General features: G+C 39.8%; 3 protein-coding genes across 8 annotated transcripts; 1 reads left to right on the forward strand and 2 right to left on the reverse strand.

Moving 5' to 3' along the window:
• Window positions 1-22265: 22265 nt before the first annotated feature.
• On the reverse strand, window positions 22266-23857 carry LOC107817195 (14-3-3-like protein 16R). The gene is made up of 4 exons (NM_001325993.1): window positions 23320-23857; window positions 23105-23227; window positions 22652-22768; window positions 22266-22556 (listed from the first exon to the last, which is right to left on the reverse strand). The coding sequence occupies exons 1-4, from the start codon at window positions 23797-23799 to the stop codon at window positions 22500-22502; spliced, it is 777 nt and encodes a 258-aa protein (NP_001312922.1). The 5' UTR covers window positions 23800-23857; the 3' UTR covers window positions 22266-22499.
• Window positions 23858-26961: 3104 nt separating this feature from the next.
• Window positions 26962-28157, reverse strand: LOC107817175 (prohibitin-3, mitochondrial-like). Of its 6 annotated transcripts, none has more exons than XM_075227640.1 (2): window positions 27229-28157; window positions 26962-27120 (listed from the first exon to the last, which is right to left on the reverse strand). In XM_075227640.1, exon 1 carries the CDS (start codon window positions 28066-28068, stop codon window positions 27229-27231), a length of 840 nt encoding a protein of 279 aa, XP_075083741.1. In that variant the 5' UTR covers window positions 28069-28157; the 3' UTR covers window positions 26962-27120.
• A 31904-nt stretch (window positions 28158-60061) lies between these two features.
• LOC142168350 (zinc finger BED domain-containing protein RICESLEEPER 2-like) lies at window positions 60062-62504 on the forward strand. Its single transcript, XM_075229027.1, has 6 exons — window positions 60062-60094; window positions 60197-60278; window positions 61226-61614; window positions 61729-61978; window positions 62118-62360; window positions 62458-62504. The coding sequence occupies exons 1-6, from the start codon at window positions 60062-60064 to the stop codon at window positions 62502-62504; spliced, it is 1044 nt and encodes a 347-aa protein (XP_075085128.1).
• The last annotated feature ends 9585 nt before the right edge of the window (window positions 62505-72089 follow it).

Genomic DNA, 72089 nt, shown 5'->3' on the forward strand with positions numbered 1-72089 from the left:
CCCGATCTGTATAGTAATAAATCCTATAGGGCCTGCTGCGGCGTGCAGCCCGATCCTATAATAATAATATATATAAAGCTGATATGGCCTGCTGCAGGCGAGCAGCCCCGATTCAATAAATATCCTCACAATGGACGAGCATGACTGGGTATGAAATGTACATTTAAAATAAAATTAATTCAACAGCAACACGACCCTATGGGTCCCAAAATATTGACACATAACCTAAACATGATCTTTATTACGAGCCTTAGCTCAATTCCTCTAACACGTGTGGCATGTTCAGATAATAACATGATTTTTTAACTTTGCAACTTCATAGGATTTATTCAAGCCAATTTATATGGTGCACGTCTACACGCTCGTCAACTATCGTATGCGTCACCTCCAAATAATTTATATAACACCAATTCGGGGATTCATACCCTCAGAATCAATTTTAGAAGTGTTACTTACCTCAACCCGTGTAATTTCTCACTCTGTTATGCCCTTGCCTCGAGAATTGGTCTCTAAAAGCCTCATATCTAGTCACAAATAACTCGATTCAGTCAAAAAGAATTATTGGAATTAATTCCATAAGAAAATATAATTTTCCAACAAAATCCGAAATTTAGCTCAAAAATTGCTTGTGGGGCCCATGCCTCGGAACCCAACAAAAGTTATAAAATCCGGAAGCCCATTCGACCACGAGTCTACCCATACCAATTTTACCAAATTCCGACATCAACTCGACCCTCAAATCTTCAAATTAAACCAAGAGGGTTTTCTAAATCTTTCCACTAAATTCACTAATTAAATGTCAAAAACAACCATGGATTCGGGTAATTTAACCAATATTGAGTTAGAAACACTTAACCCGTTGTTTTCCTTGAAAATCTCCTGAAAATCCTCTATCTCCGAGCTCCAAATCGGTAAAAATAGAAGTCCCATTTTCAGAACTTAAACTCTCTGCCCAGTGATTTCTTCTATGCGATCGCGAAGCACAAATTTTCATTTCCCAAAAATAACTCTATGTGATCGCGGAAAATTCCACACGATCGCGAAACACAGTCTCTGCAAGCCTACGCGATCACGAACCTTCTCACGTGATCGCGAAGCATTAAGCGTGTGGCCTAACTCCTCCCTCTGTTCCTCTTCGTGAACTCGTCCTAGCCCACGCATTAAGGGATGCACAGCCTGGCCAAACCCACGTGACCGCGGATGCCTTCATGCGATCGCATAGCACAAAATCTTACTGCTCCAACTTAGCCTACGCGATCGTGGACATTCTTATGCGATCGCGTAGAAGGAAACCAATGACAGAAAATCAGCATTCTTCAGCTGGAATGCAAAGACCAAAATTGAGCCGTTAGCCGTCCGAAACTAAGTGTCTCATTTCACCCCGAAATACTTTCGGACCCGAACCAACTAACCCGGTAAGTCATAAAATAATTGTAAAGCATAAATTGAGCAGTTAAGGGGGAAATGGGTTTATAATACTCAAAATGACCGGTCGAGTCGTTACATTCTCTCCCTCTTAAACAAACGTTCGTCCTCGAACGGGTTTAGAATCATACCTGGAGTCTCAAATAGGTGTGGATATTTGCTCTGCATCTCCTGCTCAATCTCCCAAGTAGCTTCTCCGACTGGCTAGCCTCTCCATTGTACCTTCACTGATGTTATGTTCTTTGACCTCAGCTTTCGAACCTGTCGGTCTAAAATAGCCACCGGCTCCACATCATAAGTCAAATTACCGTCCAGCTGCACTGTACTGAAATCCAAAATATGAGACGGATCCCCGACATACTTTCGGAGCATGGATACATGGAATATTGGATGAACACCGGATAGACTGGGTGGCAAGGCAAGTTCATAAGCCACATCTCCGATTTTCTTAAGTATCTCAAAAGGCCCAATATACCGAGTGCTCAACTTACCCTTCTTCCCGGACCTCAACACACCCTTCATAAGTGAAATTTTGAGCAGAACCTTCTCCCCAACCATGTAAGCAACATCACGGACCTTCCGGTCGGCATAACTCTTCTGTCTAGACTATGTCGTGCGAAGCCGCTCCTGAATCAATTTAACCTTCTCTAAAGCATCCTGAACCAAATCAGTACCCAAAAGTCTAGCCTCACCCGGTTCAAACCAACCCACCGGAGACCGACACCGTCTCTCATATAAAGCCTTATACGGAGTCCGTGGGAGCCCAACTACGAAGTCCATGGTAATACGCTCCTATTTCCACTCCAGAATTTCAAGTCTCTGAAGTAATCCGCCCAATCTCTGATGTTCGTACTTCACCTGTTGACAATTTAAACACCGAGCTACAAACCCAACTACATCTTTCTTCATTTTCCTCCATGAATAGTGTTGTCTCAAGTCCTGATACATCTTTGCGGCACCTGGATGAATGGAGTACCACGAACTGTGAGCTTCCTGGAGTATCAACTCACGCGAACCATCTACATTAGGCACACATAGCTTGCCCTACATCCGTAATACACCGTCATCACCAATAGTGACTTCTTTGGCATCACCATGCTAAACCGTGTCCTTAAGGACAAGCAAATGAGGGTCATCATACTGACTTTCTCTAATACGATCATAAAATGAAGACTGAGAAACCACAAGAGCCAAAACTCAACTAGACTCAGAAACATACAATTTGATAAACTGGTTGGCCAAGGCCTGAACATCCAAGGCTAAAGGCCTCTCTGCTACCGATAAGTATGCTAAGTTGCCCGAACTCTCCGCCTTACGACTGAAGTCATCGGCCACCACATTGGCCTTTCTGGGATGATAGAGAATAGTGATATCATAATCCTTAAGCAACTCCAACCACCTCCGCTGCCGCAAGTTAAGATCCTTTTTTTTAAACAGATGTTGTAGAGTCCGGTGATCGGTATAAACCTCACAATGAGCACCGTACAAATAATGCCGCCAAATATTAAAGGCATGAAGAATCGCTGCTAACTTAAGGTCGTGGACCGAATAATTTTTCTCATGTAACTTTAACTGTCTGGACGCATAGGCAATCACCCTACCGTCTTGCATCAGCACTGCACCAAGAACAATACGCGATGCGTCATAATACACAGTATAAGACCTTGAACCCGTAGGCTGCACCGAGACTAGGGTTGTAGTCAAAGCCATCTTGAGCTTCTGAAAGCTCTCTTCACACTCATCCGACCACCTGAACAGAGCACTTTTCTAGGTCGATTTAGTCATAGGCACCGCAATAGACGAGAAACCCACCACGAAGCGACGATAATAACCAGCCAAGCCGAGAAAACTCTGAATCTCAATAACTAAAGATGGTATGGGCCAACTCAGAACTGCCTCTATTTTCTTCGGATCTACCTTAATTCCTTCACTGGAAACTATGTTTCCCAAGAATTCCACCAAACTAAGCCAGAACTCACACTTAGAGAATTTGGCATATAGTTTCTCCTCTCTCAGCCTCTGCAATACAATACCTATGTGTTATGCATGCTCCTCCTGGCTACGAGAGTACACCAGGATATCATCAATAAATACCACGACAAATGAGTCAAGATATGGCTCGAATACGCTATTCATCATGTGCATAAATGCTGCTGGGGCATTGGTTAGCCCAAATGACATCACAAGGAATTCATAGTGACCATAACGATTTCTGAATGTCGTTTTTAGGATATCCGAATCCCGAATTTTCAATTGGTGATACCCGAATCTCAAATCAATTTTGGATAATACCCGCACTCCCTGAAGTTGGTTAAATAAGTCTTCAATACGCGGCAAAGGATACTTATTCTTGATTGTAACTTTGTTCAACTGCCTGTAATCGATACACATCCGCATAGTACCATCCTTTTTTTTCACAAACAGAACCAGTGCACCCCAAGGTGACACACTAGGCCTAATAAACCCTTATAAAAAAGCTCTTGAAGTTGCTCTTTCAATTCTTTTAACTCAGCTGGTGCCAAAAGATATGGAGGAATAGAAATGGGCTGAGTGCCCGACACCAAGTCAATACCGAAATCAATATCCCTGTCGGGCGGCATACCCGGCATGTTTGCAGGAAATACATCTGGAAAGTCTCTCACTACGGGTGATGAATCAATAGTAGGAGTACCTGCATCGACATTTCTCACAAAATCTAAATATGACAAACATCCCTTCCCAACCATACGTTGGGCCTTCAAATAAGAAATTACCCTGCTGGGAACATGATCTAGAGAACCTCTCCATTCGACCTTCGGCAACCCCTTCATTGCTAACATCACGGTTTTTGCATGACAGTCCAGAATAGTATGACATGGAGACAACCAATCCATACCCAGAATTACATAAATCAACCATACTGAACAATAAGAGATCTACTCTAGTCTCCAGTCCCCCAATAGATACCACACACGACCGATACACATGGTCCACAATAATAGTATCGCATACCGGCGTAGATACACGAACATGTGAAACTAAGGACTCACGGGGCATATCTAGATAATGAGAAAAATACGATGATACATATGAATAAATGGAACCAGAGTCAAATAATATAGAAGCCTCCCTATGGCACACTGAAAAAATACATGTGATCACTGCATCTAAAGCAACAGCATCTGGCCTGGCAGGAAAAGCATAAAATCGAGCCTGACCACCACCTGATCGACCTCCCCCTCTTGGGCGAACCCTAGCGAACTAAGCCCCACCCCGAGTTGGCTGAGCGGATGGTGGAGCAATTGGTGCAGAAGTAGTAGCCTGACTCCTCTGCTGAGCTGGACCTCGAGTAAGGCGGGGAAATTATTTCCTCATATGATCGAACTCTCCACACTCATAGCACTCCCTCTCGAAGAATGATGGTGAGTTTTGTGGCAGACCTAGAGGATCGGAATAACTACCAAAAGAACCTGGTACAGATGATCCCTGAATTGATAGTGCACGGGGCATACTCTGGGCTGGAAATGCACTGAGAGATGACAGACCCTGATGAGAACTGTATGAACCATGATTGGATGATGCATCATGGTGAAATGGACGACCCGTCTGAGCGTGTCTGAAAGGATGACCCTTGTTGTGGTAGGACTGCCCTCCAAAAGGTATCCCACCAGAACCGCCCAAACCTCGAGTCCTCTTGTCCTCCCTCTCAACACGCTCCTGGATACAAACCACCTCTATCTACCGAGCAATGTCAACCACCTCATCAAAAGTGGCACCAGATACCATCTACCTAGTCATAAGCAACCACAGCTGATATGTGAGGCCATCAATGAACATCCTAATCCTATCCTTGTCAGAGAGAACCAACCAAACTGCGTGACGAGCCAATTCAGAAAATCTCATCTCGTACTGCATCACAGACATGCCATCCTGAAGTAATTGCTCAAACTGTCTGCGCAGCTCCTCTCTGCGAAACTGCGGCACGAACTTATCCAAAAAGAGAACGGAGAACTCCTACCATGTAAGTGGTACTACACCAACCGGCCAGCGCCTCTCATAAGCCTCCCACCATCTGAAAGCAGCCCTGGAAAATTGAAAAGTAGTGAACGAGACCCCACTGGTCTCCAGAATACCTGATGTTTGAAGCATCTGCTGGCACTTATCCAGAAAACCCTGAGCATCTTCTGAATCAGCACCGCTAAATGATGAAGGCTAAAGCCTCCCAAATCTCTCAAGTCTCCTCTACTCATCATCTGACATAACGTGGACTACCGGGGCATGAACAACTGCAGCCGACTAGGCTGGTAGTGCCCCTCGGTATCTGAACTCCTTGTACCACCTAATTTGGAGTACAAACCACAGGGGTATGAGTACCTCCCCTGGCCTGAGAAGTGGCTGGTGCGGCCTGAGCCGAAACTACCTAAGCAAGGCCAGTGCAAACTATCAATATCTGGGCCAAAGTCTCCTGAAGGCTTGGAATCTCAATGGGCACAGCTGGTGCCTAACCTGGTATTGTCGGCTCAGCTATATCCGGAATCTGCTCCTGAGTTGGAGCAACTAGTGGTGCTACAGGTGCTGCTCCAACATATCTACGAGCTACACCTCGACCTCAGCCTCGGCCTCTACCACGGCCCCGGCCCCTCGCGGCCCTAACTGGTGGCACTGGTGGATGATCGTCTGATCCGATAGTAGTTTCCGGAATCAACAAATTCGCACGACAGAATACAAGAAAGTAAAATTTTCCTAAGGGTTCGGCAGCCTCTCGATGATAAGTACAGACGTCTCTGTACCAATCCGCAAGACTATACCAAGCCTGCTCATGCCTCGTAAGACCTACATAACCTAGGCTCTGATACCAACTTGTCACAACCCAAAATCTCACATGTCGTATTAGCGCCTATCTCAATACTAGGCAAGCCGACAATCTCAATAAACCACCATATCTTTTAAATTTGAAAACATAATTATTAAATTCAGCGGAAAAAAACCTCATAAATACAAATATAAACACTCCCAGAACCCGGTGTCACTGAGTACATGAGCATCTGAATGAATACAAAGTCTGACTAATAAAAATCACTGTCTGAAATATAGAACAGTACAATAACTAAACAGGAAGGGAATCAATTCTGCGGATGTCAAGCAGCTACCTTGATAGTCTCCAACAGAAATAACTCTGAAATCTAGCAGTCGTCTATTCGGGAGCACCTGGATCTGCACACGAGGTATAGAGTATAGTATGACTACCACCAACTCAATAAGTAACAAGACTAACCTCTAGGATTAAAGTAATGATGAGCTCCGCAGGTACAGTCCAGTAAAAATAATGGTACAGAAATATAGGCATGCTTTCAAGTTTAATAGTAAAACTCAGTACAAGTGAAATAGATCATTACTGCATGATATGAGGAATATGACATCTCAGTGGAAAGACCTCATGTAATACTGGTCACAAATCATTCGGTCACTCGGTACTGTTTATGGCCAATCCGGCCCAGGGATATTCCATCCCGTATATATATATACATCGACTAACAGTCAGTCTCTCAGCATAGTATAAGGCCAATCCAGCCCTGGAAAATTTATTCCCAAATGTAAATGATACGGACAAGATCCATGTCCATGTAAATTCATCACAATACAAATAAGTAAGGCAAGTCCATGCCCTGGGAAATCCATCCCGAATATATATAATCATTTACGCTCATTGGGGGTGTGTACAGACTCCGGAGGGGCTCCTTCAGACCAAGCGCTATATAAAGCCGATATGGCCTACTGTGGCGTGCAGTCCGATCTCATAATAATAATAAAGCCTATAAGGCCTGCTGCAGGCGGGCAGCCCTGATCCGTATAGTAATAAAGCCTATAAGGCATGCGGCGGCGTGAAGCCCGATCCTATGATAATAATAATATATATAAAGGCGATATGGCCTGCTGCAAGTAGGCAGCCCCGATTCAATAAATATCCTCACAATGGATGAGCATGACTGAGTATGAAATGTACATTTAAAATATAATTAATTCAACAGCAACACGACCCTATGGGTCCCAAAATATCGGCACATAAGCTAAACATGATCTTTATTACGAGCCTCAGCTCAATTCCTCTAACACGTGTGGCATGTTCAGACAATAACATGATTCTTTAACTTTGCAACTTCACAGGATTTATTCAAGTCAATTTATATGGTGCATGTCCACACGCTCGTCAACTATCGTGTGCGTCACCTCCAAACAATTTATATCACACCAATTCGGGGATTCATACCCTCAGAACCAATTTTAGAAGTGTTACTTACCCCAACCCGTGTAATATTTCACTCTACTATGCCCTTGCCTCGAGAATTGCTCTCTGAAAGTCCCGTATCTAGTCACAAATAACTCGATTCAGTCAATAAAAAATATTGGAATTAATTCCATAAGAAAATATAAATTTTTCAACAAAATCCGAAATTTAGCTCAAATATCGCCTGTGGAGCCCATGCCTCGAAACCCAACAAAAGTTATAAAATCCAAAATTCCATTCAACCACGAGTCTACCCATACTAATTTTACTAAATTCCGATATCAACTCGACCGTCAAATCTTCAAAATAAACCAACAGGGTTTTCAAAATCTTCCCACTTAATTCTCTAATTAAATGTCAAAAACAACCATGGATTCTGGTAATTTAACCAATATTGAGTTAGAAACATTTAACCCATTGTTTTCCTTGAAAATCTCCTGAAAATCCTCTCTCTCCGAGCTCCAAATCGGTAAAAATAGAAAATCAGAACTTAAACTCTCTGCCTAGTGATTTCTTCTATGCGATCGCGGACCAACTCACACGATCGCGAAGCACAAATTTTCATTGCCCAAAAATAACTTTACACGATCACGGAAAATTCCACGCGATCATGAAGCACAATCTCTGCAAGCCTATGCGATCGCGAACTTTCTCACGCGATCGCGAAGCATTTAGCGCGTGGCCCAACTCCTCCCTCCATTCCTCTTCGCGAACGCGTCCTAGCCCACGCGTTTGCGATGCACAGCCTGGCCAAACCCACACGATCGCAGATGCTTTCAGGCGATCGCATAGCACAAAATTTCACTGCACCAACTTAGCCTACGCGATCGCGGACATTCTCATGCGATCGCGTAGAAGGAAACCAATGACAGAAAACCAGCATTCTTCAGCTGGAATGCAAAGTCCAAAATTGATCTGTTAGCTGTCTGAAACTCATCCGAGCCCCCCGAGACCTCAACCAAATATACCAACAAGTCCTAAAATATGATACGAACTTAGTCGAAACCTCAAATCACATCCAACAACGCTAAAACCACGAATCATACCCCAATTCAAGCCTAATGAACTTTGAAACTTTCAATTTCTACAAACGACGTCGGAACCTATCAAATCACGTCTGATTGACCTCAAATTTTACACACGAGTCATAAATGACATAACTAAGGTATTCTAATTTTCAGAATCGGGCTCCGACTCGATATCAAAAAGTCAACCCCCCGGTTAAACTTCCAAAAAACACCATTTCAAGCATAATTCCTCTACGAAACTCCAAATAATTTTCCGGACATGCTCCTAAGTCCAAAATCACCATACGGAGCTATTGGAATCACCCCGAAATCCTTCCGGACCCGAACCAACTAACCCGGTAAGTTATAAAATAACTGTAAAGAATAAATTGAGCAGTAAATGAGGAAATAGGGTTATAATACTCAAAACGACCGGCCGGGTCGTTACATTCTCCTCCTCTTAAACAAATGTTCATCCTCGAATGAGTTTAGAATCATACCTAGAGTCTCAAATAGGTGTGGATATTTGTTCCGCATCTCCTGCTCAATCTCCCAAGTAGATTCTCCGGCTGGCTGGCCTCTCCACTGTACCTTCACTGATGCTATGTTCTTTGACTTTAGCTTTCGAACCTGTCGGTCTAAAATAGTCACCGGCTCCACATCATAAGTCAAATTACCGTCCAGCTGCACTGTACTGAAATCCAAAATATGAGACGGATCTCCGACATACTTTCGGAGCATGGATACATGGAATACTGGATGAACACCGGATAGACTGGGTGGCAAGGCAAGTTCATAAGCCACATCTCTAATTTTCTTAAGTATCTCAAAAGGCCCAATATACCGAGGGCTCAACTTGCCCTTCTTCCCGAAACTCAATACACCCTTCATAGGTGAAGTTTTGAGCAGAACCTTCTCCCCAACCATGTAAGCAACATCACAGAACTTCCGATCGGCATAACTCTTCAATCTAGACTGCGCCGTGCGAAGCCGCTCCTGAATCAATTTAACCTTCTCCAAAGCATCCTGAACCAAATTAGTACCCAATAGTCTAGCCTAACTCGGTTCAAACCAACCCACCAGAGACCGACACCGTATCCCATATAAAGCCTCATATGGAGCCATCTGAATGCTCGATTGGTAGTTGTTATTGTAAGAAAACTCTGCGACTGGCAGAAATTGATCCCAGGAACCTCCAAAATCAATGACACAAGCGCGTAGTATATCCTCCAATATTTGAATAGTGCACTCGGGCTGTCCGTTCGTCTGAGGGTGAAATGATGTACTCAACTGAACCTGTGTGCCCAATTCTCGCTGCAATGCTCTCCAAAATTGTGATGTGAATTGCGTGCCCCGATCTGAAATGATGGACAATGGCACATCGTGTAGGCATCGGCCACCACATTGACCTTTTTGGGATGATAGAGAATAGTGATATCATAATCCTTAAGCAAATCCAACCACCTCTGCTGCCGCAAGTTAATATCATTCTGTTTAAACAGATGTTGTAGACTCTGGTGATCGGTATAAACCTCACAATGGGCACCGTACAAATAATGCCGACAAATCTTCAAGGCATGAAAAATCGCTGCTAACTCAAGGTCATAGACCGGATAATTCTTCTCATGTACCTTTAACTGTCTGTACGCATAGGCAATCACCCTACCGTCTTGCATCAGCACTGCGCCAAGACTAATTCATGACACGTCACAATATACAATATAAGACCCTAAACCCGTAGGCAACACCAACACTGGGGCTGTAGTCAAAGCCGTCTTGAGCTTCTGAAAGCTTTCCTCACACTCATCCGACCACCTGAACGGAGCACCTTTCTGGGTCAATTTAGTCATAGGCACCGCAATAGATGAGAAACCCTCCACGAAGCAATGATAATAACCAGCCAAGCCGAGAAAACTCCGAATCTCAATAACTGAAGATGCTCTGGGCCAACTCTAAACTGCCTCTATTTTATTCGGATCCACCTTAATTCCTTCACTGGGCACTATGTGTCCCAATACTGCCACCGAACTAAGCCAGAACTCACACTTAGAGAATTTAGCATATAGTTTCTCCTCTCTCAGCCTCTGCAATACAATACCTATGTGTTGTGCATGCTCCTCCTGGCTACGAGAGTACACCAGGATATCATCAATAAATACCACGACAAATGAGTCAAGATATGGCTGGAATACGCTATTCATCAGGTGCATAAATGTGTTGGGGCATTGGTTAGCCCAAATGACATCACAAGAAATTCATAGTGACCATAACGATTTTTGAATGTCGTTTTTAGGATATCCGAATCCCGAATTTTCAATTGGTGATACCTGGATCTCAAATCAATTTTGGAGAATACCTGCGAAGTTGGTTAAATAAATCATCAATACGCGGGAAAGGATACTTATTCTTGATTGTAACTTTTTTCAACTGCCTGTAATCGATACACATCCGCATAGTACCATCCTTCTTTTTCACAAACAGAACCGGTGCACCCGAAGGCGACACACTAGGCCTAATAAACCCCTTATCAAGAAGTTCATGAAGTTGCTCTTTCAATTCTTTTAACTCAGTTGGTGCAATATGATATGGAGGAATAGAAATGGGCTGAGTGTCCGACACCAAGTCAATACCGAAATCAATATCCCTGTCAGGCGGCATACCCGGCATGTCTGCAGGAAATACATCCGAAAAGTCTCTCACTACGGGTGTTGAATCAATAGTAGGAGTATCTGCATCGACATTTCTCACAAAAGCCAAATATGACAAACATCCCTTCCCAACCATACGTTGGGACTTCAAATAAGAAATTACCCTGTTGGGAATATGATCTAGAGAACCTCTCCATTCGACCTCCGGCAACCCTGTCATTGCCAATGTCACGGTTTTTGCGTGACAGTCCAGAATAGCATGACATGGAGACAACCAATCCATACCCATAATTACATCAAAATCAACCATACCGAGTAATAAGAGATCTACTCTAGTCTCCTCTCCCCCAATAGATACCACACACGACCTATACACATGGTCCATAATAATAGTATCGCCTACCGGCATAGATACACGAACAGGTGAAACTAAGGACTCACGGGCCATATCCAGATAATGAGAAAAATACGATGATACATATGAATAAGTGGAACCAGGGTCAAATAATATAGAAGCCTCCCTGTGGCACACTGAAACAATACATGTGATCACTGCATCTGAAGCAACAGCATCTGGCCTGGCAGGAAAAGCATATAATTGGGCCTGACCACCACCTGATCGACCTCCCCCTCTTGGATGACCCCTAGCTAACTGAGTGCCACCCCGAGCTGGCTGAGCGGGTGGTGGAGCAACTGGTGCAGAAGTAGTAGCCAGACTCCTCTGCTGAGCTAGACCTCGAGTAAGGCAGGGACAAAATTTCCTCACATGACCGAGCTCTCCACACTCATAGCACTCCCTCTCAAAGAACGGTGGCGAGTTCTGTGGTGGACCTCGAGGACCGGAGTAACTACCAGAAGAACCTGGTACAGATGATCCCTGAATTGATGGTGCACGGGGCATACTCTAGGCTGGAAGTGCAATGAGAGATGACAGACCCTGATGAGAACTGTGTGAACCATGGCTGGATGATGCACCACGGTGAAATGGACGACCCGTCTGAGCGTGTCTAAAAGGATTACCTCTGTTGTGGTAGAACTGCCCTCCAGAAGGTACCCCACCAGAACCGCCCGAACCTCGAGTCCTCTTGGCCTCCCTCTCACCATGCTCCTGGCTACGGACCACCTCTATATGCCAAGCAATGTCAATAACCTCGTCAAAAGTGGCACCAGATACCCTCTCCCTAGTCATAAGCAACCGCAGCTGATATGTCAGGCCATCAATGAACCTCCTAATCCTCTCCCTGTCAGTGAGAACCAACCAAACTGCGTGACGAGCCAACTCATAAAATCTCATCTCGTACTGCGTCACAGACATGCCATCCTGATGTAACTGCTCAAACTCTCTGCGCAACTCCTCTCTGCGAGACTGCGGCATGAACTTCTCCAAAAAGAGAACGGAGAACTCCTGCCATGTAATTGTTACTACACCAACCGGCATGCGCCTCTCATAAGCCTCCCACCATCTGAAGGCAGCCCCAGAAAACTGAAAAGTAGTGAACGAGACCCCACTGGTCTCCAGAATACCTGATGTCCGAAGCATCCGCTGGCACTTATATAGAAAACCCTGAGCATCTTCTGACTCAGCACCGCTAAATGATGGAGGTCAAAGCCTCCCAAATCTCTCAAGTCTCCTCTGCTCATCATCTTCCATAACGGGGACTACTGGGGCCTGAACAACTGTAGCTGGCTGGGCTGGTAGTGTCCCCGATATCTGAATTCCCTGTACCACCTGATCTGGAGTACGGGCAACAGGGGTATGAGTACCTCCCCTGGCCTGAGAAGTGGCAGGTGCGGCCTGAGACGAAACCACCTGAGCAAGGCCAGTGCAAACTATCAATATCTGGGCCAAAGTCTCCTAAAGGCCTGAAATCTCAATGGGCACAGCTGGTGCCTGAGCTGGTACTGTCGGCTCAGCTATATCCGGAATCTGCTCCTGAGTTAGAGCAACTGGAGGTGCTACAGGTGCTGCTCCAACTGCTGTATGAGCTACACCTTGACCTCTACCTCGGCGCCGGCCTCTACCACGGCCCTGGTCTCTCGCGACCCTAACTGGTGGCACTGGTGGCACTAGTGGCTGAACGTCTGATCCGGTAGTACGTGTACTCACCATCTGTGAGAGAATAGAATAACAGAAATTTAGTTTCCAGAATCAACAAATCTGCACGACAGAATACAAGAAAGTGAAATTTTCTTAAAGGTTCGGCAACCTCTCGAAGATAAGTACAGACATCTCCGTACCGATCCGCAAGACTCTACCAAGCCTGCCCATGCCTCGTGAGACCTACGTAACCTAGGCTCTGATACCAGTTTATCACGACCTAAAATCTCACTTGTCGTGATGGCGCCTATCTCAGTACTAGGCAAGCTGAAAATCTCAATAAACCACCATATCCTTTAAATTTGAAAACATAATTATTAAATTCAGCGAAAGAAAACCTCACAAACACAAATATAAACACTCCTAGAACCCGGTGTCACTGAGTACATGAGCATCTGAATGAATACAACGTCTGACTGATAAAAATTATTGTCTGAAATATAGAACAGTACAATAACTAAACATGAAGGGAATCAAGTATGCGGACGTCAAGCAACTACCTTGTTAGTCTCCAACAGAAATAACTCTGAAATTTAGCAGTCGTCGTATCCGATAGCACCTGGATCTGCACACGAGGTGCAGAGTGTAGTATGAGTACAACCAACTCAATAAGTAATAAGACTAACCTTTGGGCTGAAAGTAGTGACGAGCTCCGCACATACAGTCCAGTATAAATAATGGTACAGAAATGTAGGCATGCTTTCAAGTTCAACAATAAAACTCAGTACAAGTGAAATAGATCATTACTGCATGATATGAGGAATATGATATCTCAGTGGAAAGACCTCATGTAATACTGGTCATAAATTATTCGGCCACTCGGTATTGTTTATGGCCAATCCGGCCCAGGGATATTCCATCATGTATATATATATATATATATATATATATATATATATATATATATATATATATATATATATATATATATATATACACACACACACACACACATCGACCAACAGTCAGTTTCTCAACACAGTATAAGGCCAATCCAGCCCTGGAAAATTTATTCCCAAATGTAAATGATACGAACAAGATCCATGTCCAGATAAATACATCACAATATAAATAAGTAAGGCAAGTCCATGCCCTGGGAAATCCATCCCGAATATATATAATCATTTACGCTCACTGGGGGTGTGTACAGACTCCAGATGGGCTCCTTCAGCCCAAGCGCTATATAAAGCCGATATGGCCTACTGCAGCGTACAGTCCGATCCCATAATAATAATAAAGCCTATAAGGCCTACTGCAGGCGGGCAACCCCGATCCGTATAGTAATAAAGCCTATAAGGCCTACTGCAGTGTGCAGCCCGATCCTATAATAATAATAATATATGTAAAGGCGATATGGCCTGCTGCAAGTAGGCAGCCCCGATTCAATAAATATCCTCACAATGGATGAGCATGACTGAGTATGAAATGTACATTTAAAATATAATTAATTCAACAGCAACACGACCCTATGGGTCCCAAAATATCGGCACATAACCAAAACATGATCTTTATTACGAGCCTCAGCTCAATTCCTTTAACACATGTGGCATGTTCAAATAATAACATGATTCTTTAACTTTGCAACTTCACAGGATTTATTCAAGTCAATTTATATGGTGCACGTCCACACGCTCGTCAACTATCGTGTGCGTCACCTCCAAACAATTTATATAATACCAATTAGGGGATTCATACCCTCAGAACCAATTTTAGAAATGTTACTTACCTCAACCCATGTAATTTCTCACTCTGCTATGCCCTTGCCTTGAAAATTGGTCTTCGAAAGCCTCGTATCTAGTCACAAATAACTCGATTAAGTCAATAAAAATTATTGGAATTAATTCCATAAGAAAATACAAATTTTCCAACAAAATCCGAAATTTAGCTCAAAAATCGCTCGTGGGGCCCACGCCTAAGAACCCGACAAAAGTTATATAATCCGAAAGCCCATTCGACCATGAGTCTATCCATACCAATTTTACCAAATTCCTACATCAACTCGACCCTCGAAACTTAAAATTAAACCAAGAAGATTTTCTAATTCTTCCCACTTAATTCACTAATTAAATGTCAAAAAAAACCATGGATTCGGGTAATTTAACCAATATTGAGTTAGAAACACTTACCCTGTTGTTTTTCTTGAAAATCTCCCAAAAATCCTCTCTCTCCGAGCTCCAAATCGGTAAAAATGGAAAATGGGACGAAGTCCCATTTTCACAACTTAAACTCTCTGCCCAGTGATTTCTTCGATGCGATCGCGGACCAACTCACGCGATCGCGAAGCACAAATTTTCATTGCCCAAAAATAACTTTACGCGATCATGGAAAATTCCACGCGATCGCGAAGCACAGTCTCTGCAAGCCTACGCGATCGCGAACCTTCTCACGCGATCATGAAGCATTAAGCGCGTGGCCCAGCTCCACCCTCAGTTCCTCTTGGCGAACGCGTCCTAGCCCACGCGTTCGCGATGCACAGCCTGGCCAAACCCACGCGATCGCATAGCACAAAATCTCACTGCTTCAACTTAGCCTACGCGATCGCGGACATTCTCATGCAATCGCGTAGAAGGAAACCAGTGACAGAAAACCAGCATTCTTCAACTGGAATGCAAAGTCCAAAATTGATCCATTAGTCGTCCGAAACTCACCCGAGGCCACCGAGACCTCAACCAAATATACCAACAAGTCCTAAAATATGATACGAACTTAGTCGAAACCTCAAATCACATCCAACAACGCTAAAACCACGAATCATACCCCAATTCAAGCCTAATGAACTTTGAAACTTTCAATTTTTACAAACGACGCCAGAACCTATCAAATCACGTCTGATTGACCTCAAATTTTGCATACAAGTCATAAATGACATAACAGAGGTATTTCAATTTTTAGAATCGGGCCTCCAAATAATTCGTCTTTCGCCATTTCAAGCCTAATTCCTCAACGGACCTCCAAATAATTTTCCGAACGCGCTCCTAAGTCCAAAATCACCATACGGAACTATTGGAATCATAAGAATTCAAATATGAGGTCGTTTACACATAAGTCAATATCCGGTTAACTTTTTCAACTTAAGTTTTAAATTATGAGACTAAGTATCTCATTTCACCCCGAAGTTCTTCCGGACCCGAATCAACTAATCCGGTAAGTCATAAAATAATTGTAAAGCATAAATTGAGCAGTAAAGGGGGAAACGGAGTTATAATACTCAAAATGACCGGCCAGGTCATTACACCATCATATCATCTCGGCCACTGTGGGCAAAATCATCAACATATACCAGCTGATGAGGTGGTGGTGCGTATATAACGTCGTAACCTTTTTCCACATCCCATATACATATAATATACGCGTATATAAAGCCATCTAGTCATGGATCAATGTACATGTATAAATGAATGAAATGCATAAGAAATACGTTAATAAGATTTCTCGTAATGTTATAAGATCAATATGCCTTTCGGATAAACTTTATCAAATACGTATTTTTCTGAGACCCATGAACAGAAGATATAATAATAATTCACATGGGGAATCAAGAACATAGGCACCCCTAGTACTTCTATGAATAGAGTCATTTATAAAAGTTGTGCATTTGCTCGTTTCATTTGTATCGTATGAATCACGCCAAAAGAAAGAAGGGGTAACCTTAACATACCTGAGCCGATTCTCTTAACAATCCCTCTAACACATGTCTTTTGCGAAAAACACGTAACGGCGGATCGGAGTAGGAAAAAATCTGTATGATATTCTTGAGAAAGATTGCACCGTACTCCCTTAGAATCGCAAATTCTCGCGTTGCTAAGTAGTCTTGTATGAATTTTGTAGCAATTCATGTTGCTATTATGTGATAATCTCGTATGAATTTTCTTGTTGAAGCTTCATCTGTGACTTAGTAGGTGTGAGCATCTTCATTTTGTGAATTAGAGAGGTACTCTTTAATCTTTGGGTGTGGGGCCCACTTAGGATGCTTAGCCATCAAAATCTCCTAAAAGGTGCCACCTTTTACATGTATTAAGAGTCATTACTTGGGCCTTGGCTGCCACGTTGAGGTCCATAAGCCCTATCCAAAGATGTTTAATTAATTAGTTAATCTCCCACTAAAAATTAATAATTACCCAATTATCCACATAATTAAGAATTATCTCAAATTACTTAAAATACTACTTACTTTTAACACACTTTATGTACCCTACTATCATGGTCATGTGGTACCTTGTATGGCACTAGTCCATAAATACTGGGTATTATAGCTCGAACCGTATTTTATCCAAAATTGACAACCTTCAACGAAACTCATTTTCTTTGATTCGTTTACCCTTTAACCTTCACGGTACTTATTATCGCCTGTTATAAATAGCATAAATGCTTATAACCTCAAAAATAATCACATCCCCGAGTCTACGTTGATTAACTTACGATGAAACTTTAATGTACGAAAATGCGAGATGTAACAATCTCCTCCACCATAAGGAAGTTCTCATCCTCGACGACAGCGGAGACGCCCTCCGCGTGAGAAGGGAAAATCATTGCTAAAGGTACCAGGTAACTTTCCTCACTGGGAAGATACGTTAGACATAGTTCTAACGAAAGAGAGGGTATTCAAAGTAACGAGGAGTTAAGAACAACAGGGATCGCTAGAGCAGGTAAAGAAGATGCACAACAATGGAATAAGAAGAAGAAGAAGAAGAAGAAGAAGAAGAAGAAGAAGAAGAAGAAGAAGAAGAAGAAGAAGAAGAAGAAGAAGAAGAAGAAGAAGAAGAAGAAGAAGAAGAAGAAGAAGAAGGCACAAGGTTTCGATGTGGGAAATCTGTAAAACTTGAGTGTGGATCTTCACATCCCTATTTATAAGAGCTCAGACATCTAAACCGAGAAATTGGGTCATCATTACTTAGCATAACTATCGAAGCGACAGATCCAACCAACAGACGCGCGTGAAATGATGCAACGCATCGAAAAAACACACCATAATGACGTATGACATCACTTTGATCCAGGAACGACATGAAATTGCAGCTCATGAAAGGCCACGTTGCCCGCTCATCCAATCATCGCGACCACGACTAACAGAATCCGCTCATCAAGCCCGCCCGAGGCCGGCCTCAATAAGCGGAGGGACTAACTGTATAGGTAAAAATATGCCCTAGAATATTTAAGACAAGATAGCGCTAAAGGAAGAGTCTTCAAACCATCACTAGTCGAGGTCGAGCAGGAAGCAGCAAGATTCATGGCCGAGATGTCACCAACGGTCGATGTCGAGCACCGTTTGCAAAGCTGTAACGGCTTGTTTTCGAAATAGGATATTAAAGGGAATATTCTAGTGGATATTTTTTTTACTTGTACTATTAGGGTTTTGTTAAGAAAATGTCTGATATAAATAGAAAAAGGAGAGAATGATAGGAGGGGGATATTCATTTTTGTAAGAACACACTTTGACAAAAGATTCTCTCTCTCTCACACACACTATAATACAAACACAACCTTTTTCACAAGATTCTTGTCTATATTGTTTCATACTTTCCACCAGATCTGAGGATAATTCGAATATTCAAGGATTTGCCTGTCATTCTTCATTGTGAGGAGGAGTAACACATAGATTCTCCTTTATTGGGTGAATCACTCCTTTTATTTACTCGGATGCCATTTATTATTGTTTGTTGATATTTAATGCTCTATCATTGTTTACGTTGCTTGGAATGATTGTTATATATCATCATTATATCTCTATCGGATCTATCTAACATTAGTTATGTTTTCGGAACCCATATCCAGGAATATTATTTTTAACTAGGTTTAACCCCCTTATGCGCTTTTTACTGTTGTATTCATGAATACAGCATCACGAATACATATGAATACATGCGCGTATAGCTGGACTGCCTTGATTTTAGGTATTTTTTTACTGTTATATTCATGAATACATAGTGCAAATACATGTGAATACATGCGCGTACAGTTGGACTGCCCTGATTTTAGGCGCATTTTATTGCTGTATTCATGAATATAGCAGCGCGAATACATGTGAATACACTACTGTAATAACTGAATAGTAGCTATAAGAAGTAATTATGTATATGGTAGCTATAGGAAGTTAATAGCCACTAAACAATAGTGGTTTCTGAAAATTTCTCAATATTTATTTAGTTATTTTTGCTCACTAACTACAAAAAATTAATTTTTCAATCCCACAGTTAACAAATATATCAAAATATTTTAGGTTATTACATGTTTCAACATATTCTCGCAAAATAACAAGGAGAAAATGACCTTCTATAGCCCTTCAAAATTTTAATAGCCCATTTTTTCCCCATTGACCCGAAATGTCCCTCCGGCCTAAATATATTATATTTAATAGCCCGAAATGTCTATTTTGTATATTTTTTGTATAGTTACAATCTATTTTATATAATATTTGTATAGTGACAGTCTATTTTGTATATATTTTATATAGTGACGGTCTATTTAGTATATTTTTTATATAGTGACAATCTATTGTATATAAATTGTACAGTAACAGTCTATTTTGTATAGTGACATCTATTTTATATATGTTTTGTATAGTGACAGTCTTTTTTGTATAGTGACATCTATTTTGTATATTTTTTTGTATAATGACAATCTTTTTTGTATAGTGACATCTATTTTGTATATTTTTTATATAGTGACAGTCTATTTAGTATATAAATTGTATAATGACAATCTATTTTGTATATTTTTTGTATAGTGATAATCTATTTGTATATTTTTTGTATAGTGACAGTCTTTTTTGTATATTGAATGACTACAAGCTTGTAAAATCAGTCATTACATAATTGATGTGATGCATCTTACTGTGATTTTTAATTATTTATTGTCTGTTAGTGTATCTGAAAATTGTAACAAATGGAGTATATTCCACGGATCCTATGTTCGAACTTCCGTAGTATTATATAAATAAAATTCAGATTCTCAAAAAAAAAAAAAAGTGAGTATACTCCACAATTCTTAAAAGGAAAGATGCAAAAACAAGCAAAAATAGAAAATTGATTTTTTTTGGCAACTAAAAATTTTCATTATCAATGGAGTAATGTACAGTAAAACGCCCTGCCATGTATAGCGAAAATTTCTTTTTTTTTCTTTCTATGTAACCATATCTTGACTAAAAATAAAATCTATTTAGTGCATGTAATATCAATCTTACTACAGAAACTATCAAATTGAGAAAGTAAAGACTGATATTTATGATAGGTTATGATAATTGTTTGGATGGTGTGCGTAGCAAAGATAAGGCAGAATAAAAAAGATAAGTGAGCAGGGCTTTTGAAAATAGAGAGGGTTAGCGAATGTTTTGTTATAACCAATGCAATAAATTTTTGACTATAACTTGCAATCAAATATAATGAGATAGTGGTTGTCTTAAGTTTCTGCCCAACGGCCAATTTTGTCATAACCTCGTTAATATTCAAGAATGACAAGCCCAACTCTCTGCCAAAAAACACGTAGAAGATAGCCTTAACTAAACGATATTCTTAACTTAAAAGTGAAAGAGGAAAATTGATAAGAAATTGATTACTACTATATTATTCTGCCTTGGAGATAATTAACTACTCAGCCGCACCACCCCACTTTTCAATTTCCTTTCTACTTCAATAATTTGGTGAATCTTTGACAGCAAATCAATATTTTGCATGATAAGAATGAAAATCTACTCAGACCTACCCCACCTTTTTACAACTTCAATGGAACATGCCGCCAACCATTCAATGACCCTTTAGAAGCACCAAATGACATTAGAGTCAAAAATTTTGTAATTTGTAAGTCATGCACAAGATCACATTAGAAGGCATTCAAATACTTTACGTCCCACGTGGATACAGCGTGGAAAAGGCATCCAAATCACACACGACAAAATTGGAAAGCTGTTGTGAGTTAGGCTGCCTAAAGCATGTTATTATATCAATGATAAGCAACAAAGTATCCAAATTGGAAAATGTCTCCAAATTGATTTCATTGATAAGCAACAACCAACAGTGAAGTATCAATGTATCAATTTAATTTAACTACAGAAAAGTGCCTCAATAAAACCAACTGTAAAGTATGAAAAGCAGAGCAAAAAGTGTCTAGTGCCAACTGTACTCATCAAGAAGAAATGCTTTAGCATAGCAGTTAAAAGTAATGAATGGTAGGTACCTAACATTGTTTACAATTTTCCAGTCAAAGTTTGAAATGGTGATGTTGGAAAGGACACAACAGACAAGCACTTTTGTAATGACTAAAGTCTAAAGGGCTTATCCAAGTTTGAATATTTTATACTATAGCCTATTCACCAATGAGCAATATCTACAGCCTACAGCACTTGATAAGTCTCAAATTTCAAACCAAGACATCATAAGAGAATCGACAAAAAACTTTTCCAATAACAGAAAGCTTAGGTGGGCCTCCTAAATGAATAACGTGAGTGGTCACCTTGCTGGCATAATTAAAAGGGATGTACTACTAAAATTTAGTAGATCAGACACTTTATGACTAAATCAAGAATGACATAGGCAAGTCATTTCAAATGGGACAAAGAAAGCAAGAGTTCTTGTTTATTGCCCAACAAACAAAGATTTAATAACCCAGAAATAAGTAGAGTATTTTCCACAAGGGTTGTTCACATAAATCTAATGCTAGATGAGTTGTCATACCTACCTAAAAATAAATAAGATGGAAGTTTGAGGTCAATGTTCATGTGCAAGACGAGATGAGGTTCTCAGAAACTTCAATCTTGACCAAATGCCTAGTTTGGCACAAAGTCTTTGAACATATATCCATCTAAAGATGAAATAGAAAAGCCTATCAAATTTTTGAATTAAAAAGGTAGATGAGATTCCCAATAAGTCATTCCTTTGAGAAAAAGGAAATTATCCAAATACAAGATAAATCCACATAGAAACAAATAAAAACAACAAATAACAAGAAACAGTTGTTTTAAGTAATACAAATCACAAGATCTAGAACTAAAAGAGCTGAAATCAGATAATTGAAAAATAAAAAGTTACAACATGGCATTTCAATCCTAAAGAAATGTCACCAGTTTACTGCTGCTCATTATCTGGTTTTGCTGCTTCTTTGATCTCATCAGTTCCATCATCCTAAACGAGATTCAGCAAGACTCAGAGATAAATAAAATCGTTCCGAGAATGGCGAAGAAACAATCTTATTAACAATAAGAAAGAAATATATATACCTGCATATCTGAAGTCCATAAAGTGAGGTTATCGCGAAGAAGCTGCATGATCAGAGTGCTATCCTTGTAGGACTCTTCGCCCAATGTGTCCAGCTCGGCAATTGCCTCATCAAAGGCCTTTCATATGATCAAATGAACCACAAAAATCATTTTTAAAAAGATCAACCATAAAAATGGATATCATTATATTAAACGTAACTGATCATCCCACAATGCCTAATTTGTCAATTTCAACAAAACTCTATCAAATTATTTTCAATAAGGAAAACTGTATCTAATTATTCAATTAATGATTATGGTAAACATTCATTAAGATAACTAGGTCTATTCATGTCGTAACTGATAGCTACTAGCTCTAATAATTGATTTCTACAATAATCAAAGCCATTGTAATAATAAAACGATTTAATCACAGACAAATTCTTTTAAATGAAAGTTAACTCATTTACTGACCTGTTTGGCGAGATTACAAGCACGATCAGGAGAATTCAAAATCTCGTAGTAAAATACAGAGAAATTGAGAGCAAGTCCCAATCGGATTGGATGCGTAGGAGCAAGCTCGGTATTTGCAATATCCTGAAATCACGAGATCAAAAAATGTCAATTTAACATTTTTTTCTCCAGAATTTGAATAATTTTCTATCTAAAACAAAAATGATAAATCTAACCTGAGCGGATTTGTAAGCCGAGAGAGTGTTTTCGGCGGCTTCCTTTCGCTCGGCACCGGTCTTAAACTCAGCCAAATAGCGATGATAATCTCCTTTCATTTTCAAGTAAAACACCTTAGAGTCACCGGTAGCAGCAGCGCCAATGAGCTTAGAATCGAGGAGCTTGAGAATGCCGTTACAGATCGAGGTGAGTTCGGTCTCGATCTTAGATCTGTACTCCTTGATGGAGGCAACGTGATCTTCGTTACCGCGGCTCTCCTCTTTTTGCTCAATGGAGGAGATGATACGCCACGAGGCTCGCCGTGCTCCGATAACATTTTTGTATGCGACGGAGAGGAGGTTCCGTTCTTCGACGGTTAGTTCCTCAGCGCCGTCGGCGGCGGCGACGACTTTCTCCATGAACTCAACCATCTCCTCGTAACGCTCGGCTTGCTCGGCAAGCTTTGCCATGTACACATTCTCCTCGCGTGGCGACGCCATTGATGTTGCTGTGAGAGAGAGGAAATGAGAGGGAGTTTTGTAGAGAGAGAAAATGCAGAGAAAAGTAAAGAGCGGTTTTTAGGATTCTCCTCCTCCCAGTTTGATTTTTGTGCGTGCGAAGTGGGAATTGGGGAGGGCTTTCAGCTTTATGGGCCGGTTCCTAGTTCTAAGTCTGGACTGGTTATTAGGTGGGCCTGATAACAATTTTACTTGGTAAAATGACATCTATATAGCCATTCTCAAAATAATAGTCAAAAAAATATATAATTTTTGTATATATATACATTCTGTAAGTTATATACAAAAATTATATAAATTTTATATACTTTTTCGGCTATTAAATATAAATAGTTTCTGACAATGGCAACTAGTCCAATAAGATGCAGCAATTCCTTGTTCTCAAACTACTTTTACCCTTTAATAATTGCTTCTTCAGTATATTCGCTATTTACTTTTACTTTTTTCTTTTTTGGGTTTAACAATCAGGAGATTATAAGGCCACTTTTGCCTGTAAGAGTTTAATTTGTCAAATACACTAACTTCTAATTCAACAACAATATATCAATGGACCAACCATTGGGTTTTTTAACACATTAGTTCGGATATGTTTACCAGTTAATGGCCAAATTGGTGTAGTATCGAGAAATGTCATTTTGCTAATCTTAACAATGGGTCTTCAATTGGTACTTAAGAACTCCTTTTTATTAATCTTTTAAGACAATGTATGAGTTTTGTTTGGTTTCGATATTATACGTTGTGAGGAGCATCTATGCTGGTTTAGTTTAACTAATCATTGGTCTATTGATATTAGTTTTTTTTTTTTAATTTGTGTTTTTGAATTTGATTTTGTAAACTCGGCATTGAAGACGTTATGTTCACTGGTGTTACATTGTGAATCAAGGTGCTTATCTTATTATATGCTTTTCTTTGCTATTTATTTTCTTTTTAATTTTTCCTTCACTACTTTACTTTGGTTTCAACACAAGAACTAGAATGAGAGCAAATGTATATTTTTCTCTTCCCTTCCTAGTTTCCACATGGGGCCATTTTTCTCCTGTCCTATATTCCTACACAAGACTTCAAAAGTCTTTTTTACCTCATCTTCCAAGTCTTATCCAGACTTTATAACTCTACCTGGTGATTAAGCTCCGCTTTAGTTGATGCGAAATGAGCAGATTATGTGCCGGTATGGAACCTACCCTTCCAAAGTGAAAATTTGTCATCCTATTGCCAAGATTTTTAATTTGGTTTAGAGTCTGAGTGATGAAGCACATGATTTTGTCATTAGTGAGAAAGCAAAAGGCAAGTAAATTCTATAGCCCTAAACTAAAAGAGCGTGTCAAGTTCATTCAGCTTGAGGGATAAATTACGCGAGGAAATGGATGACACTATATAAATTTGCGGTATGACCTCCTAAACTAATTTGCAAATACCATTGGTGTGTAATAGAACACTAAAATGTGCTGGAAATAGAAAAACAACACTGAAATCCTTGTCATGCTAGGAACCAATTGAAATTTCTCCTTGTGTGTTTTCATGTGAATTGGTAGGGAAGGGAAAAACGAGAAAGTGTAGGTGGGAGCAGCAGGCAGCAAGCTGATATATGAACTGAATCTTGAACCAGTGAACCCAGAAGGCAAATCACAAGCAACAATATTTGCATATCGTAGCTTGTCCTCCTTATTAAAAGGAAAAAGGAATTGCCCCCATTGTTAGAGCTAAAGCTACTAACGTAGAAGGCATCAACACTTGGATAGGTGACTTCCTCACCTGATTGAATCCTCAGGAGTGATTGAATACCTCAAACAAGAAAGTTTGAGCTGACATTTTATAACAAGTATTTGGTGAAGCCACCAAGTAGACACAAGACAAAAGACTGCAAGCTGTAGCATAACGGCAAAACTATACTTTGATCATTTCTACAGCTTAAACCTCTTCCATATCTTTGGTTCTAACGGAAGCAACATCTCCTAGAGGAACTTACAACTAGTATATCTGCACAATTAACCGGTGCAAAAATAAAACTTTGAATGCAATACAAAAGAAATATCACAAAAGAATTGTTAATAAAAAAGAGTACGTTCAAGGATTATTCTGCAGATTGTGTCCACTTCTTTTTCAACCCCAACCAAGAAAAAACAAAAACACAAGCTGTAATCTGATAAAAATTGAGCAAAAACTGCAACGTCCCTAAAATTAGTCCTTGCTTGCTGTTAATAATTAGTCCTTACCACTCGATGGACTAAGGGAGAAACTAGTGGTCTTACATATTCACTCCATTTCTCTTCCGTAAAAGTCAACTTTGTTTCCCTCCACGTGAAAATGGTTTATATATCCCCAAGCACCTTTCATTTAGCCATTCACCTATGCCATAGTCAGTAAAGTACATGAACCTAATCAATTTGCACAAAAAGTAGGAACCTATCCTAAGGATATAAACGAACTATACCCCAAGGCTGAAATGAAGCTGCTACTTTAGTCATAGTCGGAAGAACACATGAAGGTAGACTACCTGTACAAAAATTTAGAGTCATTGTAGAGCTAAAATGAGCTAGTTAGTCATAACCAGAGTAAAGCAAATAAAGCAGTCAACTTGCACTAAAGCTGGGACCTATTGCAAAGCAAATTTGTGTTACTTCTCCAAAGGCTACCATGATATTATTCATCTTAATTCCCATGTTAACCATTACTTTGGTCTTAGTAGTTAAAAGGCATGAACTAGCCTAATTATTCCAAAGTTGATCAATATGACTATACTCGGCCTCAAATTACAGAATCCTCTCACATTGATGTAGATGATCCATTCGCTCTCATTCTATAGCAATTCTCGCTAAAAGGCATTCTTAAGGATTTGCTTATAAAGCCGTTGGTTACATCAGCATTAAAATTCCTTCCTTATCGTTGCGCTAGCTTCTACTTTATTTTAGAAGTATAATCTCCCGTATCATAAGAAGATAAGTACAATCTCCATCTTTCATGCTCTTTTCAAGACTGCTGAACCTATAACCATTGCAGCTCTACTTGATCGCAAACGCAACTATATTTAATAAGCATTTTAAAGATCAAAATCCAGACAAGCTTAATGTATCAATATGTAGAAGCACAAAATTACTGCATAGCAGCAGTAGAAGGTAGGCATATAACAAAAGAAACAGAGACATCTGAAATTTTAAGCCTTTGCAAAATAGATGAAACTGGAAAAGGATAACAACCTCAGAATTTGAATTCAAAAGTAAATATCCCAACATTACCATACAATTGATATAACAAAAGGCACAATTTTGCAGCTTTCTGAAAGGGAAATGTCCTTGTTTGTTCCTCCTGATTCAGCACGTTTTAACTGTAACTATCGAAGCAAATTAAATTGTAGGATATTAACTTCACATAACACAACATAAAGCAAGGAACAAAACCTAATTAATTACCTACTCAACGTGAGGCATTGAGACCGAGAAGCATGTTGCCTTGCTTAGGTAAGTAAGCCACGTTCGGAGTCTTAGCCATGGTAGCAGCAACCTCCCTAGACGCCTCGATTCTCCTGAGCTCAATTAATCCCATACCAGCAGCTGCAGTAGCATCAGAAATCAACTTAGCCGACTCGCTCTCACCTTCAGCCCTAATAATCGCTGCCCTCCTCTCTTGCTCAGCCTTCATCACAACAAACTTGGACCGCTCCGCTTCCTGCTGAGCCACCTGCTTCTGCTCCACAGCTTTAGAGAACTCCGCACCGTATGACAAGTGTGTAATTGCCACGTCATCGAGCACGATATTGAAATCCTTAGCACGTCGGATCAAGCTCTCGCGAACTAAAGCTGATACTTGTGGACGCTCCGTCAGTAACTGATCCGCGTTGAATTGAGCTACGACGGCTTTTAGAACCTCATTGCCGATCGAAGGGAGGACTTTTTCGTCGTACTCGAGACCTAGGGTTTTGAAAATGGCGGGAAGGCGTGCAACTTCGGGGCGTGAGAGGACCCGGAGTGTGAGGTGGACCATCTGGAGATCCTTTGTCCCTGAAACGGAGGAAAATGTGTGGGGCCTAGTACGGATATCGAAGATGAAAGGTTTTTGAAGCCATGGGACGAGGAAATGAGTTCCTTCGCCGACGGTATCGTCGATGACTCCACGGAATCTGTCGAAGAGGACGGCGCGTTGACCACCGTCGATGGTGTAGAGGGAGGAGTTGAGAACCGTGGCGCTGATGCCTAGACCGAAGGCGGCGCGTGCAACGTTCGTGAGGAATGATACTGCTGCTTGGCTGCTACCCATTCTTTTGGTTTTCACTGCGAGAATTTGGGTCTTTTTGGAAACTGGAAATTGGAACTGAAGAGAAGATGTGAGGGTTTTTGCTGAAAATGGAGTAAAACCCTAAACCCTCAATAATAACGGGTAGGGTCCAGAACAAACGGGTCGGAGGCCCAGCACATAATCTCTGTCTATATTTTGGTTATTACACAGAATATCCACTAATTGTTCAAAAAAAAAAAAAACACTTTCATTTGCGCCTTCTATGCTTATTAAGCATGATTGTTAGTCAGAAACTTTTTTTTATAATCTAAAAATTATTTTCATTAATTAAAGGGATATGGATCTTGAGATGATTTGAAATGAGGAACATGATTACTAAGGATTCATATAGATCATAATTTGCTTGACATTGAAAAGCAGTTATTGTTATAGACAAAGCACTACTAGAAAATGGCTGAATTTCGACAGCCAAAACGGTCAGAAATCGGTCGGAAATCATTAATTTTCGACTACTTTCCGACCAAAATTGATCGGTCGGAAAACAGTTGGTCGGAAAATAATTTCCGACCGAATCCGTCGGTGATTTCTGACCAAAGTAGTTGGAACGTTCAAAAGGTCAGATGACCAAATTATTTTCAAATTTTCGATCAAAGTGGTCGCAATTTTACCGACCGAATCAGTGATAATAATAAAAATAAAAATAAATATTTATTTAAAATTAAATAATAAAAATATATAATTTGTGACCGAATCAGACGAAAATTAATAATTAAAAATAAAATTTATTTAATTTTCGACGGAATCCTCAAAAACTGTTAAAAACTAATTAATTTTTTTGTCATTCTGGGTATTTTTGAAAAAAACTAGGCAGTTGTCCGACCGTTTCCGTCAGAATTTTCTGTAAAACCGTGCAGAATTCTGCTCAATTTTGAGCTACACCACCTGTCAAACAATTACAATACAATAACGCCAACAACCAATCAACAAATATATCATCTAAACCAACAAATCCAACCATTAACACAATCTAAACCAACAAATCCATTAAGCCTAACAATTTTGGGCATAAAAATATCCAAATAGTAGCCCACATTCAAGTTTAAAAATAAAACATAAAGTTGTTTCTCACAATCAAGTTTACTAATCAACTAAAACCCTACACCTAAACTACTACAAATCAGATTCAGTTTGTTCATCCTCATCATCAGATAGATCATGCCCATATTTTCTCATGAATTTCTGCATCTTAACAAATGTTCCGAATTGGGAGTCCAATTGTTTCTTCCAATCACGAATTTCTTTTCTCATATCTTTCATTTGTTCTTGATTTTGAGAAGAAGAGGAATTGGCTAAGAGTGGGTTTGGATGACCTGTAGGTCGACGTACTCCAAGTTCGTAGACTCTGCCTTTGTTTACTCCACCCTCTGCCTCTGTCCACAATGAAGCCATATCATTAGGTGTTGATTGAGTTGAAGGATGCTGAGTTTGTTTCCATTCTTCCACCCTTTTATGACAATCTTTCTGAAATAAAAATGTCACGACCCAAAATTCATTAAAGGTCGTGATGGCGCCTAACACCACTGTCAGGCAAGCCAACCTTGACTAATTAATTTAATTACTCATTTTAGTATTTTTGAATCAAAATTTTCTTCAATTAAATAGTAAAGATAGAATTCATAGAGTAAGTAATAAATATTTTAGCAACTAAATTACCAAACAACCCATCACCGCTCCCAAAACCCGGTGTCACAAGTGCATGAGCATTAACTAGAGAGATAAAATAAAATACAACATCCGTCCAGAATACAAATTAGACTGAAAGAATATAAATAATACTGAAAGAGACTCTGTTGGCTGCGGATCGTAATATAGAATGCAGCTCACCTGAATCCCCGCATTTTAACCACACCTCTGCGCCCACTAGGCCACTAGACATATTTGTACCTGCACAAAAATATGCAACAAGTGTAGCATGAGTACGTAAACAACGTGTACCCTGTAAGTATCAAGCTTAATCTCGAAGAAGTAGTGACGAAAGGTCGACATTGACACTCACTATAGGTCAATAATATTACAATAAAAATATTTAATTAAACATGATTTTTAGGCTAACAACAATGATTTTCTTAACAAGCAGAAATAATAAAATTCTTAAATTTCAATAAATTCCCAATTTATAAATTAACTTTACAAGCTGCAATTAAAGTATCAAGGTATCGTGTAATTATTATTATTATTATGCATGATTTATGCTGAGGTCATACGGCCCGATCCAGAGTGTCGTGTACACTGCCGAGGGACGTGCGGCGCGATCCATAGATGCATCGATACTACCGAGGCATTCGGCCCGCTCTACAAGAAAGGAGGACATTTTCTTATGTACCTCCGGAATGAGAATATATATAATTTAAGATTAATACGAGAGGATGTAAAATTTCAATTTAGCAGTTAAAATTTTTTCACAAAATTCAAGTACGTGAAATTTCAGTCTTTTACTATTTTTCCCTAACAATTACAATATAGTTTTAATACTATAGTTACTTAAAGGATACAATTATAACACGTGGTTCATGATTTTAGTCCTAACTACCCGGACTTTAGCATAAATAGTAGCTATACACGGACTCTCGTTACCTCGTGCGTACGTAGCCCCCACAATTAGCAAAATTATTAATTTAAATCACCTATGTGGTAAATTTCCCCTTACAAGGTTAGACAAGAGACTTACCTTGTCTCAAAGCCCACTTCCGATCACGGTGTCGTGTAAAAATCCTAATTTGGTGCCGAAAAATCTAAAACTATCCAAATATTATATAAAATAATTAATACATGCTCAATAATTCAAAATTAGACTATTAAATAAATTACCCTACCCAAAATGGTAAATTTTTTAAAATTCATCCCGGGCCCACGTGCCCGGATTCCGAAAATTCTCGAAGGAAATCGTTACCCATACTCTCAAGAACTCAAATATATAATTTTCATCCAATTCCATAACCATTTTCGTGGTTAAAATCTCATTTTTATAAAAATCTAGATTTTTCCTCTAACCCTTGATTTCCACCATTTACAGGCTATAATATACCTGTAATCTATGTATTTAATTCAAAGTATGTAGAATTAACTTACCTTTAAGTTGCTAGTTGAAATCCCCTCTCAAAAAGCTCCAAAATCGCCCAAGAATGGAAGAAATGGGGTTAAAAATAGTGAAATCCCATTTTTAAGACATTCTGTCAGGTACAGTGAACCCCTTCTTCGTGAACGCGGTCAGTGCCTCGCGTTCGCGAAGGAAAAATTCCACAGCCTTAAAATTACCCTTCGCGAATGCGACAGGGGTCTCGCGAACGCGTGATCTCCCTCACGAACGCGTAGGGAAAAATCCACGCTGGTCTCATTCCTCTTTCGCGAACGCGAGTCTACCATCGCGAACGCGTAGGCCAAAACTCTCGGGCTTCGCGAACGCGTCACCCTCCACGTGAACGCGAAGATCAATAGCCCAGCTCCCATTTTCCTTCTTCGCGAACGCGAGGATCCTTCCGCGTTCGCGAAGAAGGAAACCAGAACTGGAATTTCTGATTTTTCTAACTTAGCTCGGGTGGTTCAAAATCACCCAAACCCCCCGGGACCCCGTCCAAATGCACTAACAAGTCTAAAAATATAACACGGACTTGCTCGAACTCTCAAAACATGCAAATCAACAACGAAACTAAGAATCGCACTCCAAAACCGAATTGGATCAAAATATGAACTTCAAGTTTCTAACTTTCTCCGAACGCGCCAAAACATACTTATACTACCTGGAATGACACCAAAACTTTGCGTGCAAGTCTTAAATCACCATACGAAACTATTCCCAAACTCAGAATTTCAAACGGACCTCGATTACTTCAAAACCTACTCCAAACCAAATTTAAAGAACCTTAAAACCTTTAAATAGTTGATATTTACCATATTAAGTGCTGAAACGCTCCCGGATTGTCCAAAACCCGATTCGAAATACGCCCAAGTCCAAAATCATCATACGAACCTATTGGAACCGTCAAATCCCGATTCCGGAGTCGTTTACTAAAAATATTGACCGAAGTCAAACTTAGCATTTTAAGGCCAACTTAAGGAACCAAGTGTTCCGATTTCAACCGAACACTTCCAAATCCCAAACCAACCATCCTTGCAAGCCATAAATTAATAAAAATACATACAGGGAGTTTTATTTAAGGTAACGGGGTTCTAAAAGTCATAATTATCGGTTGGGTCATTACATTCTCCACCTCTTAAACAAACGTTCGTCCTCGAACGGATTTAGAATTATAGCTGGAGTGCTGAACAAGTGTGGATATCTGCTCCGCATGTCCTCCTCGGCCTCCCAAGTCGCTTCCTCGACTGGTTGGCCCCTCCATTGGACTTTTACCCCAGTAATCCTCTTGGACCTCAACTGGCGAACCTGTTTATCAACAATGGCAACTGGTTCCTCTTCATAACCCAAGCTATTATCTAGCTGAACTGTGCTGAAGTCTAACACATGTGATAGGTCGGTATGATACTTCCGAAGCATAGATACATGGAAATCGAATGAACTCCCGATAGATTGGGAGGCAAAGCAAGCTCGGAGCCTCGGAAGCAACCTCCCCAACTCGTCTCAACACTTCAAATGGGCCTATAAACTTTGGGCTCAACTTGTCCTTTTTCCCAAATATCATGATTCCCTTCATCGGCGAAACCTTCAAGAGAACTTTTTCACCCACCATAAAAGATAAATCACGTGCTTTCTTATCTGCGTAACTCTGCTGTCTGTACTGTACTGTAAAAGTCGCTCCTGAATCAACTTTACCTTTTCCAAGGCATCTTTCACTAAATCAGTACCATATAACTTAGCATTACCGGGCTCAAATCATCTGATGGGTGAACGACATCGCCGACCATATAAAGCCTCAAATTGAGCCATCTCGATGTTGGATTGGTAATTGTTATTATAAGCAAACTCGGCCAAAGGCAAGAAATGATCCCACTGACCTCCAAAGTCAATCACACATGCCTTGATCATATCCTCCAAAATCTGAACTGTTCGCTCTGACTGCCCATCGGTCTACGGATGAAAGGCTGTGCTGAGCTCTACACAGGTCCCCAATTCACTCTGTACTGCTCTCCAGAAATGTGAAGTAAACTGAGGGCCTCTATCTGATATGATAGAAATTGGCACACCGTGCAACCGAACTATCTCCTGAATATAAATCTGGGCCAACCTCTCCGAAGTATACGCAGTCACAACCGTAATAAAGTGTGCCGACTTGGTCAACCTGTCGATAATGACCCAAACTGCATCAAACTTCCGCAAGGTTCGCGCAACCTAACTACAAAGCCCATGGTAATGCATTCCTATTTCCACTCCGGTATAGTAATTTGCTGAAGTAGAGCACCTGGCCTCTAGTGCTCATATTTAACTTGTTGGCAATTTAGACACCCGGCTACATACTCCACTATATCCTTTTTCATTAGTCGCCACCAATAATGTTGTCTCAGGTCATGATACATCTTTGTAGCACCTTGATGAATAGAATACCGAGAACTCTGTGCCTCCTCTAGGATCTTTTTCCTTAGTACATCCACATTAGGAACATATATACGATCCTGGAGTCGCAAAATACCATCTCCGCCTATAGTAACTTCCTTGGCACCACCTCGTAGTACCTTTTCTCGAAGAACCAATAAGTGTGGATCATCATACTAGCGAGCCTTGATCTGCTCCAATAGTGAAGACTGGGCTACAACACACGCAAGAACTCGACTGGGCTCTGAAATATCCAATCTTACAAGTCTGTTAGCCAAGGACTGGATATCCAAAGCTAATGGCCTCTCGTCTGCTGCAATGAAAGCCAAACTACCCATACTTTCCGCCTTTATACTTAAGGCGTCTGCAACTACATTTGCTTTGCCCGGATGATACAAGATACTGATATCATAATCTTTTAGTAACTCAAGCCATTTGCACTGCCTCAAATTTAGGTCCCTCTGCTTGAACAAATGCTGCAAACTGCGATGATCAGTGTAAACTTCACAAGACACCCCATAAAGATAATGCCTCCAAATCTTAAGAGCGTGAACAATCACAACTAACTCCAATTCATGTACTGGATAATTCTTCTCGTGGGGTTTCAGCTGACGTAAAGCATATGCAATAACTCGCCCCTCCTACATTAATACACAACCCAAACCAACGCGTGAAGCATCACAATACATTGTATACATCCCCGAACTGGAAGGTAACACTAACACTAGTGTTGTGGTCAATGTTGTCTTTAGCTTCTGAAAGCTCACCTCACAATCTCGAACCATCGAAACGGAGCACCCTTCTGGGTTAATTTGGTTAAAGGTGCTGTAATAGATGAAAAGCCTTCCACGAATCGACGATAATAACCTGCCAAGCCTAGGAAACTTCTGATCTCAGTCGCCGAAGTAGGATGATGCCAATTCTGAAATTCTTCGATCTTTTTGGGATCAACTTTAATGCCCTCGCTCGATACAATATGCCCCAAGAATGCTACAGAATTTAGCCAAAACTCGCATCTGGAGAACTTAGCATATATAGCTTTTATTCCCAAAGTGTCTGAAGCACCACTCTCATATGCTGCTCGTGCTCCTCCTTACTGCGCGAGTAGATCAAAATGTCATCAACGAAAACAATGATAAACGAATCAATATATGGCCTGAATACCATGTTCATCAAATCCATAAATGTTGCCAGAGCGTTAGTTAAATCGAAGGACATTATCTGTAATTCATAATGACCATATCTAGTCCGGAAAGCAGTCTTCGGAACATCTGAATCCCGAATCTTCAACTGATGGTACCCCGACCTCAAGTCGATCTTAGATAACACCTTAGCACCCTGCAACTGGTCAAATAGATCATCAATACGCGGCAACGGGTACTTGTTCTTAATAGTGACTTTGTTCAATTGGCAATAATCAATACACATTTGCATCGTTCCATCCTTCTTCTTCACAAATAATACTGGTGCACCCCAAGGCGATACACTTGGTCTGACGAACCCTTTTGCTAGTAACTCCTTAAGTTGTTCTTTCAATTCTTTCAATTCTGTTGGAGCCATGCAATACTGTGGGATAAATATAGGCTGGGTATCTGGAGCCAAGTCAATACAAAAATCAATATCACGATCTGGTGGCATGCCTGGAAGATCTGAAGGAAATACATCGAAGAATTCCCGGACTACAGGCACTAAATCAATCGCTGGAGTCTCTGCAGTAGTATCCCGACCATAGGCTAGATAAGCCAAACAACCCTTCTCGACCATGTGTCCAGCCTTCAGAAAAGAAATAACCCGATTAGATGCACTAACAGACGAACCATTCCATTCCAACCTAGGAAATACTGGAATAGCCAAGGTAACAGTCTTGGCATGGCAATCTAGGATGGCATGGTATGGAGATAACCAGTCCATGCCCAGGATGATCTCAAAGTCGGTCATCTCAAGCAGCAGAAGATCTGCTCTAGTTTCATAACCACAGAATATAATAATGCAGGACCGGTAGATCCGATCCACAACAATAGAATCGCCCACATGAGTGGACATATAAATAGGAGTACCCAAGGACTCACGAGAAACACCCAGGAAATGAGAAAATAGAGATGACACATATAGATACGTAGATCCTGGATCAAATAATACGGAGGCATCTTTGCCGCAAACAGAAATAATACCTGTAATCACTGCATCTGAGGCCTCTGCATCTGGTCTGGTCGGAAAAGCATAGAACCAAGCTGGAGTGCTAACTAGCTGGCCTCCGCCTAGCTAGCCTCCACTTGCCCTTCACCTCTGGGTGGTCGGACGGCTAGTGGAGCAACTGATGCGGTAATCATAGGTTGCTGACCCAGCTGCACGGGTCTACCCCGAAGCCTGGGGCAGAATCTCTGCATGTGACTGGGATCCCCGTACTCGTAACAACTTTTCGGTGCGATGGGCTGCTGACTAGAAGTCTGACCCTGGGGACCTGAATACCCACTGAAAGAACCCGGAATAACTGGTGGGTGATAAGAACTCTCTTGCATAGCACTGAAATATGGCCACACTAGGACACCTCGAGGAGGCGGTGGTGCTGGATATGGGGTCCTGATGGACTGCCCTCTCACCTAGATGGAGCACCTCTAAACTCTCTAAAATATCTAAACCGCTTATCCCTCATAACCTGCTATCGACTACGCTGACGCACACCCTCAATCCTTCGGGCTATCTCTACAACCAACTTATTAGAAGTCCTCATCTCAACCTCTCAGGCCATAGTGGACTGAATTCCAGTATGTAAACTCGCAACAAACCTCTGCACTCTCTCCTCCTTAGTAGGGAGTATCATTAGTGCATGGCGATATAACTCAAAAAACCTCGCTTCATAATCGGTCACTGACATCTAACCCTGCTGGAGCTGCTCAAACTGAAACCGCAACTCTTCCCTCTTGGAGGGTGGAATATACATGTCCAGGAAAATACGGGTGAACCGATCCCAAGTCATGGGAGGAGGATCTACTGGTCTGCCAAGAAGATAAGACTTCCACCATCTACGGGCTATGCCCTCCAGCTGAAAAGTAGCAAAGTCTACCCCATGAGACTCCAATATCCTCATGTTGTGCAGTCTGTCCCTGCACCGATCAATAAAATCCTGGGGATCCTCGTGTCGCTCACCCCCAAAGATAGGAGGATGCAGTCTAGTCCATCTGTCCAGTAGCTTCTGTGGCTCGACGACCGCAGCTGGTCTAGGTTTAGGTGTAGCTGCTACCACTGGCTGGACTCCACCCACGGGTAGTGCACCATGGGTCTGATATACAATAGTTGCTTGCCCATGAGCTTGTGCGGTATGGGTCTGTGCTCCCCCGCCCGCTTGAGATGTGGCTGGGTCTACCGAAAATAAACTGGCCTGAGTCATAGTGTCCATAAACCGTAGCATACAGCCCATGATCTCTTGGAATCTCGGTGCAAACGTGAAATCCACTAGAGCTGGCTCTGCTTCGAGCACCTCGCCATGTTCCTCAATAACAGGATCCTCTGTTGGACCCACTGGTGGCACAACTGGAACAACCCTGGGACGTGCTCGTCCCCTACCACAGGCTGGAGCCCTCCCTCGGCCTCTAACAACAAGAGGAGTAGCTTTTCCCTGGTCTGGAACCTCATTAGAGCGTGTTCTCACCATCTGTAAGAGAATAAGAGAAAGATATGTGGTACTACATTATTTGCACGTTGGTAGATGAAGAAGAGTAGTATTCCTAACACCCTATAGCCTCTCGAAGATAAGTACAGACATCTCCGTACTGATCCGCAAGACTCTATTAGGCATGCTCATAACTTGTGAGACCTACGTGAACCTAGTGCTCTAATACCATGTTGTCACGACCCAAAATTCATTAAAGGTCGTGATGGCGCCTAACACCACTGTCAGGCAAGCCAACCTTGACTAATTAATTTAATTACTCATTTTAGTATTTTTGAATCAAAATTTTCTTCAATTAAATAGTAAAGATAGAATTCATAGAGTAAGTAATAAATATTTTAGCAACTAAATTACCAAACAACCCATCACCGCTCCCAAAACCCGGTGTCACAAGTGCATGAGCATTAACTAGAGAGATAAAATAAAATACAACATCCGTCCAGAATACAAATTAGACTGAAAGAATATAAATAATACTGAAAGAGACTCTGTTGGCTGCGGATCGTAATATAGAATGCAGCTCACCTGAATCCCCGCATTTTAACCACACCTCTGCGCCCACTAGGCCACTAGACATATTTGTACCTGCACAAAAATATGCAACAAGTGTAGCATGAGTACGTAAACAACGTGTACCCTGTAAGTATCAAGCTTAATCTCGAAGAAGTAGTGACGAAAGGTCGACATTGACACTCACTATAGGTCAATAATATTACAATAAAAATATTTAATTAAACATGATTTTTAGGCTAACAACAATGATTTTCTTAACAAGCAGAAATAATAAAATTCTTAAATTTCAATAAATTCCCAATTTATAAATTAACTTTACAAGCTGCAATTAAAGTATCAAGGTATCGTGTAATTATTATTATTATGCACGATTTATGCCGAGGTCGTACGGCCCAATCCAGAGTGTCGTGTACACTACCGAGGGACGTGCGACGCGATCCATTGATGCATCTATACTACCGAGGCGTTAGGCACGCTCCACAAGAAAGGAGGACATTTTCTTATGTACCTCCGGAATGAGAGTATATATAATTTAAGATTAATACAAGAGGATGTACAATTTCAATTTAGCAGTTAAAGATTTTTCACAAAACTCAAGTACGTGAAATTTCAGTCTTTTACTATTTTTTCCTAACAATTACAATATAGTTTTAATACTATAGTTACTTAAAGGATACAATTATCACATGCGATTCATGATTTTAGTCCTAAACTACCCGAACTTTAGCATAAATAGTAGCTACGCACGGACTCTCGTCACCTCGTGCGTACGTAGCCCCCACAATTAGCAAAATTATTAATTCAAATCACCTATGGGGTAAATTCCCCCTTACAAGGTTAGACAAGAGACTTACCTTGTCTCAAAGCCCACTTCCGATCACGGTGTCGTGTAAAAATCCTAATTTGGTGCCGAAAAATCCAAAACTATCCAAATGTTATATAAAATAATTAATACATGCTTAATAATTTAAAATTAAACTATTAAATAAATTACCCTACCCAAAATGGTAAAATTTCTAAAATTCATCCCGGACCCACGTGCCCGGATTCTGGAAATTCTCGAAGGAAATCGTTACCCATACTCTCAAGAACTCAAATATACAATTTTCATCCAATTCCATAACCATTTTCGTGGTTAAAATCTCATTTTTATAAAAATCTAGGTTTTTCCTCTAACCCTTGATTTCCACCATTTACATAGTTTAATATACCCATAATCTATGTATTTAATTCAAAGGGTGTATAATTAACTTACCTTCAAGTTGCTAGTTGAAATCCCCTCTTAAAAAGCTCCAAAATCGCCCAAGAATGGAAGAAATGGGGTTAAAAATGGTGAAATCCCATATTTAAGACATTATGTTTGGTACAGTGAACCCCTTCTTCGCGAACGCGGTCAGTGCCTCGCGTTCGTGAAGGAAAAATTCCACAGCCTTAAAATTACCCTTCGCGAACGCGACAGGGGTCTCGCGAATGCGTGATCTCCCTCACGAACGCGTAGGGAAAAATCCACGCCGGTCTCATTCCTCTTTCGCAAACGCGAGTCTACCATCGCGAACGCGTAGGCCAAAACTCCCGGGCTTCGCGAACGCGTCACCCTCCATGCGAACGCGAAGAGCAATAGCCCAGCTCCCATTTTCCTTCTTCGCGAATGCGAGGGTCCTTCCGCATTCGCGAAGAAGAAAACCAGAACTGGAATTTCTAATTTTTCTAACTTAGCTCTGAGTGGTTCAAAACTCACCCGAACCCCCCGGGCCCCCGTCCAAATGCACCAACAAGTCTGAAAACATAACACGGACTTGCTCGAACTTTCGAAATATGCAAATCAACAACGAAACTAAGAATCGCACCCCAAAACAGAATTGGATCAAAATATGAACCAAGTTTCTAACTTTCTCCGAACGCGCCGAAACATACTTATACTACCCGGAATGACACCAAAATTTTGCATGCAAGTCTTAAATCACTATACGAAACTATTCCTAAACTCAGAATTTCAAACGGACCTCGATTACTCCAAAACCTACTCAAAACCAAATTTTAAATACCTTAAAAGCTTTAAATAGTTGATATTTACAATTAAGCGCTGAAACGCTCCAGGGTTGTCCAAAACCCGATTCGAACATATGCCCAAGTCCAAAATCATCATATGAACCTATTGGAACCGTCAAATCCCGATTCTGGGGTCGTTTACTAAAAAAGTTGACCGAAGTTAAACTTAGCATTTTGAGGCCAACTTAAGGAACCAAGTGTTCCGATTTCAACCGAACACTTCCAAATCCCAAACCAACCATCCCCGCAAGCCATAAATTAATAAAAATACATATAGGGAGTTTTATTTAGGGTAACGAGGTTCTAAAAGTCATAATTACCGGTTGGGTCATTACATTCTCCACATCTTAAACAAACGTTCGTCCTCGAACGGATTTAGAATTATACCTGGAGTGCTGAATAAGTATGGATATCTGCTCCGCATGTCTTCCTCGACCTCCCAAGTCGCTTTCTTGACTGGTTGGCCCCTCCATTGGACTTTTACCGCAGTAATCCTCTTGGACCTCAACTGGCGAACATGTTTATCAACAATGGCAATTAGCTCCTCTTCATAACCCAAACTCTTATCTAGCTGAACTGTGCTGAAGTCTAACATATGTGATAGGTCGGCATGATACTTCCGGAGCATAGATACATGGAAAACTGAATGAACTCCCGATAGATTGGGAGGCAAAGCAAGCTCGGAAACAACCTCCCCAACTCGTCTCAACACTTCAAATGGGCCTATAAACCTTGGGCTCAACTTGACCTTTTTCCCAAATCTCATGATTTTCTTAACAAGCAGAAATAATAAATTTCTTAAATTTCAATAAATTCCCAATTTATAAATTAAATTTACAAGATGCAATTAAAGTGTCAAGGTATCGTGTAATTATTATTATTATGTACGATTTATGCCGAGGTCGTACGATCCGATTCAGAATGTCGTGTACACTGCCGAGGGACGTGCGGCGCAATCCATAGATGCATCTATACTACCGAGGCGTTCGGCACGCTCCACGAGAAAGGAGGACATTTTCTTATGTACCTCTGGAACGAGAGTATATATAATTTAAGATTAATACGAGAGGATGTACAATTTCAATTTAGCAGTTAAAGATTTTTCACAAAATTCAAGTACGTGAAATTTCAGTCTTTTACTATTTTTCTCTAACAATTACAATATAGTTTTAATACTATAGTTACTTAAAGGATACAATTATCACATGTGATTCATGATTTTAGTCCTAAACTACCCAGACTTAAGCATAAATAGTATCTACGCTCGGACTCTCGTCACCTAGTGCATACGTATCCCCCACAATTAGCAAAATTATTAATTTAAATCACCTATGGGGTAAATTTCCCCTTACAAGGTTAGACAAGAGACTTAACTTGTCTCAAAGCCCACTTCCGATCACGGTGTCGTGTAAAAATCCTAATTTTTAAATTTCAATAAATTTCCAATTTATAAATTAAATTTACAAGCTGTAATTAAAGTATCAAGGTATCGTGTAATTACTATTATTAGGCACGATTTCTGCCGAGGTCGTACAACCCAATCCAGAGTGTCGTGTACACTTCTGAGGGGCGTGCGGCGCGATCCATAAATGCATCTATACTACCGAGGCGTTCGACCCGCTACACTAGAAAGGAAGATATTTTCTTATGTACCTCCAGAATGAGAGTATATATAATTTAAGATTAATACAAGAGGATGTACAATTTCAATTTAGCAGTTAAAGATTTTTCACAAAATTCAAGTACGTGAAATTTCAGTCTTTTACTATTTTTTTCTAACAATTACAATATAGTTTTAATACTATAGTTACTTAAAGGATACAATTATCACACTTGATTCAAAGTGTGTAGAATTAACTTACCTTCAAGTTGCTAGTTGAAATCCCCTCTCAAAAACTCCAAAATCGCCCAAGAATGGAAGAAATGAGGTTAAAAATGGTGAAATCCTATTTTTAAGATATTTTGTCTGATACAGTGAACCCCTTCTTCGCGAATGCGGTCAGTACCTCGCGTTCGCGAAGGAAAAATTCCACAACCTTAAAATTACCCTCCGTGAACGCGACAGAGGTCTCGCGAACGCGAAGGCTTACTGGTCTGCCCTTCGCGAACATGTGATCTCCCTCACGAACGCATAGGGAAAAATCCACGTCGGTCCCATTCCTCTTTCGCGAATGCGAGTCTACCATCGCGAACGCGTAGGCCAAAACTCTTGGGCTTCACGAATGTGTCACCCTCCACGCGAACGCGAAGGGCAATAGCCCAGCTCCCATTTTTCTTCTTCGCGAACGCGAGGGTCCTTCTGCGTTCGCGAAGAAGGAAACCAGAACTGGAATTTTTGATTTTTCTAACTTAGCTCCGGGTGGTTCAAAACTCACCCGAGCCCCCCGGGAACCCGTCCAAATGCACCAACAAGTCGGAAAATATAACAAGGACTTGCTCGAACTCTCAAAACATGCAAATCAACAATGAAACTAAGAATCTCACCCCAAAACCAAATTGGATCAAAATATGAACTTCAAGTTTCTAACTTCCTCCGAACGCGCTGAAACATACTTATACTACCTAGAATGACACCAAATTTTGCGTGCAAGTCTTAAATCACCATACGGAACTATTTTCAAACTTAAAATTTCAAACGGACCTCGATTACTCCAAAACCTACTCCAAACCAAATTTAAAGAACCTTAAAACCTTTAAATAGTTGATTTTTACCATTAAGGGCCGAAACGCTCTCGGGTTGTCCAAAACCCGATTCGAACGTATGCCCAAGTCCAAAATTATCATATGAACCTATTGGAACCGTAAAATCCCGATTCCGGGGTCGTTTACTAAAAATATTGACCGAAGTCAAACTTAGCATTTTGAGGCTAAATTAAGGAACCAAGTGTTCCGATTTCAACCGAACACTTTCAAATGCCGAACCAACCATCCCCGCAAGTCATAAATTACTAAAAGCACATACAAGGAACTTTATTATGGGAAACGAGATTCTAAAAGTCAAAATGACCGGTTGGGTCATTACAGAAAACATAACTATTATGTAAACAAACTAATATTAATAAAACATAAATAGTTATGAAATTAGTATTTTACATATGTGTCTGACGCACGCGTATCTACCCAGTGTTCTCGTGTACCATTCTTCTTCTTTTTATTAATAATATAAGTCTTTAACTATAATAATTAAATTTGAATAACTTCTTAAATGTTCATATAATCTAACGAACTAATGATTTCTCAAATTTACAAATTAATCTTAATGTTGAAATTGAAATTTTTTAAATTTAATATCATTCTAATAATAAAACTAACAAGCAACAATGAACCTAGTATAACAAGCTTTACACCAAAGCTTTAAACTATAACTAGTTAATATAATTAAAATCAATCAACTATAAAGTTAATATATCAATCAAATAAGGCATGTAGAACTTTTTATTTATTTCAAGATTAACAACCCGCGATTTTGAATTGTAGTCTTTGAATTCTTCAAATTCTTAACAATCTTCTGTCTTCTATTCCAGTAGCCCCTAGTCCTCCATCCCTTTGGCTTAATTACCATTGGAAGTGAAAGTGAAATTTTATTTTCCTTCTTTCATATCGTTGTTTTCTCAATTACTTTATACCAACATGTCACCTTTTTTATTTCAAAAATAAGTTAATCAATCGCTAAAATTAAATTTAGGATTTCTTAACATATTTTTGTTTAACCCAAAATTGAGTGACTATTTATGACATTAGTTTTTTGGATAAATTGGACAATCTAATTTACATAATAATGGTGACAAAAGAATTTCGCAAAACAAAATCCCTATAGGAACAACATATATTCTTCTCTCTTTTTGTTTTATATTAAGTATCATTCAAAAACTAAAATTCCTAAAATTTCAACCATACGTTCATATAGAAAATCTAATAACCTACAACAACTAAAATTACTACAAATTTAATAATTATAACAAGATATATATGTCAACGAAGTACTTACCTCGATGAAAAAATGCCATAGAAGAAATATGTCGCTGCCGCCGCAGAACCACTGCTGAAAACAGAAAAAAAAAAAAGTTAAAAAATTAAGGGGAAAAGGGAGGATGAAGGAGAGGGAGAAGGGAGGAGGAAACGAGAGAGAGAGAGAGAGAGAGAGAGAGAGAGAGAGAGAGAGAGAGAGAATACATTACCTATGGAGTATGGTGAAGAAGAATGAGAAGAAGAGAGGAGGAGGATGAGAGAAGAAGTAAGAAGAAAAGAAATATTTTTGTTTTGGGGGAACGGGAGTCGAGTAGGGTTTTTAAAAAAAATTCCGACCGATTCGGTCGGAATTTTAATTTTAAATATATTTTTTATAAAAAAAAATACCAACCGAATCGGTCAGAATTGAAGTCAAACTGGATTTTGCGCCAAAAATTGCGACCGATTTGCTTAGAAATATGGTCGAAAAAAATTTAAAATAATATAATTGATATTTTTTTGAAAATTCTGACGGATTCCGTCAGAAATTTATGATTTTCTAGTAGTGAAGGGATCAGAATTGGAAATTATAAAAAATAAATTAATGATGTATGGAAGACTCTACTAATATCACAAGGCTATAAATCTTAACTGACCCGTGAACTTCCAGAAATGAGGTGTGAAGAACACAAATAACTCTCAAAGTAGATGGTCTTGAATTTTTATCCTCGCTTGACCCATGGGCAGAACTTCAAGTTTAATAAGTATTGTATCTCGCTTACCCATGAACAACAATTTTAACTTTTGACCTTAAAGTTCTGCCCATGGGACAAGCGGGAATCAAAAGTTAAAGATCAACCCAAAAAATGTCATATTTATGCAATTTTCTAAGAGATACAAAGAAAAGTAGAGGGAGCCTCTAATAAAATTAGCATTATGTGACCGTATGAGTATTTTACTCTATGCAAGAAGTATATTTTTAAGAGAAAAATTTTACGGGAATGAAAAGAAAAAAATCATATTATACTACTATATTATAAGCACGAAGCTTCAAAGTGGAAGTTAAAAGACTAAGTTACTCATAAAAATAAATATAATTTAATGCCCTTTAAGTAATTTAATTCCCTCAATAATTGGTTAGCTTAGATAATTCAATTAAAATAGAAGAAAAAAACTATGTATCAGAACTGACAACTTAGCTCGGTGACTCTTTGAATTCTAAAGAATACTTATCAGTTTTTAGCTAACTTCTCACCTTCTTGTCACGACCCAAACCGAAGGGCCGCGACGAGCATCCGATGCCTAACTCAACCAAGTACAAACATAACGTATCCTTCTTATCATACTATAATGGGTAAATGGGCCAGAAAGGCCGTCATGAGATAACCAGAATAAAATATTAGGGAATACTAGACATAGGAGGACCAACATGATATAGAACCTTATACATGTGACATACGGGCCTATAAGGCCGACAAGATCATTTGTACACTCAAAACATAGGCTGACAAGGACATACAAATATCCATATACATAACATTTGTACCTACAAGCCTCTAAGAGTATATAAACGTCATAAAGGACGGGACAGGGGCCCGACATACCAATCAATACATGCCAAAATTATACTGACCAAATAGGCAACTCAAGAGCAAGTGGAATGCACCAACACCTTCCGCTAAACTGATAGCCTACTAGGAAGACTGTTAACCTGTTTATCGGGACCTGCGGGCATGAAATGCAGCGTCCCCAGGCAAAAAGGATGCTAGTACAAATAAAGTACCGAGTATCCAAGGCAAGAAAGAAACATGGTGTAAAGAACTCAACATGTAAGTCTGAATATCTCTGTAAATTGTGAAACATTTATAATGTCATGTATATGCGTGTAAGTATTATACCATGCATAGATATATGAGTACATAATATCATCAAACCTTTGAGGGCATCCCATCATATCATCTCGGCCTCTGTGGGCGAAATCATCAACGTATAACAACTGATCAGGTGGTGATGTGCATATAACGCCATAACCTTTCTCTATTGCTCATATACATATAATATACGCGTATATAATGCCATCTGATCATGGGTCAATGTACATGTATAAATAAATGCAATACGTGAGAAATAAGCCAATAAGATCTCTCGGAATATCATAAAATCATTATGCCTTCGATTAATACCATGAAATAAACTTTATCAATTTATGTATTTTCTGAGACCCATGAACATGTGATATAATAACAGAACATATGGGGAATCAAAAACATAGGAACCTCTAGTACTTTTAAGAATAGTGTCATTTTGTGAAAGTTGCGCGTTTGCTCGTTTCGTTTGTATCATATGAATCATGCCAAAAGAAAAGAAGGGATAGCCTTAACATACCTTTGTCGTTTACCTAACCATACGACGTCGGTTCATCCCTTTAGTACTTCAATCTACAACAAACAATAAAGGACCATTGTTAAGCTTACAAAAGCTAGAACTCAACACAAATGAGCGACTAGCTCATCTACGAAGTTTTGGACAACACCTTCTTTTATTCTTTTTATTTTTCTCATATCCACAAACAAGACCAACATGTCCAGAATGTCAACAAACACATATATAACCTCATATTCATTACAATACATCACCAAAACAGTCCACACCATCTCACCCAATAACCATGTTCTAACTTGTACTTTCAAGTGTAATGACCCAACCGGTCATTTTGACTTTTTGAACCTCGTTCCCCTAAATAAAACTCTCCGTATGTGCTTTTATTAATTTATGACTTGCAGGAATGATTGGTTCGAATTTGGAAGTGATCGGGTTGAAATCGATACAATTGGTTCCTTAGTTTGACTTTAAAAGGCCAAGTTTGACTTCGGCCAATATTTTGAGAAAACGACCCCGGAATCATGATTTGACGGTTCCAATAGGTTCGTATGATGATTTCAGACTTGTGCGTATGTTCGAATCGGGTTTTGGACAACTCGGGAGCGTTTCAGCGCTTAATAGTGAGAATCAACTATTTGAAGGTTTAATGTTCTTTAAATTTGGTTTGGAGTAGGTTTTGGAGTAATCAAAGTCTGTTTGAAATTTTGAGTTTAGGAATAGTTCCGTATAGTGATTTAAGACTTGCACGCAAAATTTGGTATCATTCCGAATATTATAAGTATATTTCGGCGCGTACGGAGTAAGTTTGAAGAATTTGAAATTTCTAAGTTGAATCAATTTGGTTTGGGGTATGATTCTTAGTTTTGATGTTGTTTTATACGTTCCGAGAGTTCGAGCGAGTCCGTTTTATTATTTCAAACTTGTTGGTATGTTCGAGCGGGGCCTTGGGGGCCCCGAGTGTTAACCGGACGAGGCTCAAACTAATTTTAGAATTTGGAGGAAGAACTGAAGCTTTCTGCTTCTGGTACGTTCGCACCTGCGCTTGGACAGCCGCAGGTGCGACCCTCGCAGATGCGAGTTTTGTGTGCAGAAGCGGAAAAGGGAAGGGGGGTCATCGCCGCAGATGCGGAATTTTGGTGCACCTGCGAACGCGCAGGTGCGAAGCAGTGTGCGCAGATGCGAACTTGGCCCAGGCGAGTGAGACTCGCACCTACGAGGGCTCAGTCATTTTGAGCCCATTTTTCTTCCATGTTTGGGCAATTTCAGAGCCTTTTTAGAGGGAATTTCAATTAGCAACTTGAAGGTAAGTTAATTCTACATACTTTGAGTTAAATACATAGATTATGGATAAATTATAATCGGTAAATCTTAGAAATAAAGGGTTTAGATGAAAAAACTAGATTTTTATAAAAATGAGATTTTAACCACGAAAATGGTTATGGAATTGGATAGAAATTATATATTTGAGTTCTTGAGATTATGAGTAACGCTTTCCTCCAAAATTTTCCGGAATCCGGGCACGTGGGCCCGGGGTGAATTTAGAAATTTTACCATTTTGGATAGGGTAATTTATTTAATAGATGAATTTTGAATTATTGAATATGTATTAATTATTTTATATAACGTTTGGATAGTTTCGGATTTTCGGCATTGAATTGAGGTTTTACGCGACATTTTGATCGGAAAGTGGAACTTTGAGACAAGGTAAGTCTCTTGTCTAATCTTGTGAGGGGAAATTTACCCCATAGTTGATTAAACTAATAATTGTTGCTAATTATGGGGGCTACGTACGCACGAGGTGACGAGAGTCTGTGCGTAGCTACTATTTATGCTAAAGTTTGGGTAGTTTAGGACTCAAATCATGAATTACTTGCGTAAATTATATTCTTTATTTAATTAAATTACTTGAAATATATTGTGAATTGTTAAGAAAATATAGTAAAAGATAGAAATCTAATATACTTAATTTTCTGTATAAATTATTTAATTATTAAAAGAAATTGTGCATCCTCTCGTATTAATCTTATAATAATTATACTCTCATTCCGGAGGTACATAAGAAAATGTCCTCCTTTCTTGTGGAGCGGGCCGAATGCCTCGGCAGTATAGATGCATCTATGGATCGCGCCGCACGTCCCTCGGCAGTGTATACGACACTCTGGATCGGGTCGTACGACCTCGGCAGAAATCATGCCTAATAATAATAATAATTACATGATACCTTGATATTTTAATTGCAGTTTGTGAATTTAATTAATAGATCGGGAATTGTTGCATTTGAAGGAATTTAATTATTTCTGTTAGTTAAATAAAATTATTGTTAACTCTATGAATCATGTTGATTTAAATATTTCTATTTTTATTTTATTTATAATTATTGACTCTTAGTGAGTTTCAAAGTCGGCCATCTCGTCTCTACCTCTTCGAGATTAGGCTTGATACTTATTGGGTACACGTTGTTTACGTACTCATGCTACACTTGCTGCATTTTTTGTGCAGGGCCTGAGAGAAGGTGCTATAGTTGGACCTATCGGCACGCACCCACGATATCTAGAGGCTTAGTGGTGAGCTGCCCTTCTGAGCCATTCTGCAGCAACCAGTGCCTCTTCCTGAAATTTTTATTCTGTCTACTTTATTTCAGACTGTATTTGAAAATTTTTGTATAATCTACTAGATGCTCATACACTTGTGATACCAGGTCTTGACACAGACACTTGTTCAATGTTTTGATTTAATTATTTTTCTTGGTTATTTTAATTTACCAGATCTTTTTATACTGTTTTAATTCTTGCAAGTAAGAAGAGTTTAATTACTCGATTAATTTTAAAGAATAGAATATGAGTTTAAATTACTAGTTGGCTTGCCTAGCTGTAGTGTTGTGCGCCATCACGATCTATAGGTGAAATTGGGTCGTGACACCAAGCCTTCTCTTCTTCCAAACACATCAACCACAATAGCAATAGTATTCTTAAGTTATTTCTAATGATTTCCAGCCATAAAACATCAAAAATTCAACTCCAAAATAGTCCAGGAACTATAACACTTCAACATGAAGTTCAACTTACTTCACAAGTTTCCTTTATCAAATCAACTAGATATACATAAGATGATCTTAACTACATATAGGAGAAGTTAAACCTTACCTTGGAAGCAAGAATACTCATCCAACTAAGCTTTACTTCAAGCTCAAATAAACTCTTTACCCCAAACAACAAAGTAAAGAGATAATTAGGTGATCTTGATCTTCCCAGAGAGAAATCACCTTACCAACTTGTGGATTTGGTCTTGAACCCTAGGATAACTTTGAGAGAGATCTTGGGCTGATATTTTGGAGCTCCTTCACGTTACAATAGAGAGAGGGGGATTATGAATTGTTTTCTAAGTGAAATTGAGATATAACTATGTTTATACGGCCCCACTAATGGGCTTGGGAAGATAGGTCAGGGATTGCCCCAAGACTTGCCCATCTCTATCCTTTTCCATTCCCTTTTAATTTGATCCACAAGCTCTAAGTAGGTGATGCACCTACTTGTAACCTACTTAATCAAGTAGGTGATTCATATTAGACCTTTTTTCATTTTGAAACATGTGTCACATCCTCGTTAAATAATTTAGACATGTATCAAGTAGCTAAAGCAAGTAGGACGGAAAGTAAGTTGGTGAAGCAGGTACGTCGGGTAAGCAAGCAATTCGTTTTTATTTGTCCAAAATCTCCTTTCTCACGTTTAAGTGCATTCGTCCTCAACCTAGTCGTTTGTATGTTGAACGGAAATACGGGATGTAATATCATTAGAATCATTAGATCACTTTATATACTTTTAAAGACAATCTCATTTTCGAGCTTTCATCAATTGACTTACGACGTACTTTCACGTATGAAAATACGGGGTGTAACATCATTCTCCCCTTTGGAACATTCGTTCTCGAATGTTGACTGATGCACTTATAGTTCTCATGGCCTATAGCTCTTGTAAATACTTTAATACTCTTCTTGCCATCTAGGGCATTCCCCCCTTTAGGTCTCTTTCCCACATCATGACTTGTGGTCGCAATTCTTCCAATCTCATAACAATTGGTACCTTTTATCATGCAATATGTATGACTTTGTTCTTGTATGTGCGCCTATGCGACTCTTCTCTCATTTTTCATCGAGCTTTTAGCCAATCTCTAGGCCTCACTTTGTGAACATATACATAATTATGACAAGTTGTCCCTCTGGGCGTCTATGGTTGTCACGACCCGAAACTCAAACCTGTCGTGATGGTGCCTATCGATGGTACTAGGCCAGCCGGCTCCCATAATACTACGATAATTCATTCAAAGATATGTCAAAAGACGTCTTGGATAACAGAATTTCATAAAAGAAACAAGGGTTGAACTCAACAATAGAAATGCAGAATAAAAAGTCCCAAACATCGGGGTGTCACTGAGTCATGAGCAACTACTAAAAACTGGCCCGACAACAATAAGACTAACATAGTATGGGAAAAATCCAAAATACAACTAAGGGGAAGATAAGGAAGAAGAAAACAGGGCTGCGATCGACGGGCAGCTACCTTGCTAACTCCAATGATCAGCTACAGGAAATATCAGCAGCCGCTACTATGACCAAAAATGTCTAGATTTGCACACAAGGTGCATGAAGTAACGTGAGTACACCAACTCAGTAAGTAACAAAAGTAAATAAAGGCTGAGAAGTAGTGACGAGCTAAATGCAAGTATCATTCATATCACAAAAAATTAGTAAAGTGCGGCATGCTTTGCAACCAGAGTTTAAGTCAAATCAGCTTGTTTAAATCAAGTTCAAATAAGTCAATTAGAAATATCTTTCAACAGTTCTCAAACAAGGACTCAAAGCAACTATGAGCATGGATGATAAAATCATATACTGCCCCTCGGGCTACATCACTCAGTCCTCCCAATCACTCCAATCTCACAATCACTCATGCCTCACAATCGCTCAGCACTCGGCACTCGCACTCAATAGGTACCTGCGCTCACTGGGGGTGTTCAGACTCCGGAGGGGCTCCTACAGCCCAAGTACTATAATCTGCACGGACAACTCACGTACTATAATATCATATTAGAATCCGCACGGACAACTCACATGCTGAGGTACAATACCTCACAAACAGGCCATCGGCCTCACTCAGTCATAAACCTCTCCAGTCTCTCGGGCTCTCAGAAATCAAAGAAATCAGCCCAAGCAACATTAACATGATGCATCAAATAGAATAACAGAGACTGAGCTGTGATGTAAGAATGCATGAACATGACTGAGTACGGGATATTAACTAAAGCAGTGAGCGAACAACAAGAAACGACCTCTAAGGGTCCAAACAATAGTGGAATAAAGCTTAGACATGGTATTTAGCATGATTTACAGTAAATCTTCTAAAGCACATAAAGAGCATATAGCTACTACCAAACATGCCAACATATTCCACAACATCATACGAACTTAGACAAATCATTAAATCACTTAAAATAACATCAAAACACCAAATTACACTTGGATTCAAGCTTAAGGACTTCTAAACTTTCGAGTTCCACAAACGATGTCGAAACCCGCTAAACCATGTCCGAATGGCCTCAAATTTTGCACACAAGTCAAAAATAACACTACGAACCTATTTCAACTTCCGGAATTCCATTCTGACCCCGATATCAAAATTTCCACTACCGACCAAAATCGCCAAAATTCTAACTTTCGCCAATTCAAGCCTAATTCTACCACGGGCCTCCAAATCACATTCCGAATGCGCTCCTAAATCCAAAATCACCTAATAGGGCTAACAGAACCATCAAAATTCAAATCCAAGGCCGTTTATACATAGGTCAACATCTGGTTGACTTTTCTAACTTAAGCTTTTACTTTAGAGACTAAGTGTCTCAATTCACTCCGAAACCACTCCGGACCCGAACCAACTAACCCGGTATATCATAATATAGCTGAAAAACATAAAAGGAAGCAGGAAATGGGGGAAACGAGGCTATAACTCTCGAAATGACCAGCTAGGTCGTTACATCCTCCCCCTTTTAAACAAACGTTCATCCTCGAACGGGTCTAGAAACATACATGGAGTCTCAAATAAGTGTGGATATCTGCTCTCCATCTCCCGCTCGGTCTCCCAGTAGGCCTCCTCCACAGGATGAGCTCTCCACTGCACCTTCACTGAAGCTATATCCTTTGACCTCAACTTCCGAATCTACCGATCCAAAATGGCCACCGGCTCCACATCATAAGTCATATCACCCTCCAACTGAACCGTGCTGAAGCCCAAAACATGGTACGGATCGCCAACATACTTCCGGAGCATGGAAACATGAAACACCGGATGCACACTCGATAAGCTGGGTGGCAAGGCAAGCTTATAAGCCACCTCCCACTATCCTCTGAAGCACCTCAAAAGGACCAATGATCCGGGGGCTCAACTTGCCCCTCTTCCCAAACCTCATAACACCTTTCATGGGTGATAACTTCAGCAAAATCTTCTCCCCCAATCATAAAAGACACATCACGGACCTTCCTATCCGCGAAGCTCTTCTACCTAGACTGCACCGTGCGAAGCCGCTCCTGAATCAATTTCACCTTATCTAATACATCCTAGACCAAGTCTGTACCCAAGAGCCTAGCCTCACTCGGCTCAAACCATCCTACTGGAGATCTACACCTCCTCCCATATAAAGCCTCGTATGGAGCCATCTGAATACTCGATTGGTAACTATTTTTATATGCAAACTCCGCGAGCGGCAAGAACTGGTCCCATGAACCCCCAAAGTCAATGACACAAGAGCGTAACATGTCCTCTAATATCTAAATAGTGCGCTCGGACTGCCCGTCCGTCTGAGGGTGAAAAGTTGTGCTCAACTCAACCTGGGTACCCAACTCTCGTTGCACGGCCCTCCAAATCTGCGATGTAAACTGAGTGCCCTATCTAAAATGATGGAAATTGGGACACCATGCAGGCGAACACTCTCTCAGATGTAAATCTCCGCCAACCGCTCTGAAGAGTAAGTAGTACCAACTGGAATGAAGTGCGCGGACTTGGTCAGCCGATCCATAACAACCCAAATAGCATCGAACTTTCTCGAAGTCCGTGGGAGCCCAACTGCGAAGTTCATGGTGATCCACTCCCACTTCCACTCTGGGATCTCTAACCTCTGAAACAAGTCACCCGGTCTCTGATGTTCATAATTAACCTGCTGATAGTTGAGACACCGAGCCACAAACCCATCTATATCCTTCTTCATCCGCCTCCACCAATAATGTTGTCTCAAATCCTGGTACATCTTCGTGGCACGCGGATGGATGGAATACCGCAAGTTGTAGGCCTCCTCAAAAATCAACTCCTGAAGCCCATCCACGTTGGGCACACATATCTGGCCCTGCATCCTCAACACGCCATCATCACCAATAGTCACATCTCTGGAATCACCTCACCGAACCATATCCTGAAGAACGAGCAGGTGGGGTTCATCATACTGACTCTCCTTGACACGGCCATAAAAAGAAGACCTAGAGACCACACAAGCCAATACTCGACTCGACTTTGAAATATCCAATCTGACAAGCTGGCCCGATAAGGCCTGACCATCCAATGCCAAGGGTCTCTCTGCTGCTGAGAGATATGCTAAACTCCCCAAACTCTCCTCCCGGCGACTCAAAGCATTGGACACTACATTGGCCTTCCCCGGATGGTACAAAATAGTGATATCGTAGTCCTTAAGAAGCTCTAACCATCTCTGCTAATGCAAGTTAAGATCCTTCTGCTTAAGCAGATGCTGCAAACTCCGGTGATCAGTATAGATCTCACAATGAACCCCATACAAATAATGATGCCAAATCTTCAAGGCGTGAACAATGACTGCTAATTCAAGATCATGGACAGGATAGTTCTTCTCATGGGTCTTCAACTGGCGGGAGGCATAGGCAATCACCCTACCCTCCTGCATCAGAACATATCTAATACCTACCCTTGAGGCATCACAATACACGGTGTAAGAGCCTGAAACTAATGGCAGAACTAACACTGGAGCTGTGGTCAAGGTAGTCGTGAGCTTCTGAAAGCTCTCCTCTCACTCATCTGACCACCTAAATAGAGCACCCTTTTGGGTCAATTTGGTCAAGGGCGATGCAATAGATGAAAATTCCTCCACAAAATGACGGTAAATATCCCGCCAAACCAAGGAAGCTCCTAATATCCATAGCTGAGGACAATCTAGGCCAACTCTGCACCTTCTCTATCTTCTTCGGATCCACCTGAATACCCTCACTGGACACTACGTGCCCCAAGAATGCTACTGAACCGAGCCAAAACTCACACTTGGAGAATTTTGCATAAAGCTTCTCCTCCCTCAATCTCTGTGATACAATCCTCAGATGCTGAGCATGCTCCTCCTGGCTATGAGAGTACACCAGGATGTCATCAATGAATACAATAATGAACGAGTCCAAATAGGGTTGGAATACATTGTTCATCAAATGCATGAACGTTGCTAGGGCATTTGTTAGCCCAAAAGACATCACTAAGAACTCATAATGGCCATATCGGGTCCTGAAAGCTATCTTAAGAATATTCGAATCCCGAATCTTTAGCTGGTGATAACCGAACCTCAAATCAATCTTGGAGAACACCCTCGCTCCCTGAAGCTGGTCAAATAAATCATCAATACGAGGCAAGGGATACTTGTTCTTGACTGTGACCTTGTTCAACTGCCTGTAATCAATGCACATCCTCATGGAACCATCCTTCTTCTTTACAAATAGAACTGGTGCATCCCAAGGTGACACACTAGGCCGAATAAACCCCTTATCAAGGAGTTCCTGAAGTTGTTCCTTCAACTCCTTCAACTCCGTCGGTGCCATACGATACAGTGGAATAGAATTGGGTTGAGTGATCGACACCAAATCAATACTGAAGTCAATATCCCTGTCAGGCGACATGCCCGGTAGGTCTGCAGGAAATACATCCGGAAAATCCCGTACCACCGGGACAGAATCAACAGCAGGAGTCTCTGGAATAACATCCCTCACAAAAGTCAAATAGGATAGGCAACCCTTCTCAACCATACGCCGAGCCTTCAAATATGAAATCACCCTACTAGGTACATAGTCTATAGAACCGCTCCACTCAACCCTCGGCAATCCCGGCATTGCCAGCGTCACGGTCTTAGCGTGACACTCTAGAACAGCATGCCATGGAGACAACCAATCCATACCCAATATCACATCAAAGTCAACTATACTGAGCAGCATAAGGTTTACTCGGGTCTCCAAACCCTCAATAGATACCACACATGACCGATACACGTGGTCCACAATAATAGTATCGCCTACCGGAGTAGATACATGAACAACGAGACTAGAGACTCACGAGGCATATCCAGAAAATGAGCGAAATACGAGGAAACATATGAATAAGTGGAACCGGGGTAAAATAATATCGAGGCATCTCGGTGGCAAACTGAAACAATACATGTAATCACAGCATCTGAAGCGATGGCATCTGGTCTGGCAGGGAGTGCATAGAAATAGGCCTGGCCACCCCCTGATCTGCCTCCCCCTCTAGGGCGACCCCTAAATGACTGACCTCCACCCCGAGATGATTGGGTGGGTGGTGAAGTAACCGGTGCTGAAGTTGAAGGCTGACTCCTCTGTTGAGATAGACCTCTATGACGACGAGGACACTGCCTCCACATATGCCCAAGCTCTCCACACTCAAAATAACTCCCTGGTGCTGGTGACGGGGACTGAAGGGAGCCCCGAACACCGGGATAACTAGTAGAAGAACCTGGCATAGAGGAGGCCTGAACTGATGGAGCACGAGACGAACTCTATGCTGGAAGGGCACTAAGTGATGAGTGGCCCTGATGAGAACTGTGAGAACCATGGCCCGATGATGCACCATGGTGAATTGTGCGGGTTGGCTGAGCATGCCTAAATGAACGGCCTCTGCCGTGCTGAAACTGACCCCCATAAGGAGCACCACTAAATCCTCCCTATCCTCGAGGCCTCTTAGCCTCTCTCTCATTCCTTTTCTAGTCATGAACCATCTCAATCTGCCGAGCAATGTCGACCACCTCATCAAAAGTAGCATTAAACACCCTCTCTCTAGTCATAAGCAACCGTAGCTAAAAAGTGAGCCCATCTATAAACCTCATGATTCTCTCCCTGCCTGTGGGAACCAACCAGATAGCATGACAGGCCAACTCCGAGAATCGCACCTCATACTGCATCACAGACATATCACCCTGACGAAGCTGCTCAAACTGCCTGCACAGCTCCTCTTTGTGGGACTGAGGCACGAACTTCTCCAAAAAGACCACAGAGAACTGCTGCCAAGTAAGGGGTGTTGCGCCAATAGGCCTACGCCTCTCGTAAGTCTCCCACCATCTGAGTGCAGCCCCAAAAAACGGAAAAGTAGTGAATGAGACCCCACAATTCTCCAGAATACTAGCTGTACGGAGTGTCCTCTGACAACTGTCCAAGAAGTCATGGGCATCCTCTATCTTTGTGCCACTAAAAGGTGGAGGCTGGAGTCTCCCAAACCTCTCCAATCTACATTGATCATCCTCAGGCATAACAAGAACCACATAATCCTGAGCAGCTGCAACCAGCTGGGCTGGTAGTGCCTTCGGTATCTGGAATCCCTGTACCACCTACTCTGGTGTGCGGGCAGTGGGAGTCTGAGCACCTCCCCCGACCTGAGAAGTAGCTAATGCGGTCGGAACAGAGACCACCTGAGCAAAACTGGTACATGCGGTCAGAATCTGAGATAAGGCCTCCTGAAGACCTGGAATCACAATAGGCACAGATGGTGCCTGAGCTGGTGCATCAACAACTAGAATATGGTCCTGATCTAGGGTAACTAGTGGATCTGCAGGTACTACCCCAGCTACTGTGCGGGCTGCACCTCTACCCCTACCATGGCCCTGGATGGTGGTACCGGTGGCTGGTCCTCCTGATCGGTAACACGAGTCCTCACCATCTGTGAGAGAATGAAACAACAGAAGTTTAGTTACCAGAATCAACAGATTCGCACGACAAGAATGTGAGATTTTTTAAAGGTTTTGCGGCCTCTCGGAGATAAGTACAGATGTCTCCGTACCGATCTGCAAGACTCTACTAAACTCGCTCATGACTCGTGAGACCTATGTAACCTGGGCTCTGATACTAACTTGTCACGACCCTAAACTCAAACATGTCGTGATAGCACCTATTGATGGTACTAGGCCAACCGACTCCCACAATACTATGATAATTCATTCAAAGATATGTCAAAAGATGTCTTGGATAGCATAATTTCATAAAAAAAAAACAAGGGTTGAACTCAACAATAGAAATGCGGAATAAAAAACCACAAATATCGGGGTGTCACTAAGTCATGAGCAACTACTAAAAACTGGTCCGACAACAATAAGACTAATATAGTATGGGAAAAATCCAAATTACAACTAAGGGGAAGATAAGGAAGAAGAAAACAGGGTTGCGATCATCGGGCAACTACCTTGCTAACTCCAATGATCAACTACAGGAAATATCAGCAGCCGTTACTGTGACCAAAAATGCCTGGATCCCCACACAAGGTGCAGGGAGTAACGTGAGTACACCAACTCAGTAAGTAACAAAAGTAAATAAAGCCTGAGAAGTAGTGATGATCTAAATGCAAGTATCGTTCATATCACAAAACATTAGTAAAGTGCGGCATGTTTTGCAACCAGAGTTTATGTCAAATCAGCTTATTTAAATCAAGTTCAAGTAAGTCAATTACAAATATCTTTCAATAGTTCTCAAATAAGGACTCAAAGCAACTATGAGCATGGATGATGAAATCATATACTGCCCCTCGGGCTACATCACTCAGTCCTCCCAATCACTCCAACCTCACAATCACTCATGCCTCACAATCGCTCATGCCTCACAATCGCTCATGCCTCATAATCGCTCAGTACTCGGCACTCGGCACTCGCACTCAGTAGGTACCTGCGCTCACTGGGGGTGTTTAGACTCCGGAGGGGCTCCTACAGCCCAAGCGCTATAATCTGCAACTCACGTGCTGCACGGACAACTCACGTGCTATAATATCATATCAGAATCTGCACGGACAACTCACGTGCTAAGGTACAGTACCTCACAAATAGGCCCTCGGCCTCACTCAGTCATAAACCTCTCCAGTCTCTCGGGCTCTCAAAAATCAAAAAAATTAGCCCAAACAACATTAACATGATGCATCAAATAGAATAACAGAGAGTGAACTATGATGTAAGAATGCATGAACATGGCTGAGTACGCGATATCAACTAAAGCAGTGAGCGGACAACAAGAAATGACCTCTAAGGGTCCAAACAATACTGGCATAAAGCCTAGACATGGTATCTAAGCATGATTTACAGTAAATCTTCTAAAGCACATAAAGAGCATATAGCTACAATAGGTTGTTCAACTTCACAGTTGCTACGAGGCGGACCAAGTTACAATCCCCAATGGTGCATGCCCATACGCTCGTCACTTAGCATGTGCGTCACCTCCAAATAGTCACATGACAAAAAAATTCGGGGTTTCATACCCTCAGGACTAGATTTACAATCGTTACTTACCTCAATCCGAGCAAATCTTTACTCCGCAATGCCCTTGCCTCTCGAATTGGCCTCCGAGCATCCCGAATCTAGCCATAAGTAGTACAATACTATTAATATATGCTAAAGGAATCAATTCCACAAGAAAACTACTTAATTAGACTCAAAACCCGAAATCGACTCAAACTCGACCCCCGAGCCCACGTCTCGAAATCCGACAAAAGTCACATAACCCAAAAGCTCATTCACTCACGAGTATAACCATACAAAATTCATTAAAATCCGATATCATTTGGTTCTTCAAATCCTCAAATTACACTCTCCAAAATTCCAAGCCCTAACCCATTATTTCACTTTAAAAATCCTACTAATTAGGTGAGAAATCAACGAGAAAATACCATAGATAATGATAATAGAGCTCAAGCAACTTACCTCAGTGAATATCCTTGAATCCCCTTCAAAGTTCCCCTCAAAAGCTCCAAAGTTCGAGTTAAAAATTGTGGAAATGAGCAAAAATCACGAAGTCCTCAATTTATACATTCTGCCCAACGAAGCCGCATCTGCGGTCCCTTCATCGCATCTGCGAACCAAGCTTCGCTTCTGCGGAAATCACTTAAAACCCCCGGGACCACTTATGCGCCTCTACACCACATCGCAGGTGCGGAAATGCCATCTCACCTGCGGTCAAACAACGCACATGCGCCCCATAATCCGCTTCTGCGACCATCGCAGGTGCGGGAATTTCATCGCACCTGCACCCTATGCCCAGCTCCTAGGGGTGTCAATGGTTATTTAAAAACTGAATGAACCGACTGAACCGCACCGAACCGATTTTTAGGTTTTTTTATAAATTTATAACCGTACCGAAAAATTAGGGTAGGTTTTTTATTTTATTTAAAGGACCGAAAAATAACCGCCTGAACCATATATATATATATATATATATATATATATATTTGAAAATAATAAGGAATTAAATCTTTTGTCTTGGGCCTTGGGCGTTGGGCCTTGGGCCTTGAGCCTACAAGTATTTAATATCCCAAATCCCTACTTTTAAAACCTAATTTTTCTACTAAGAGTAAAGAGTCTAAGACTGCTTCTATTGAAACCAAAGTTCTGTCATCGTCCTTAACTTAGCAGTTAGCACTTAGCAGCAAATCACAAAGGACAAGGTATTGATTTCTCTCCTCTCGTATGCCTACTGATTTCTATTATTCAGCTATGCATAGTATATCAAAATAAATTTTGCACAAACAACTCAAATTGTCTATATCGAATTTAAATAAGTACTTCTATTAAGTTATAACACGCACCATTGCTACTAGTATATGATGCTTTCATATGCTACAATCGTTGATTTGGTAATTTTATTCTTTCTGAAATTTTATCATTTAATCATACTTTTTGGAATATTAATTCTTTGTTTTAGTTACTAATAACTTAGTTTTGATTTATTATAACAGGTTGAATTTATGGAGCAATCTCTTCAACAGAATATCTCTAATCGTGGCAATGCAAAAAATAGTACAACAGGTTCTAAAGCAGGTAATCCTTCCCGACCACCTCAAAAGCGAAAAATGACCAATCAAAAAGTCCCTCAAAAGAAAAATAGTGATCATGGGTCAGAAGCTTGGCATCATTTTACTAGAATTGAAGGAAGTGAACCAGTTAAGGCTACATGTAATTATTATAAAAACGAAATTGCCGCTTCAGGGAGAAATGGCACTTCAGGCATATGGAACCATCTGGATAGGTGTAAATTATATCCTTTTAGAAGAGAAAAAAAATTAAAAATCTATAACTGATTTTACCATCAAAGGCGAGGAAGGTGATAAAATAGAAGTTGGTAAACTAAGGCCTCTTAATATAGAGAAAATTAAAAATGCCCTTGCTGCCATGGTTATTATTGATGAATTGCCATTTAAGATTGTAGAAGGGGAGGGTTTTAAGAGATATAGTAGAGTACTTGAAACAATATTTATAATCCCTTCAAGGAATACAATTATAAAAGATTGTCTAGAGCTTTATATGAAAGAGAAGTCCATTTTGAAAACAATAATTAAAAATCATCGTGTGTGCCTTACCACAGATACTTGGACATCAATTCAAAACCTTAATTATATGTGTCTCATAGCACATTGGATTAATGATGATTGGTTTTATCAAAAGAGAATTTTAAACTTTCAGCTTATTGAGAGCCATGCGAGAAGGATTATTGCTAGTTCTATTGAGGAATGTTTAATTAATTGAGAAATTGAAAGTGTTCTTACAGTAACAGTAGATAATTCAAGTTCTAATGATATATGTCTTTATTACTTGATGAAGTGTGTTAAGTGAACAGATTTAATTTTAGACAACAAATACATGCATGTCAGATGTGCAACTCACATTGTTAATTTAATTGTAAAAGAAGGTTTAGCAGAACAAGATAAAGCCATTATTAGAATTCGAAATGCAATAAGGTATGTATGATCCTCTCCTTCCAAGTATAGTTTGTTCAAAAAATGTGTTTGAGAAAGAGAAGATTTCATATCTTGTTTGTCTTGATATTGATACTACATGGAATTCCACATATAAAATGTTGGAACATGTTGAGAAATTTGAGAAAGCTTTTGTAAGGATGGAATTAGATGATCCAAACTATAAGAAGTACTTTGATGGAGGTTATAATGGAATTAGTAATTTTTGTGAAGAATTGAGAGACGGGAGGAAGAAGTTCGTGAATAAGAAAAAAAGAGATAAGAAAATCATTGGCCCTCCTAAGCATGAAGATTTTCAAGCTGCAAGATGCTTTGCAAAATTCTTAAAGTTATTCTATAATATGACATTGAAGTTTTCTGGCTCATTGTACACTACTTCTAACACTTTTTTCCGTGAATTGGTTGTTGTTTATTTTTCAATTGGATCTCTTTACCTTAATAAGAATGATGGCATGATAAGCATGTCACTAAAAATGATGGAGAAATTTGATAAATATTGATCTTTTAATAGTAAGACCAATTATTTGTTGTTTGTCGCTGTTGTGTTGGATCCACATTTCAAGTTAGAATATGTTGAGTTTTGCTTTGGTAAAATATATGGTCATGATAATATCTTAATAAAATCAAGAATTGCTAGTGTGACAGAGTGTCTGGATGAGTTGTATCATGAGTATAAGAGATTGTATACATTTGAACAAGAGAAATTTGAAGATTTAACTTCTAGTGAAGTTTCTCATGGCATGGATATTGATGAATGTGATAAAAGTTTGGACTTTCTTGACTCTCAATTTGCAAAACGCATAGAATCACAAAAGAAAACAGAGAATGCATCGGAGGTAGCCAAATACTTGAATGATGAGTTGATTGAAAAAAATTGAATTTGATCTATTGGCTTGGTGGAAAGGAAATAAAACTAAATTTTCTGTTCTCTCAAGGTTGGCCAAAGATGTTCTAGCCATTCCAGTGTCTACCGTATCGAGTAAACAAGCTTTTAGTACTAGTGGTCGTGTAATTGATTCATTTAGGAGTTCTTTAACTCCTAAAACTGTAGAAGCTCTTATATGTACGCAAAATTGGTTGCTTTCTACTCATATTGATTTAGGTGAATCACTGGGTAATATTGAAAGTCTTGAAGAGATTGAAGAAGGTAATAAAATTTTCTTTATTAATTTTATTATTTTCTTTATTAATGTGAAAGATTACAATATTTATTAAGTTAATTTTGTATGTTTTGCTTTTTACAGATTGTTTGAATTCAGCACCAACTATTATTGCTAATGTCGATGAATAATTGAGGTTCATGACTCACTTATAAGAGAACCAAATTAGTTAGTTTATCACATAGGTTTTTTCTTTATAAAAGAATGACAACTTACTTTTCTCTTTCTTTACAGATAGAAGGTCAGTTGATGTTCCTGATGATATCGTTGTTGCCTCACTGCCTTGTTAGATCAATTATAAGTTTTGTTATTTTATGAGTAGTATTTCTATACTTTTTTTAAAAGAAATGAATAGAAGTTATAAATATTGCAGAGACAGGAATATGACTCAATTATTGTTGAAACTTATGCTATCTTTGGGTGCATTTAATATGTTTCTCTCCTGTTATGTGTTCTTGATGATCCACGTTAAAGTATGTCAGCTAGTAAAATTGGACATCGTGTACCTTATATGTTTATTGTGTTAAGTTTATTTTTTCTATAGAGGGTGTAGAAGTCTCGCAGATCAAGGTTGGCAAAATAAAAAGGTGGAATAATAAACTAGGAGTCGTTGACTGTTTAATAGTACATACTTATTTAGATATTTAGGTATTGTCTTAATCTATATTTTGCATATGATTATTTAAAAATATACCAAAAATTATTCGAACCGTACCGAAACCGAAATGATTGGGACGGTTTTGAAAAGTCCAATTTTGGTTACACACAATAAAATAACCGAAAACTTGGTATGATTTATATTTTATAAAAATACCGACTGAACCGAACCATTGACACCCCTACTAGCTCCTCCAATCTCGCATTTGCGACCTCTCGCTCGCTTTTGCGGGCACGCACCTGCGATGAGACATCATACGCAGGTGCGATTATGACAGCTAAGTTCAACTTCAGCAATTCCTCCAATTTCCAAACTTGTTCCGTTAATCACCCGAAATCAACCCGAGACCCTCGGGACCTCAACCAAACATACCAGCATATCCCACAACATCATACTAACTTAGGTAAAGCATCAAATCACTCAAAACAATATCAAAACACCAAATTACACTCGGATTCAGGCTTAAGTACTTTTAAACTTTCGAGTTCCACAAACGATGCCGAAACCCGCTAAACTACGTCTGAATGGCCTCAAATTTTTCACATAAGTCAAAAATAATACCACTAACATATTCCAACTTCCAGAATTCTATTCCGACTCCGATATCAAAATTTTTACTACCAACCAAAATCGCCAAAATTCTAACTTTCGCCAATTCAAGCCTAATTCTATCACGGGCCTCCAAATCACATTCCGAACGCGCTCCCAAGTCCAAAATGACCTAACGGAGCTAACAGAACCATCAAACTTCAAATCTGAGGTCATTTATATATAATTCAACATCCGGTTGACTTTTCCAACTTAAGCTTCTACTTTAGAGACTAAGTGTCTCAATTCACTCTGAAACCACTCCGGCCCCAAACCAACTATCCCGATATATCATAATATAGCTGAAAATTACAAAAGGAAGTAAGAAATGTGAGAAACTGGGCTATAACTCTCGAAACGACCGTCCGGATAGTTACAATGGCTTTACTACATCTAAGTAGGTCATATTATACCATAACTCTTACTTCAGTTTATTATTACTGAGGTCTGCTACCAAACTCCAAGTTACTCTCATTGCTTATTCTATATGTATAAATCTAAGTCTTTTAATGCTTCCTCATTACTGTTCATCTTAAAAATGGCGGCCTAATCTCATCTCATACTTTGTAACTTTTATCCATCCATTGTTGATTCACCTCAATGTTGACCTACAATCTACCACTGATAACTTGAAACCTCTTACGTAATACATTATCACTGGGGCTCACGTCGCATCGAGGAACATTTGAAGTGATTTGCCTGGTCAACTTTAATAACTGTATTTTATAGCATCCCAATGTGATTCATCTTATGGGGGTATTTTAATCCCGTGCAATTCATGAAATCCGTTTTCTTTAGATCATTACTCAATCACATGTCTAAATGTCATCCTCTTTTCTTTCACAATTATACCCTTATTCTACTATCAGGGCATAATTCCATCTCTTCTAAATGCTCCTAGTCTTAGACTCCTCTGACTCTTCTAAAGCTGCGAGCTTATTACATCGTATACTCGATGGAATATTTTGATGTTATTCCTCGCCTATAATTATCCTTAGTTACTTACCTCCACGTCCTTGTGCTTGTAGGGTTGCTTCTGAATTGATATTTTGACTGTCTTCCCAGTGGCACTCTCTTTTATTTTTGTAACACCAATACAGTACCTTTAACTTCCCCAACTCCTATCTGAATATTTCTCAAGGATTACAATGTCATAACTACAAGACTGAATTCACCATACTGGGTTTCACTATGTTTATCTTACATGATCTGCTGATTTGTCTGTATCCTCTTGTCTACCCAAAACTAGGCTCTTCCTGAATCAACTACTAACTACTCGTTGGTCCATTCTCATATCTATATTTTACGTAATCTCTCTTGGGATATATCCTTTGTCTTAACTTACCTCTCGCACTGGTTCCTTATGTAACAAGTATTCATTCACACTTATTTATCAATAACATCCTCGTCGAGAACCTTTATTGTCCCTCCTTGCCGTCGTGTTTGCGTAATGTTCTAGAGTCTTAACATATCTATGGGATTTGAATAAGTACAATCTCATCCCTTTCTCATTTTTATCGCATTCTTTCTTTACTATTCCATAGTTCCCTGAACCATATAACTCCTACTTAATACCATATCACACCATCTTTCCCATCTCTTCATCTTTGGCGTCTTTTCACATATTCACTGACTCTTACTCATCTTGTGGTAATCCTTCTATATCAAGGATAACGAAATTTCTTACTCACGAGGGTGACACCTAGTGTAAGTGGCACACTTAGTCCCTTAAGCTTAACTTTGCTCACAGTTCTTGCTTTAGGGAAGCGTCTTCCTGAATGAACTTTAAAGGTTATTCTTTTGTTGTCCATTCTATTATTGCCGGAACGCTATCTCTGAAATTCTCACGATGCCGACTATTATAAAATCCTTTGGTCCCTAATTCATGTTCAATTTATCTTATTCACTAGCCCATACTGATTTCTATTACTCCGGGGGTCTAACTTTTCCTTCTGGTAATCACGTTGGAGTCACCAACTCATTTCTCAAAATGGGGATATGACTTTATGGCTTATATTCTTTTATTGCCTCAAGGCCTGTCATATCTTATATTTTCCTTCACTTGACTATAGACTCTGTCATATTTTGATTTACTATTATCACCCATTTATCACATCTTACTCATAATGCTTCATTTACTTTTTTTTTATTCTCCTACTTATATTTCTGTCTATTATTTTATTCTGAAATTTTCAACAATACATTCTTTCTCTTTTAGCTCCCAATGCTCCATCCACTAGCTCTTCAGGTCGCCTGACATTCTCTCTTGACTAGGGACGGGAGCCATAATAAGGTAAATATTTATCCCTTCTAGGATTCCAGTGCCAATCTTCTAAATTTTATGAACATGCTAGTATTCATATTTAACTGTACTATTCTAGAGAGGGCCATATGGGTGTCTCACAAGGAGATCTATTACTATATTTGCAAAATCCTTCGGAAATGTTAGTTAACGCTAATAATCCATCCACCATTTTGGGTTACTCTAACCCCATCCGGATCCTGATATCCCGTCCATCTCTTAAACTATATCTGTTAGCTCCCATAGGGCATAACTGATATGGGTGTGGCCAATTGTACATACCTCTGTTACTGTTGAAGGTAACTACCTTATATTTCTCTGCTTGAATTGTAAATACTGACAATCTTCATTAATTGGGTACCTCATACCCTTCTTCATCTTGCTTCTTTTACTTGTTGAAACTTGTATCTACCTTCTGATTCTCTCGATGCTTTTTACCATATGGGTGGATAGATATTCATGCCTTAGGGCTCCTTATCAAGAAACTTACACGTCTTAGTACGCACATGATCTGCTAAAGACCTTACATTTACTCATTATAAGCATGATGCAAAATCGTGTTCATCTGACTCAACTCTTCCATAGCCACATTCAATCCCTTACCAACTGTCTTCCTAGATGTAGGTATCATTGTATTATGAATAAGATAGAATTTAAGAGTTTGAATTCTTACAACTGAGCTCTACCACATGATTTAGAGTAAGAAGAAAGAGTGGCAATCCTAAATGCCCTATAGCCTCCTACTTATAAGTATGGTGCACAACACACCCATAAATAAAACTCTACTAGACACGGCTTGTAGACTCTCTAGGACAGAACTGCTCTGATACCACTATTGTCACGACCCAAACCGAAGGGTCGCGACGAGCACCCGATGCCTAACTCAATCGAGTACCAACGTAATGTATCCTTCTTATCATACTATCATGGGTAAATGGGCAAGAAGGGCCGTCACGAGATAACCAGAATAAAACATTAGGGAATACTAGACATAGAATGACCCGACATGATATATAACCTTATACATGTGACATATGGGCCTATAAGGCCGACAAGATCATTTGTACACTCAAAGCATAGGCCGACAAAGCCATACAAGTATCCACATATATATGACATCTGTCTGCAAGCCTCTAAGAGTGCATAAACATCATAAAGGTCGGGACAGGGCCCCACCATACCAATCAATACATGCCAAAATCATACTGACCAAATAGGCAACTCCATAGCAAGTTGAGTGCACTAATACCTTCCACTGAGCTGATAACCTACTAGGAGGACTGTTAACCTGTCTATCGGGACCCGCGGGCATGAAACACAATGTCCCCAGGCAAAAGGGACGTCAATACAAATAAAGTACTGAGTATGTAAGGCAAGAAAGAAACATGGTGTGAAGAACTCAACATGTAAGTCTGGATATCTCTGTGAATCGTGAAACATTTATAATGTCATGTATATGCGTGTAAATATCATACCATGCATAGGTATATGAGTACATAACATCATCAAACCTCTGAGGGCATCCCATCATATCATTTCGGCCTCTTGGGAGAAATCATCAACGTATACCGGTTGATTAGGTGGTGACGCGTGTATAACACCATAACCTTTCCCCATACCCCATATACATATAATATATGCGTATATAATGCCATCTGGTCATGGGTCAATGTACATTTATAAATGAATGCAATGCATGAGAAGTAAGTCAATAAGATCTCTCGGAATGTCATAAAATCATTATGCTTTCGATTAATATCATGAAATAAACTTTATCAACTTATGTATTTTCTGAGACCCATGAACATGCGATAGAATAATATAACATATGGGGAATCAAGAACATATGAACCCTTAGTACTTTTAAGAATAGTGTCATTTGTAAAAGTTGCGTGTTTGCTTGTTTCATTTGTATCATATGGATCATGCCAAAAGAAAAGAAGGGATAGCCTTAACATACCTTTGCCGTTTACCTAACCATACGACGTCAGTTCTGCCCGTTAGTACTTCAATCTACAACAAACAATAAGGGACCATTGTTAAGCTTACAGAAGCTAGAACTCAACACAAATGAGCGACTAGCTCATCTACTAAATTTTGGACAACACCTCCCCTTATTCTTTTCATTTTCCTCAAATCCACAAACAAGACCAACATGTCCAGAATGTCAACAAACATGTGTGTATATATATATATATATATATATATATATATATATATATATATATATACTCATATTCATTACAATACATCACCAAAACAGTCCACATCATGTCACCTAACAACCAAGTTCTAACTTGCAACTTCCAAGCCTTCTCTTCTTTCAAACACATCAACCACAATAGCAATAGTATTCTTAAGTTATTTCTAATGATTTTCAGCCATAAAACATCAAGAATTCAACTCCAAAATAGTCCAGCAACTATAATACTTCAACATGAAGTTTAACTTACTTCACAAATTTCCTTTATCAAATCAACTAGATATACATAGATGATCTTAAATACATATAAGAGAAGTTAAACCTTACATTGGGAGCAAGAATACTCATCCAACTAAGCTTTATTTCAAGCTCAAATAAGCTCTTTACCCCAAACAACAAAGTAGAGATATAACTAGGTGATCTTGATCTTCCAAGAGAGAAATCACCTAACCAACTTGTGGATTTGGTCTCGAACCCTAGGATAACTTTGAGAGAGATCTTGGGCTGATATTTTGGAGCTCCTTCACGTTGCAATAGAGAGAGAGGGGGATTATGAATTGTTTTCTAAGTAAAATTGAGATATATCTATGTTTATACGACCCCACTAATGGGCTTGGAAAGATAGGTCATGGGTTGCCCCAAGACTTGCCCATCTATATCCTTTTCCATTCCCGCTTAATTTGATCCACAAGCTCTAAGTAGGTGATGCACCTACTTGTCACTTACTTAATCAAGTAGGTGATTCATGTTGGTCTTTTTTTCATTTTGAAACATGTATCTCATCCTCATTAAATAATTTAGACATGTGTCGAGTATCTCAAGCAAGTAGGACAAAAAGTAATAAGTTGGTGAAGCAGGCACGTCGGGTAAGCAAGCAACTCATTTTTATTTGTCCAAAATCTCCTTTCTCACGTTTAAGTGCATTCGTCCTCAACCTAGTCGTTTGTATGTTGAACGGAAATACGGGATGTAACATCATTAGAATCATTAGATCACTTTATATACTTTTAAAGAGAATCTCATTTTCGAACTTACATCAATTGACTTACGACGTACTTTCACGTATGAAAACATGGGGTGTAATACTTCTAAAGCTTTGTTGTTTAAATTCTTAGATGTATTCTTGGCTTAGAAACACATCATTTTTATTGAGACATGTGTCTTCAGACTTAAAAATATTTTGACGAGAATTTTTGTTATGATGATATCTTTTTGTATTTTCTAGTCAAATTCATAAAATATTAATTTGGTTAGGGTGATTATTTACAAGTTAAATTTCTGCCTTGAAGAACAAGTTGATCAAGTAGTGCTCTTGCTTATTTCTTTACCATTTTTCATCGTAGAAAATCAACAAACTTGCTAAATCTGATCAACAATATTAAAGGATAGCACCTCAACATCTTTTATGAAACTATGTTTCAGACCATTCGCATCTTTTGCATATTACATTTAGTTGATATTTTTCTCCATCCGATAGTAGTGGTTCCCATTGAAGATGTCAACAATTATGCTCTTCACTTGTACTGAATATTTTCTCCATTCTATTATTGTTCTCTACTCCCTTGCCCTTCATTATAACCTCCATTGACCATGCTAAAATTGTTTTTTTTTTAGCTTCTAGTGATAAACGCTTTATTTGCTAAGTATGACAGACAACATCAGGTATAGAGACGGGTTGTGAAGTATTTTGTTATTTTAAGTATTTTATGGGTCATTTGGAGATACAAATTTGTCTCTGTAATGACGCTTGAACTATTGTTTATCCGAAAAAATGGATAACAATTGAATTTATACGCGACTCTAAGGATACGTGATATAACTTGGTACAAACCGAGAAAATATATATGTCAGTACTGAAATTAACTATAAAAGAGATAAATGCAAACCAAATGATTCAATTAGCTTTGTCCCTTGAGTTCGGTCACCCTTCAAACAAATAAGGATTATGCTAATGTAAGAATAGAATAACAATATAATCAAGCTTTCAAAAAAGGTAATGTGTTGTTTTTATTGCCTCAGAATGTCCTCTACAAATGATCAAAAAACCCTTTATATAGTGGGAAAGTCCAAATTTATTTATAATTCTAAATACAGAAGGAATTCTATGATAGATTAATTAATTGGCCTCTCCTTGATATGCGCTGGGATTTCCGCCGAGATTCTCGCCCTAATTACGGATATACCGGCTTTTTATTTTCTGGCTCGGTCCCGATCTTGGCCGATCATGCACTTGATCGGCCTCTATTTCGCTCGGTCTCGATCTTGGCCGATCTCGACCAGTCTCTATTCTGCTCGGTCTCAATCTTGACCGATCTCGATCTGTCTCTATTTTGCTCGGTCTCAATCTTGACCGATCTTGATCTTGGTCGGTCACTGGGTCACGAGCTCGGCAATCTAACTTCACATCATAACTTGATATTACACGAAGTTGAACCTTGATCTATCATGTTCCAATATCGATTAGTCATATGAAGGGCAAGCTCGGTTATGACCGTATACAACTGTAAAATATGTATAACCCTGCACATTGGAGAAATAAAGACTTATGGTTGTCCTACTACTTATGCCGGCATAAGTACTTTTCATGTGAGAAGAAGTATTTTAAATAGATAACCAATCAACTTTTTCACCGTTATGTATGTTTATTTACTTTTACTTACTGTTACATATATAACAATAGCTTCTAACTATACAGTGGTTGGTTTAAGGATGTGTAAATATATGAATATTATTGTGACCAGCTTCAAAGTATCAGTGATAGTGTTAGGACCCAAATCTTTGACATTGGACGTGGCGCGGCTATGGCAAGGATTGGGGCGTGATGGCCTTGCCATTGGCCTATGCGGAGTAAAACGATCATGCGGGACAATGGACGAGAAACATTGTCATGAGAACAAGTATTGGCCAAGGTCTTGGGACAGGCAAGATAGGCTTGGCAAAGGCTTGAAAAGGCAGTGTGGGCAAGTTTGGAGGGCATGGCACGGCATGCGCGCCATAGACAAAGGTACGGGCAGTTCAAGTTATGGGAGTGCCAAGTACAAGTAAGCTAAATTACGGAGGCACGAAATGATGGCAAAGGGTTTCAATAGCTAAGGCAAAGCTATGTGAGACAAAAGACAAGCAATGGCACGGATGAAATAAGTGTTGACAAAGACAAGGCAGAAATGCGGCTAAGACAATGTGCGGGCGACATGCGTCGGGTGTGTACGGTAAAATCATGGACAGCAGGTTACAGACAAGGCATTGGCACAGAGCAATGTCAAAATCAACCAAGGCTGGGCGCAATGCCAGCCTTGGGTCATGTAATAGCTGACCAAGAAAAAGGGCACATGCAGAGCACATGCCAAAGCAGTAGGCCATTATATTGTTGTAATGACTTGTACCCATATCTGATTAATGCTTGTATGTAATGTCATTTCGTGTAAGATAATGGCCTATGTAGTTGGGGGATGTCAACTACTAGATAGGATCAGATTTAGCAAAGCTGTGTAAAAGGCTTGGTTCAGTGGGTTGTGGGACCAATGCTCCACCAAAGGGCTAAATACTCCAACAAAGAGATAAGTGGTCCCCAAACAAGAATGAGTGCTCCACAAAATAGAGTAAGTGCTGAAGAGGGCCATTTTGTGGATAAGTGCCCCATTAAATAGTTAAGTGCTTATTTAGTGCTTTGACTGGGTAAAGCACAAGGATGGAATTGCCCCTTTGTAAGTTGTCCCTTCAAATCTGCCAGTGGCAGCCCCTATATCTATATATATGGGGGCATTTCGTGAAGAAGATCATCAAGACTAAGATTAGTCTTAGATCAAGTGAGGGAGTTCAAAATGTGATCCTTCCAGAGAAAAATGAGGGTCAGATGTGAGGCTTCCAAAGAAGGAGAGGGTCTTCAAAGAAGGAGAGGGTCTTCAAAGAAGAAGAGGGTCTCCGAGTAGAAGGAGAGGGTCTCCAAGACGAAGTGGAACTAAGGC

Source organism: Nicotiana tabacum, chromosome 13 (genome assembly GCF_000715075.1).
Source record: "Nicotiana tabacum cultivar K326 chromosome 13, ASM71507v2, whole genome shotgun sequence".
Classification (NCBI taxonomy): Eukaryota; Viridiplantae; Streptophyta; class Magnoliopsida; order Solanales; family Solanaceae; genus Nicotiana; species Nicotiana tabacum.

Bases quoted from the DNA above. Each gene is read 5' to 3' on its own strand.
- LOC107817195 (NM_001325993.1), bottom strand. From the start codon at position 23,799: ATGGCGTCGCCACGCGAGGAGAATGTGTACATGGCAAAGCTTGCCGAG. The intron at 22,769-23,104 runs GTCAGTAAATGA...ATCATATGAAAG, and splicing joins CTTGTAATCTCGCCAAACAG to GCCTTTGATGAGGCAATTGC. The intron at 22,557-22,651 runs GTATATATATTT...AATCTCGTTTAG, and splicing joins TATGGACTTCAGATATGCAG to GATGATGGAACTGATGAGAT.
- LOC107817175 (XM_075227640.1), bottom strand. From the start codon at position 28,068: ATGGGTAGCAGCCAAGCAGCAGTATCATTCCTCACGAACGTTGCACGC.
- LOC142168350 (XM_075229027.1), top strand. From the start codon at position 60,062: ATGATGCTTTCATATGCTACAATCGTTGATTTG. The intron at 61,615-61,728 runs GTTGTTGTTTAT...TTTAATAGTAAG, and splicing joins ACACTTTTTTCCGTGAATTG to ACCAATTATTTGTTGTTTGT. The intron at 61,979-62,117 runs GTTTGGACTTTC...CTTGGTGGAAAG, and splicing joins TATTGATGAATGTGATAAAA to GAAATAAAACTAAATTTTCT.